Source organism: Vulpes vulpes, chromosome 3 (assembly GCF_048418805.1).
Source record: "Vulpes vulpes isolate BD-2025 chromosome 3, VulVul3, whole genome shotgun sequence".
Lineage (NCBI taxonomy): Eukaryota > Metazoa > Chordata > Mammalia > Carnivora > Canidae > Vulpes > Vulpes vulpes.
Genome location: NC_132782.1, coordinates 56345276 through 56417364, shown reverse-complemented (window position 1 = coordinate 56417364; position 72089 = coordinate 56345276). Strand labels below are relative to the sequence as shown.

Sequence of the window (72089 nt, the reverse complement as noted above, 5' to 3'; positions counted from 1 at the left end):
GATTTCATGAGTGACTCATTTCCTCTCAATATGCCTGAACACGTCAGGTAATGTATGAACTTCCTCTTTTTCTTGGGGAACATCTCCTAGAACCGTCTGTTCTCCTGTTTCTGGGTTGGCTGCACACTAGGTCGGCTGTACAGCTGTCTTCCTGGAACATGAATCCTCTATCTCCCTGGGGAATCCCTTAGCCTACATCCTGTATTTTGTGTCTTCCTGTTTGTTGGTTTAGTCCCTCATTTTGATGGAGTATATTCTTATTCTCCAGTGGCTTTCTGAGCAAGGGTGCATAAGACCTAGGTACATTTTTTGAGAGCTTTCATCCCTGAAAGGTCTATTCCATAGTTGACAATGGACAATAACACTTGAATGACAGTTAAACTGTAAATATAATTTTCTGGGTCAGAAATAATTTTCTTCAAATTTGAAGGCACTGCTCCATTATCTTTTAGCTTCTGGTGTTACTGCTATGAAATCCATTGCTATTCTGATTCCAGATTTTCTATGTAGGATATTTTTTTCCCTCCTGAAAAAATTCTAGGCTCTTTCTTTTATTCCTACTTTTTTATATTAATGATTATAAGTTTTGGTGGGGTCTTTTTGAAATTAATTGTCCTCAGGACATGGAGACTCTAGAAAGCTATGTTCTCAGAAGTTTTATTTGAATTATTTCCTTGATATTTTTCTCTCTACATTTTCTCTTTGAAATTTCTTATTATTTGGGTGTTGGATCTTCTGGATTGATTATTTAATCATCTTATTTTTCTCTTATTTATTTTTAAGATTTTATTTATTTATTCATGAGAGACAGAGAGAGAGAGGCAGAGACACAGGCAGAGGGAGAAGCAGACTCCCTGCAGGGAGCCCGATGTGGGACTCCATCCCAAGACCCTGGGATCACAACCTGAGCCAAAGGCAGATGCTTAACCACTGACCCACCCAGGTGCCCCTCTCTCCTATTTTTAAACTCTCTCTTTTTCTATTCTACTTCAGGGAGATTCCTAGGTTTTATTTCTAAAACTCCTTCTCAATTTTTTATTTTTTCCACTTATATTTTTATTACCTACATATCTCTGCTTATCTCTCTAAGAATATTAATTATAGATTTAAAAATATTTTATTTATTTATTCATGAGAGACACACAGAGAGAAGCAGAAACATAGGCAGAGGGAGAAACAGGCTCCCTTTAAGGAGCCCGGTGTGGGACTTGATCCCAGGACCCTGGGATCACACCCTGAGCTGAAGGCAGACGCTCAACTCCTGAACCACTCAGGTGCCCCAAATTATAGATTTTTTAAAAAAGATTTTATTTATTTATTCATGAGAGACAGAGAGACAGAGAGAGAGAGAGAGAGAGAGAGAGAGAGGCAGAGACACAGGCAGAGGGAGAAGCAGGCTCCATGCAGGAGCCTCGAACTCGATCCCGGGTCTCCAGGATCACTCCCCACCCCCCCACTCCGGGCTGAAGGCGGTGCTAAACCGCTGAGCTACCTGGGTTGTCCCCAAATTATAGATTTTTAAAGCAGTCTCCCTCTGTTTCCAATTGCCTTTATTTCCCCAAATTCCATTTATGTATGTGTGTATATGTCTTCACAGAGGAAGCTCAAATGTCTGGTAATCCTTGCCAATATTTAGGATAAAGCACTGAACAGCTGAGTGGAGGCTCTGTGTATACGGGTGGGGTTTGTCCAGGTGGATTTCATTCTTGAATGTCTAACTGGGCCGTTTTCCGATGAGCCTGAAATGTTAATATATAAATCTTTTCTCTGTGGTTGAGCAGTTCCCCAGAAAGGAGTCTTCTAGGTATCACAGCCTGTCTGCCATGTTCTGGTAGCCCCCTGGGATAATCCTTCTCATACAGATTTTAAACCAATCGTCCTGTATTTAGTCCCACCCACATCCTTACTCTCAGAGACACCTAGTGTCTCCAGTTCCTAGGACTTCTCAGGATGGCATACACTGTTTCAATTTGCTCCTGCATTTCCTATATGGTTGGCTTTGGTGTCAGCTTCTTCTGGTATACTGGGTCTGCTGCTCCTTGTCCACCTGCTTTTCAGATTCCAAATTATTGATGTCCTTTTGTCTCTCTACTTTTGTGATTCTATGCTCCGAAAAAACAATTTTAGAAGGTTCTGAAATTGCTTAATTGGCCTGGGTGGCCAGTCTAAGTCGAGCCCGGAGCCCTGCACTGGGCACCTTGCTCAGCAGGGAGTCTGCTTCTCCCTTTCCTTCTGCTCCTCTCTCCTGCTTATGCTCTCTCTCTCTCTCTCTCACTCTCTCCCAAATAAATAAGTAAAATCTTAATAAAAGAAAAAGTATTTTTAATTTATTATTATTTTTTAAGAAAAATTATTTTTAAAAGGTTCTAAAATAGAGATTGGGAAAGGAGTTAGCATTACTAAAAATCTGCAATTTTTATCTTTCTCTAAACAATAGGTAAAACTAAAACCTAGACCTTCACTATTCAGTATGGTAGCTACTAGCCACATATGGTTATTGGGCAACTGAAATGTGGCTAGTCAAAAATAAGATGTATTACACTTAGAGCGCAATACACTTTGGATTTCTGAGATGGAGTATGAATAAAAGCATGTAACACATATCATTAGTATTTTACAGTATTGATTACATATTGAAATTAAGGTATTTTATTTTAATTAATTAATTAATTAATTAATTTATTTTTAAAGATTTTATTTATTTATTCATGAGAGACACAGACAGATTGAGAGGCGGAGACACAGGCTGAGGGAGAAGCAGGCCCCATGCAGGGTGCTGGACACCGGACTTGTTCCTGGGCCCCCAGGATCACCCCCAGGGCTGAAGGCGGCGCCAAACCGCTGAGCCACTGGGGCTGCCCGAAATTAAGGTATTTTAGATATATTGGGTTAAATAAAATATATTAGTAACTTTAACTTCACCTTTTTTTTTTACTATTTAAAATATGGCTTCTAGAGAATATAAAATTACATATACGGATTGTTTTCCATTTCTATGGGACAACAGTGTTCTAGATAACAAAAGATTAAGGATGTGTGTATAATTAGGTAAAGCGTAATAGTGTCCTTGATGTACAGGAAGAAGAAAATGGAACAAGTTTAAATTTGTTAGAATAAACTATGATTAGATATAAAAATTAAGAATTAAGGATAAGCTGAAGAATTGAAATACAATATATACCTTCCAAACACAAGAAGAAAAGTAAGAGAATATAAAAAATTTCACTAGTCTAGCAGAAAACAGTAAAAATTTTTGAAAGGGAAAAGGTGAAAAATTTATTAAACAGAAAAAAATAAAAAGATATTAATACATTAAAATACTTAAGTAACCACTCTTTATATATGAGGACTAAGTTGGCCAGTTAAATTCAGAGATGATCAGAATGGGTAAAAGCAGATGACCAAACATAAGGTGTTTTTAAGACTCACATCAAAACAGAACCAAACAGAAAGGTTAAAAATAATATGATGAACAAACATGTACTATGCAAATATTATTCAAAAGGAGTTGGTGTAGCCATGCTAATATCAGACAAAATCAAGGTAAAGAGCATAAATAATGGAGTAAAAGGACATTATATTTTCTTATTATACAATAAGGAAAGAAACAATTCACCAAGCAGATATAACAATCACAAAACTCTATTAACAGTACAGCAAAGATTGATGGAATTATGAAGAGAAATGAGCACAACTCATAACAGAAGATCTTATTTCATTTTTGTTTTTTCTTTTCTTTTTATATATTTTTTAAAAATATATATTTTTTTGTTTTTTCCCCTCTTTCTTTTTTGTTCATAAGAGATTTGAACACATTTTTTTCTCAGACACTGATACATCTGGGTAGGCAATAATATAATAAGTATATGGATAATTTTCCCACAAAATGATTAAGCTTAGTCTAATATGTGTAACAAATTCAGAGCAAATACATTTTTAAGGTACTCATGGAATAATTATGAACTAGTATCTGCATGCCACAATAAAGAGGATATCAGTCAACATCATGCAAATTGTGTTCTTTGTAAATTAAAGTAAATTAGAGCTTAACAATAAAAATAGTATGAAATCTCCCATATGTTTAGTACTGTAAAAAGTCACTCCTAAGTAAATGAGTTAGAAAAGATAATAGATGGAAATGACCAAATATTCAGAACTAAATGATAACAAAAGTACTACATGTCAAACCTTGTAGAATAAAACAGAGGTAATTCTAAATTTTAAGGTATTTATTACAAATGACAGATTTAGAATGAATTAAGCGATCAGTACAAGGAGCTAGAAAAGTCTAAGAGAGTAACATAAGAAGAGTGGGGAGAAGAGTAAAAATGATGGAAGTTAACGAAATAGAAAACAAAGAAACAACCCCCCCCCCCAAAAAAAAAGAAAAAGAAAACAAAGAAACAAAACCCAAATGGTGGCTCTTTGAAAAAGAAAAAGTAACAGAAAGATAAACTTCCATCAAGACATATCAAGGAAAAAAGGAAACAATCACAAACAGGCAATATTAGAAACAAAAGTTGGCATAACTAGAAATAGAGTAGAAAAATTTAAAGATAGTAAGAGAACAATAGAACAACTTTATGTCAATAGAATTGAAAACACGGAAGAAATGGATGCTTTTTGAGAAAAATGTGAATAATCAAACTTGCCCCAAGAAGAAATAGAAAGTTTGGAATAACCAATAATAATTGTATAATTAATCAAACATCTCCCCTTCAGAAGACATGAATTTTATAGGAAGGTTTTACTGATGCTTTAAAGAACTGCTTCAGAGAATTAAAACAGGGATTTTAATTTTTGAGGCTAGTATGTTCTTGATACTAACCAAACAAGGTCAGATCAAGAAAAGAAAATGATAAACCAATTTTTCTGGTAGCCAACTTCCAAGATGGTTCCCCTTGACCCTCACCTCCTGGTATTTATATCCTTCTGTAATATTCCACCACAGTGAATCATGGCTTGTCTGTGAGTCCAATAGGACATGATGGTAGTGACAGTGTGTAACTTTGGAGGCTAGTTCATTAAAAAAGAAAAACCACATTATAGTCTCTTTGCTTTGTCTTTTCAGATAGTTCACTCTAGAGGAAGGCAGTTCATGTCATAAACATACTCAAATATCCCTATAGAGAGATCTGCATAGTGAGGAATTGAGCCTTTTGCCAACAGCCAACACAAATTTGCAGTTCATATGAGTGAATCGTCTTAGAAGTGGATCCTCCAGCCATAGTAGAGCCTTCAGATGACTGCAGCACTGGACAATTGTCTTAACCTTATGAGAGACCCCAAGACACAACCACTCAGCTAAGTTGTTCCCATAGTCCTGACCCACAGAAACCGAGAGATAATAAATGTTTATTGTTTTACTAAGTTAGTTTGGGATAACTGTTATTCAGTGACACAGAATTGATACAATCACTTGAGAACCTAGATGCAAAAATTGTAAATAAAATAATAGCAAAATGAATTAAGTAATGTATAGTTACAGTTTGTCCCAGAATGAAAGAATGTTACCTTAAGAAAGTTTATTAATGTGATTTACCACATAAAAAATTAAAGGAGAAAATATACGATTGTCTTAACAGATGAAGAGAAAGCATTGATAAAATTTTACATCCATTTGGGCGCCTGGGTGGCTAAGTCGGTGAAACGTCTGCTTTCAGCTCAGGTCATAGTCCCAGGGTCCTTGGATTGAGCCCCACATCAGGCTCCCTGCTTAATGGGGAGTCTGCTTCTCCCTCTCCCTCTGCTTGCAGTTCCCCCTGTTTGTGCTCTCTCTGTCAAATGAATAAATAAAATCTTAAAAAAAAATTTTTTTTACATCCATTCATGATAAAATTTACCAAACTTGGGAATAGAAGGAAACTATTTAAACATGACCAAAAATCAACAGCAAGCATATTCGCATTGCACAATTTTAGGAGCATTTCTTTTAAACTCAGGAATAAAACAAGGATGCTTGCTCTCATCACTCCTTTTCTACATTGGAGAACCTAGCCTATGGAATAGTAAAAGAAAAAAAAGAAGAGCTGTAATAATTGAAAAGGAAGAAATGCAAGTGTTTTCTATTGCAGACTACAAGTATCTACATAGATAATTCAAAAAAATTTACTGATAAACTAGTAGAAGTATTAAATGAATTCAGCAATATTGCTGGACACAAGGTCAACAGAGAAAAAAATTACTAGTCTTCCTACTCATCAATCATGACCAGTTAGAAAATGTAATGGGAAAAACAAAGATCTCATTCATAATGGAGATAAAGTATGAGGCATCCAATGATTAATCTAATGGAAGATAGGAGATTTTTTATGGAGAAAATTATAAAGCACTGTGGGAAGTATACAAAAGAAGACCCGAATATAAATGAAGAGACATATGTTCATGGATCAGAAGACTCAGTGTCCTAAATTTTCCAGTGTCTCCCAAATAATCTATAAATTTAACTAGATTTCAATTAAAATCTCAATGAAGTTTTTTTTAATGATATTTGACAAGCCAATCTTAAAATTCATATGAAGAACAAGAACAAGATAATTTTGGAAAAGAACACAAGGAAGTGGGATGGAAGGAAGGCTTAACCTACAAGATAACAAGACTTAGTGGTGTTAGAAGGGAATAGTAATTAAAGAGTGGGGTGGCGATCAGAACAGAGAGCCCAGGAAGAGACCCACGCACATATGGAAATACTAGCTGGCATTTTAAAACCACAGGAGAGATAAATTGCTTTTAAAAATAAGTGATGCTTGGAAAATTGATTATCCACATGGAAAAACATCAAATTAGATTCCCAATCCCATACTCCAAAATAAATAACCAGAAAGCTAATATTTAAAACTTTTAGAAGAAATATGGAAAGCTCTTTATGACCTTTGAATGGGTAATGATTTCTTAAATAGGAGACAAAAATCAACGAAAAAGGAATGAATGACATATTGCCTGTTTTTTAAATGAACAATGTCTTTTTTTAGGGTACCTGGGTGGCTCAGTTAGTTAAGTGTCTGGCTCTTGATTTGGGCATAGGTCATGGTCTTAGGGTTGTGAGATCGAGCCCCATGTTGGGCTTTGTGCTGGGTGTAGAGCCTGCTTGAGATTCTCTTTCTCTGCCTCCGTCCCTTTCTCCACCCCTGCTTTCTCCCCCTTCTCTAAAACAAACGAACAATGTCTTTTCAAAAAAGACACCTTAAATAAACTTGAAGACAAGGCTCAGACCAGGGGAAGGTATTTGCCACACAAAGAACTGACAAAAGATTAGTATCTACAATTTATAAAGAAATCCTACAAATCATATAGGAAAGAGACCAACAATACAACAGAAAAATATGCCTAGACTATGAAGAGGCAATTAAGAGAAAAGGAGATCCAAATGGGCAACTTCAGTAATAAGTGGGAAATAAGGGGCACCTGGGTGGCTCAGTGGTTGAGCATCTGCCTTTGGCTCAGGTTATGATCCCAGGGTCTTAGGATTGAGTCCTGCATTGGGTTCCCTGCAGGGAGCCTGTTTCTCCCTTTGCCTGTGTCTCTGCCTCTCTGTATGTGTCTCTCATGAATGAATGAATGAATGAATGAATGAATGAATGAATGAATGAATAAACAAATAAATAAAATAAATATGTGGGAAATAAAAATTTAAACTACTTGAGATACCATTACACACCCATTAGATTGGCAATAATAAAAAAAGGGGTACTACAGGTATTTACAAGGATGTAAACAGAAATTCTCACAGTCTATTGGAGAGAGAGAACAAATTGGTATGATCACTTTGAAGAGCAATTTGACAATGTCTAATAAACTTCAGATATGCTTGTCCCTCAGCTCTTCAATTTCTAGAGAAATCCTCATGTATAATATACATGGGTAAGAATTCATTACAACATTGCTCATATTAGGGAAAAACTGGACATCATATATATATCCATCAACTGGAGAATGAATAAATAAAGGGGATACTACAGAGCAGTGAAAATGCTACACGTGTAAACATGGAAAAATCTCAAAAATGTAATGTTGAGAAAAAAACTCACTTTGTAAAATGATATATAGTGTGTGATACATTTTATACGAAGTTGAAAACATGGCTATTATATATAGTTACACATATCTATTATACAGTATAAACACACAAGGGAAAGATAAATATCAGAATTCCATAGAGCTGGGCATTGGGGGCTTACATGTGAGATATGTTAGTGTCTTTACTTCTTTGTTTGAACTATTATAGTAAAAATCATAATAATCCAGCTCTACGTGACTGTTGGTTTCAGGCAGGATGACTCCTGAGTTCCTTGTGTGTATTTATTTCATGATGCTGGGGCTCCCCCTAAATCCTGAGCTCCCTCAGGAGCATTGTCTTTTTCCTTTTATATTCCTCAGGCCTAGCATAGTGTAGATGGTCAACCGTGTTTGACTGAGTGTAAATGGAGGAGGGGAGTGCAGGAGGAGGAAGGTTGGGATGAGGATGAATGGAGACACAGAGACAATGCTTTGACTGCCTGCGTCTGACATACTCTCCTGTGGAGAGAAGTAGATGGACTCTGGAAAAGCCAGGGACAAGAGCCTAGCTGGCCCAGAGCCATGACTGGAAGGAGAGAAGTCAAGGATGTTTCCCCAAGCCTCTTACCTGAGGGGTGGGGATGGTGAGTAACCACCTGACATTGGATGTGTCTAGAAAGGGAACCTTGAAGGACACGTAGACTTAAGAAGATGATGAGTTTAATTTTAGACAGTGTTATGAGACCTCCAGGCATGATTATCCAGCTTGTACTAGAATATCTGGGTCTATAGCTTAGAAGAGAGGCCAGGGCCCTAAGAGTCAATTTGGTTGTGTAGGAGAAAGACAATGAGTAGTGTGACGGTGCGTAAGCTTCCACAGGGAGGGCAGACGGAACAAGGAGGACTGGTGGCTGCAGAGAGACTCTTGGGAGCATCAAACATTTTAAGGCCTGAGTGGAAAGAAAGAATCCAGATGAGGAGGCTGATGAGAGTCCAGAGAAGGGAGAGAACAGGAGAGGTGAGGCAACAAGTCTTAGGAAAGAGAGTGGGTCAGATATGGAAGAAGGGTCTAGAAAGAGAAAAACTGAATAGGGCCCTTTGAATTTGGCAGAAGGAGGTCAGTCGTGGTCATTGGAGAGGTGGGAGGAGAAACAGATCACATTTACCCTGAGCCATGGTAAGCTGAATGTGAACAAATATAGAAGAGTGATTTTCTAGACCTGCTTTTTCCAGATGTCTGGATATGAAGGGTGGGGAGAGACAGGTCACTGAAATCATAGTCGGGCTTGGGGTTTGGACATAGTTGGCTCTGAAAAAACTCAGGGAGGGAATCTGAAGAGAGAGAGGTTTAACATGTAAGAGAGAGGGGGACAGAACTGATGAATCAAAGTTTTGGCAGAAATGTAGGAATGTGCATACCAATGATACTAATTGGTACTAGGAATGCTGATGCTAGCAAACATTTATATAGAGACCTATTATGGACAAGATGCTCTTCTAAGTGCTTAACATAACTTTAACTCATTTAATGCTTATAGCAATTTTGTGAGGGAGGTACTATCATTATCTCCATTTTACAGATGAGGAAACTGAGGCACTGGAAGGCCAAGCCATATCATCATTACCATTTCTTGAGCTATTTTTATTTATCAGGGGTATTGCTGCTGACCATAGCTCTGTAATGTATTAATAGGTCAGTTCTTCATAGTAGGTATAGTAAGAACACAAAGGCAGTAAGACAAGGAGAGTTTGCCTTGGTCTCTGATTTTGGAGGGAAGAGGGGGAGTGTGGATGTGGACACAGAGGTGGGTGTGGGCTTTGAAGAGAGAAGGAGACAGGAGGTCAAGGCAGTTTAGGCCAAAGGCTTTGATTTCTTTGGCAAAGTAGAGAAGGAACACATTTGTTGTGGAAAACACAGGTAACAATAAAATAAGAATTCCAAGCCCTTGCCATAACTACTTTAGGCATTTTGTTGTGTTTCCTTCCAAAATTCTTCTAAGCATACATATTCAGGCATAAATACATATCTGGGGAAGTCAGCCCTTCCTTCTGATGGAGAGAAAAGAGTCAAAATAAACAAACCCAACAGAATCCAAACCCTGTAATTTTGGAGCTACAATCAGAACAGCTCTGTATATAGTAGATAGCTGTTTGACCTCTTTCCCCTCTCTTGAGAAATCTCTCTACAGGTTTTTAGTTATGTGAGTCCTGCAAAGACCATCTTCTGGAGTGCTAAAGTTTGTGACTGGAAGAACCAGGCTGTCTTGCACAAAGTATTGAAAGGTCACCTTTGCAGTAAAGCAGCAGAGATGCATCTCTGCAGACTGTTTCCTTGGAGGGATGTTTCAGACCTAAGTATGAATTACGCTTAATCCTAGTGGCAGAGTAACATACCTATTATGAGCCAATTGCATGTAAAAACAAAAACAAAACAATATTTATATGTGTGTTCTTGTTTTTGTTTCAAGGTAGATTGCCCTAGTTTAAACAAGAGAGTATGTGTATGTGTGTGTGTGTGTGTGTGTGTGTGTGTGTGTGTTTCTTTTCTTCATTGAGGAAGTATCAAAACACATTCTGGCTTCTGGGATGCAGTCCCCAACAGAAATGAGGGTGGGATTGGATGGGGCTTCCTGGAATCACCAAAGGGAGCATTCAACCGATGGGTGCCCAGTGAGTGGCCCAGTTGTCTGGAGAAATGGTGTGGGGTATGACAATCCCCTTTGTATATGGAAGGTGTAGAAGACTGGCTAACAGATCCCTGGGAGAGAATGTAAGGGAGATGGAGGTGCATGGCTCTGACTCTAGAAGTGGAAGTGGCTGGACCGTGTCCTGACCTTACACTTTGGGTCAGCCTAAGGAAAAGCAGGGAGAACGATCAATGGAGCCAATCACCCAGACTGCACGTTTACAGCCTGTCTTCCAGAAGTACTTGTTCAAGCAAGAAGGCTGCTTTTATAAAGATAGAATCTTGCTCTACACAGTCTTCACTTATATTGTAAATATCTTTCCATATTATCCAGTATTCTATGTTGTGGTGCTTCATTGCGGATGGACCATGGCTTATGAACTAGCCCCCTGTGTTGGAAACTCTCAACAGACTGAACCTCCTTGGAGACCAAATGAAGACCATCTTGGGAGGTGGCCAGTGCTTTATCCTCCTGCTCCTACAAGGACCAGCTAAGTCAGTTCCTCCATTGCTCACCTCTCAACACCTCCCTGTGTGGTTCCGGACCACCTGTTGAAGCCCCAGCATGCCTGGCTCTGAATCTCACAGAATTATCGAGAAAAGGAGGCCCAAGCACACTGAGAAAACACCGAGGCAGAGGCATGGCTGGGATCCCAGCACAGAGCCCCATCCTCCCGCAGTTACAGTCTTGGCTGAGTTGAGCCCTTTCCTCACAGTGTTTGGCTTGGATGCTAGACTAGGTGAGTCAGCTCTCCTGGCACCCTACTTCGAGTCAAAGTCACATTGAGATGGGGTAGTTGCCAGATCAGTATAATTACTGGTCTCTGCCATAACCCAAGCCCTCCCAGCCCTCTCTCTGAAACTAGGTCCCAGAATGTGTCCCGTGACAATGTGGGCAGGGAGCTGACCTCCATCAGCTCTATAGTAGGTAGGAGCCTCTTGTGAGGACCTGGGGCCTGGGTCCTAAATGAAGGAAGCACTTTCCTCTATGTCTCCAAATTCTTCATCTGGGCTTGGGCTCAGAGCCAGTGAGCACACACCTCCCAGATGACACCAGTCAGACCTGGTTGGAATCCCAGTTCCATCACTGGCTGTTTGGGTGACCTTGGCATTAGATCTTTAAGCCCTAGAGATGAGTTTTCCTTATCTTTAAAGTGGAAACTACTATCTGTACTTACTGAACATAAAGAATTAATGTATATAAAGGTAACAGGGCCTTAAAATGAAAATTTTTACCAGGCACTAATATGTATTAGGGTTGTGAAAATCCAAAGTGAGATGCCATGTTACCTCATGGAGAGATTTTCTAAGGAAATAACCAAACTCTGTTCCAAGACTTTTGAAACCCCTTGCTCATGTTGAGACTCTGAGAAGGTAGAGAGAGAGGAGATGGGGGATCTCCTTGAAGAAAGCTGTGTCTGGGAGTGCCACCTTGCAAAGGGTGAGTTCCTGGTCCCATACCTTAGATCTAGCGAGGGTGAGTATGGGTGGAGGTTCTCCCCTGAGAGCACAGTGTGTGACCGCTGCAGCTGAGGCATGCTTGCCTGGGCTTTGGTCCTACCTGGGAGACCTGGAAGGTGCTCCCACTAGCTGCTTTAGTGGGGCTGCTGTTACCATGTCGGGACCAGCCTACTACCCAGAGTTTTGGGGGATACAGAAGCCATGGGGTATGAGAACTGGCCAAAGGCTGGAGCTGTATGCCCAGAGGCAGAGAGGATCTCAGATGACCACCTGAAATGAGACTGAACTTGAGACGCATCCCCAGGTTAGAGAGAGCTTCAGGAGAAAGAGGCCGAGTGGGGAAGCTTTGGAGAGGGCATTAAAGCACTCGGTGAGAAAGAGACAGAACTTAACATCTGTCTGGCAAGAAAGCCTGAAGTCAATGTACAGCTGTTGCTGCCCCTTCCCCCGACTGCTCCCACAGACCGCCAGCAGCCGTAGCCATGGCAACTGGCTGGGGAGGCCGGGTGGAAAAAGACAGGAGAAGCCAACTCCTCTACATTGTCCCCACTTTAGGCTCCCAGCTGGGCAGGCCCCGGCTGGGGGAGGAGAGGACTGAAGGTAAAAATAAGTCTAGAGTTTTGATGAATACCTTGCATTAGTATTCTCTCAGGTCTCAACTGAGACTGTTTGCAACCACAGACCCTGTCCCAAGAAGAAAGATATCAGGCCTGCTAGAGTTGTCATCCAGGCAGTAGGGTCCCTCCTGGAATGCTTTTGGTGAAAGGCTCTGTTGGGGCACGGTGGTTAGCCATGGGACACACACAACCATAGCCCCACTTCTCCACTCACTCACAGGACAGGCTCCAGTTCACCGTGCCCTCTGGCCCTGACACATCTCTCCAGCTCATAGGTTATGTCTGAAGCATGTGGTCAGAATGTGAGGGTCAACTTCTTTTGGCTAGAGACAGTTCTTGCCACTGATTATCATGATCTTGATCTCCCTAGAAGAGAGCTGGCCTCCATGACAGGCACAGTCTTCCTAGGGGAGAGAACATGAAGTGTTTTTCCCATTGCCCAGGTGGGGGCGGTGCTGCCCCCAGAGTTTTTCCCACCAGAGTCCTGGTGGCAGGATGGAGCCACACTCACTTGGATCAGTGAGATGTTACAAGGCCTCATTGGTAGACTTAAGCTCCCTGCTTCACTGGTTGCTCATCTGCAAAAAAAAAAAAAAAAAAAAAAAGTTAATAATAATGTGTATCTCCCTGAATTGAGGGTCTGAAAGGAAATCGTGTGTTAGATTGAATCCTAGGAAATAGCCAACATTCAATCATTTTTTACTGTCCAAAAATGGCAATTTCAGATGGTTTGCCCTAATATGTAAACAATATTTTGTGAAGTCTAAATTGTTAGTTATTGTTTTAAACAAAACAAAAGCCTTCCATCCATGTTCCCTAATGAGTCTCCAGAATTCTGTTTGCAGGACCCGCTCAAAGGCACTGGTGATTTGTAAAGTAGCCAGGGCCCTGCCTGGCAGACAGACAACTTGAGGCCAGCCAATGCGCAAGGTCTCCTGGTAGCCAGAGAGCTCCCTCTCACTCCTCTGGTCTTACAGCAAACACTAGTACAAACCACTAGCCCTTTCTACCCCAAACACAACACCCTCCTACAATCATATTTGGAAGTTTCATCATAATGTGTCCAATTACATGGACATTTATTATATTCATCCTGCTTAATGCTTGGTATATCCTCTCAATTCTGAGGACTTGAGTTTTTCAGGTTTGACAAATACTCATCCATTCTTTAAAAAATAACTCTTGCATCAGATTGAAATCTGCCTGTGTTAAAATTAGAAACTTTTGTATCAAACTTCCCCCCAGTATAAATGGAATTGAAAAATGATTCCAGGGGTTGAGAGGTGGATGGATAAGATGAGTGAAGGTGGTCAAAAGGTAGAGACTTCCAGTTATAAATAAGTCATTGGGATGTAATATGCAACAGGGTGACTATAGTTAATAATACTGAATTGCATTTTTGAAAGTTGCTAAGAGAGTTGATCTTGAAAGTTTCCAACACAAGAAAAAATATTTGTAACTGTGTGGTGACAGTCTAGTTAACCTAGACTTATTGTAGTGGTCATTTCACAATATATACAAATATCAAATCACTAATTGCACACCTGAATCTAATATAATGTTATATGACAGTAATGGCTCAATAATTAAAAAAGAAAAGATTCAAAGAGACAAATCACAGAAAAGGAATCCCAAATGGCCAGCAGACTATGTAAGGATGGTCAAACTACTAGAAATCAGGGCCATGCAAATAAAAATTATGATGAGGTCTAATTTCTCATCCATTAGACCGTCAAAATTCAAGTCTGAAAATATTAAGTCTTGATGAGACTGTCAGGACATGGGGAAGCCATATACTGCTTGTTGGAGTATAAAGTGAAGAGCAATTTGACAGAATCTAGTAAAATTGGGCATGTGCATATCCTATCACCCTACAATTCCACTTCTAGATATACGCTTGCAGATATACGCTTGGAAAGCCCTTACTCATGTGCATAAGACACATATCATTCATTACGTTGTTTCATTGTTTCATGATAGCAAAAATTTGGAACTACTGCATAAGCCCATATATAAATAAAGATCTCTTTTAAAAATGTGGTAGAGTCAGTAATGCAAGCAAAGATTCTATAGCAGTCCAGGGGAATTAACTGGAGAGCGCTAAAACATACTGTTGAGTGAAAAATAGCGAACTGCAGAAACTTAGTACATATACTATAATGTAAGTAAAGTTTAAAGCTGCCTACAAAACCTCATATATTTTGTATATATAACGGGCTGGAAAGAAATATTCAAATTCATGATGGCAATGGCTGCCCTAAGGAACAAGGAGGGGGCAAGGAATTGGGGTCAGAAGGACCATCAGCCTTATCTGTAGTTTTATTTCTTTGAAAAAAAAAAGTTACTTGAAGCACATCTGGTAAAGCAGTATAAATTGTCAGTACTGACTGATGGGAACACAGTATTATTTTATTTTTGGTTCCATTTTGTAGTTTTAACATTTCTTTAAAAAAATCTCCTCTTCTGTTTTCTTCCTCTGGAACAGCTATTAGAAGGATATTAAGAACTTCAGATTTTATTGTCTCAATCTCTGAAATAGACTAATTTGTATTTTCCTTTTCTTCTTCCAAAAGACTCCCTCAGCCCAATTTGCCAGTTCAGTAATTTTTGTAAGCTGTAATTATTTTGTTATCAGCCCATTAGCTTAAGTTTTTAAAATTTCCATTGGTTTTTTTTTTCTTTTTAAGAGTTCTCATTGGTTCCTTTCCCTCACAGCCTGTCTCCTTGTTTCTTCAATGCCAGACCCTCACTTACTCCTCTGAGGATTTGGATTTTATTATAATCACTATGATTACACTTTGCTTCTGTAAGTTCTCTTTTATTGTCCGTTCTACTTCTTTCATGGTGCTGTCACCTGTGCTGGCCCTTGGGGTTGAGAGGCCAAGTTGGGCTGTGTTGGTACGGCTTGTCAGGAAGGGAATGCATGGGAGCGAGGGTAGGGAAGAGGACGGTGGGCAGCAGGAACAGGTTGTGGCAGAGGCTGGTCTGGTGGGTGTGGGACTCTGGTTTCTGGCAGGCACAATGCCTTGTCTCTCTGACCCAAGCCCACCTACACCAAGTTGCCTGGAGGGAGATGCCCCAGTGGCCTCTCACTGGCTGAGTGTTTCTATTCATGTGGGCAGGGGTTGGTTAATAGAGCCCAAACATTGCTCTTTTAGGCAGTTCTCACTCTGAGTTGCCCTTGCCCCGTCCAGCTCCCAGGTGCCCCTTCCTCTGGCATGGTGCTTTCCTCTCCATGTTTTCTTCTGTGTTTTTTCTTTCTTCCCATCCCATCTCTAATTCTCCAGTTTCGGATCCACCGAGCGACCCCTTCATGATTTTGAGTTGCAGATGAATAAAGAATATCTTGTCTTTCATTTCTTAGGAATGTACCTTATTTATAGTCGCACCATCTGTGAATCTCAAGCTGAGAAAGAGAGCTTGGGGTTAGCCCTGCAGATCTGGGAGTCATTTGATCAACATAAAGCTTGAAGTAGGGGAGGGGAAAAGATACTGGGAACCTGTGCACAGAGAGAGGGAAAGTCAGCCAAGGAGAGAATTTACCTACTTACTAAGTTGGGAAAAAATAAGGAACCACTGGGAAGGAGACTTGAAGAGCAGAGGAGGGAGGAAGGGTGAAGACTGCAGAGGGGTGGCAGGAAGGGCCTTGAGAAGAGGTCCCAAGGCCAACCCTGAGGCTGCTGGTGGCCTCCACGAGCTGCCCCCCTGGAGGGACAGGGCCAAAGCCTGCAGGAGGCAGGGCTGGGGGGCAGTGGGGGGCACTGGGGGGTGGCAGACAGAAGTGGGGGGGACCTGCCGGGGGTGAAAACCAGCCAGGAGGGGGCTCTGGTGGACCTTGGGAGATCTCCATGGACCTGAGGCCTCCTGATAATCCACAGGTTCAGAATCTTTCCTTTTTATAGGAAGCAGATGCAATTAGCGGAGTCAATAATTATTTCTATTTGTAAGGTGTACAGCAAGAGGTATATTGGAAATGGTTGTAATTCCCCCTTATGAATCCATCTTTGTTTAGGAGCGATCTTTGTTTGCTTTTTTAGTTTTCATGAATAGGGGACACTTTTCCATTTGACATTGAATGATGCAAGAAATGTACAAGTAGGTGACACAATTTTTGCCCTGGGGAAAGTAATAACAGGTGTAACACTTTCTGCCCTTGGAACAGGTACATGGCTGTTGTTCAGAGCTTGACCACGCTTTCCAGAAAAGACTCCTGTCTGTATACTCTGTCACCAGGAGAACCATCCTAGCTCTGAGATCCACAATGCTTAGACTAGTAAAGAAATCAGGCCTTTGGCAGAGGGCCAAATTACTGAGGTTAATATCTGGGTACTGCTTGGTACCATGAGAGGACATATAGGGTATACTAATCCTGTGACTGGACTCTAAGTCCTGAAACTGTCTTCTCTTTGCTATGTAAGAAGGACATTACTGCCCAGCCCAGAGAGGAGAGTCTTGCCTGATTTAGGCAAACTATTGAAATTGAAGGAGAGGAAGGGCAGAAAAGGGAGAAATTTAAAACAAGACCCTAAAAACAAGGTCCCAAGAGGGAAAGGGGATCATGTATAATGGACACAAGGTTTTTTTTTTTTTTTAAATTTAGATTTAGTTGACATATAGCATTATATTAGTTTCAGGTGTACAACATGATCCAATATTTATATATATTGTGAAATGATCACTACAGCCTAATTAACACCCATCACTACACACAGGTACAAATCGTGTGTTTGTGTGTATGATGAGAACTTTCAATATCTACTCTCTTAAAAACTTTCCAATATCCAATACAATATTATTCACAATAGTCACCATGCTGTACATGTCATTCCCATGATTTATTTATTTTATAGTTGGAAGTTTGTACTTTTTAAGCCCCTCACCCATTTTTCCCTCTCTTGGGGTTCTTTTTTTTTTTTCTAAAAAAAACAAACAGCTTTATTGAGGTTTAACAGATAGTTGATAAACTTCATATTGAAGTGTACAATTTGATAAGGTTTTTTTTTCTTTTTAGTTTAGTCGGAATAAAATCTAGCATAAATGTACCACTTTGTTCTGGAAATAATGGCTCAGTGTCTTTGTTCTGACAGTTTCCTAAGGGCAAACCACAATTTGAAGTTGTCATTTTGGGTTTAAACTGCACAGAAAGACAGTGAAACTTGCGTTTTGTTTTTATTTTCTTTTTAAGTCTCCAGATCTTGCAAGGACATTTCTTCCAGACCAACAGGCAGATAGTTGTGGCACCTCATCCTATCTGAAACAAAGGTGGTTTAAATGATATCAGCCAAGCTTAGTGATCTAGAAGTCCCTGTTTATCTTTATGGCCTCAACTGCAGATGATGCTTGAATGCGGTGGTAAAAATAAAAAAGTTGGTGCCCATCCACAAAAACTCTGAAACATGGGTGTTCACAAAGAATTTCCACCCTGAATAGCTGGTCTGGGATGAGTGGAAAGTAAGGGATGGCTGACTGTTCCTCAGATATACAAGACTTTCTGAGTAGTTACTGGTCTATGAACACAGTTTCGTGTTTAGTTGTCACATTGGGAATGCCTGGGTGGCTCAGTGGTTGAGCACCTCAGGGCCTGATCCTGGGATCCTGGAATCTGGGTCCCACATCAGGGACTCCGCAGGGAGCCTGCTTCTCCCACTGCCTATGTCTCTGCCTCTCTCTGTGTGTCTCTCATGAATGAATAAATTTTTAAAAAATTTTTTTCACATTCAGGCAGCCCGGGTGGCTCAGTGGTTTAGAGCTGTCTTCAGCCCAGCGCTTGATCGAGTCCACGTTGGGCTCCTTGCATGGAGCCTGCTTCTCCCTCTGCCTGTGTCTCTGCCTCTCTCTCTCTCTCTCTCTCTCTCTCTCTGTGTTTCTCAAGAATAAATAAATAAATAAATCTAAAAAAAATTTGTCACATTGGCAGAAGGGTCTTCAGAGTCCCCACAGGTCAATCTGATGGCAAAGCTCTGAGGCTTGAGGACCACGATGCCCACTACCAACACCTTCTTGCCGGGTCTCATGCCACTTTTAACGTGCTCACAAAATGGGAAGTACCACAGTGCCTTACTGCAGAGTCCAAGGAGTTGTTTAAATGCCCATCACCTAGTTTCAGCACTGCGTGGCGGTGGGGCACAGATCAGGCCATCCTGTCACACTGCACTGCGAGGCGCGGAGGTGCAGGGAGGGAGAGCCGCCAGGAGGAGCTGGGGGCCGGGGGTGGCAGTGGGACGCAGAGCCCTGGCGGGGAGGAGGCGGTCCTGCCGGTGGGCGGGGTCGAGGCTGGCTGCGAGGCGCTCCTGCTTGCTGAGTTTGATATCTGGACGTACTTGTGATAGCATCACCACTATCAAGATAATGAATGTATCCATGACCCTCTAGGTTTCCTTGTGGACCTTTCTTATTTTCCCTCTCCCCCCTGCGCCAAGACAATCATGGGTCTGCTTTCTGTCACTATAGAGAGGCTAGGATTTTCTAAAATTTTATATAAATGAAAGTATGCGGTATATACTCTTTTTCTGTCTGACTTGTTTCACTCATCATTATCATTCTGAGATTCATTCATGCAGTTATGTGTATCGGTCCCTCCCTTCCATTGCAGAATAGTATTATTTCATCTGCTGGTAGACATCTGGATTGCTTCCAGTTTTTAGCTATCACAAATAAAGCTGCTGTGAATATTTGTGTACAAGTCTTTGTAGAGACATTTCATTCTCCCATGTATATACCTGGGAGTGAAATGACTGGATAGATGGTTAAGTGTAATGTTTAATTTTTGAGGAAACCTCCAAATGTTTTCCAAAGTGGTTGTTTCATTTTCCATCCCTGCCAGCAACATAGAGAGTCTGGGTTGCTCCATGGCCTCCCTTTGGTATAGCATTTGGTATATCCCGTCTCTCTAATTTTATTTTACTTTTTTAAAAAATATTTTATTTATTTATTCATGAGAGACAGAGACAGAGAGAGAGAGAGAGAGAGAGAGAGAGAGGCAGAGACACAGGCAGAGGGAGAAGCGGGCTCCATGCAGGGAGCCTGACGTGGGACTCGATCCTGGATCTCCAGGATGGGGCCCTGGTACGAAGGTGGCGCTAAACCGCTGAGCCACCTGGGCCACCCCTGTCTCTCTAATTTTAGATACTCAGAGGTATAGGGGTATCTCATTGTGACTTTAATTTGTATTTCGGGGGGGTTTCAATTTAGGGTTTCAGAAACATGACAAGAAAGGTAAATTGTGAATTATTCTATCCCTACAATGTTCCTGATGAAACAGAAATAATTATGTATTGTAAGTAGCACAAATAATAAATGAGCTCTGATAACTATTTTGAATATTTCCTCTTTAAGCATTTGCTCACATTCAAAGCTAGCCGAGACCCAAGAGGAATAAGTCTACTTGGTCATGTGTTCAGCTGTTTTCCCTCAGCTCCACCGCCCCCTGTTCTTGCCTTTTCAGTGCTCTGAGAATTTCTTTGGGCTCCCTAGGAATGAACTCTTGCCACATCCAAGTTCTTACAATTATAAACAGGTTTTGAACATTTGTTCAGCGTTTAGAATTAAGGACAATTATGATGAACTAATTTTTTTTTTCACCTTGGGCAATGGTTTGTAGCCTCCTTGGGGTCTTGGATTCTTTTGAGAATCAGACAAAAAGTCTGGAGACAGAAAAGAGTAGGTGTATACACAAAAGAGGGATGCATGGATCCAGCTCTAGCTAATGCTGTTGGATAGATAGGTGCAATGCTGGAAGATAGGGAAGGGGTTTTCCCTTTCAATTATTCTATTCAAAATGTGAGTGGCAGGGATGGCCACATGTGAAAAGAAATGCTGGAAAACAGAGTAGAGGCCTAGGGATCAAAGTCCTGTGGACATTCTCCCTGCCCTAGACCTTTTGGATATCTAAGCCACTAATTCCTGTCTACTGTTTGAAGCAGTATGGCTTGAGCTTTGGGAGTCAGAAGGTGAAATCACTCTAGCAGGTATGAAGGATGAGTTGTAGGACAGAGTGGGCCTTCTTCCTCTGCAAGGGCCTGCTCCCACCTACACTGGTCCCTCCACACATATCTGTTGCTACTACCTCTGGCCTTGCCCTGTTGGTGGTTTTGGGAGGAAGAGGAGCTTCTGGGCCAGAAAGAGGGCCTGGGATACCATCCTTGCCTAGTAGAGCTCAATGTAATGGGTGACCAGTCCCAGAGTCAGGTGTCGCATGAGAGGGCCTATGCCTTGGCTACCTGTCGAAAATGTGAGTGACTCTGCCTATGAGGCACGTGCATCCTTCAACTGCCAGAATAGGCCCACCAGCCCCAGCTCTGCAGCCCACAAGGCAGGAGGGTACAGGACCCGTGAGGGTGCCAGGTCTGCTTTCAGGCAGTGGAGGACTGTCTAGGGTCCTCTCTGACAGCAGGGCCCCAGGATAGGGTGATACTTTCACAATGTGGCTTCACTCCCTGCCTCAACCCTGAGCTTTCCTTCTGTTGTTCAGCCTTGGCAGGAGAACGCATGGGATGGACTTGGAACACAGGCAGGACTCAGCAGACAGTGCTAGACAGTCCTTATTATCATTTATCACTGCTCTAACTGGAGCACCAGGTTTCACTGGCCAGTGAATACAAACCCAGGCTCACCACCTTTGACAGCCAAGTTCCCAACCCTTCTGAGCCCCCGGGGTAGCTCCCGTTCCCTTGGTCTTCCAGTGTCTATAAGGGCAGGGGTGTGGTTAGGCTCCTGGCATGGCCTTCCCCTGCTGTTGTGCTGCTTCTGCGTGTTGATCCAGTGGCTGCAGGCCCTGGGAGCTCTGGCCAGGCTGCCCATGCCAAGGCACACCTCCTCTACTGCCATCTGATGGCCGGCATCACAGCCACAGCTATCCTGGTGCCCTCTGTGTCAGAAGGCTACTGCCAGGGCAGGGGGCTGGGCACCGGCCCCTGCCACAAGCAGATTCATTCTCTGACCAGTGATAGGAAGAGCTTTCCTCACCTGTGCTGTCTCTTTGGGGGTGAGGGGTTGCTAGGACCCCAAACATCATAGAAGTTTTGTGGACCATCAATTCAGTTATTCTGCACAGACTTTTTTGTCTTGATGTATCTCCCTGAGGCCGGCATGACTGAGCTGGGGTGTATTTGGGTATCAGGTGTCATGAATGCTGCACTAAAAACCTTTGGGGTTCATTTCAGGCCTGGTTGGCTCTGCCAGTCTTTTTCTCCATTGTGGGAAATTCTCTCTGAGGAGACCTATTTTATCTGCACATTTTAGCATTTGCCAGCCATTTTGTCCTGCCTATAATGTCTACCAATGTTTAGACTTCCACCTTAACAATGATAATATATCATTGTCAAAGGTGGTGAGCCTGGGTTTGTATTCACTGGCCAGTGAAACCTGGTGCTCCAGTTAGAGCAGTGATAAATGATAATAAGGACTGTCTAGCACTGTCTGCTGAGTCCTGCCTGTGTTCCAAGTCCATCCCATGCGTTCTCCTGCCAAGGCTGTACATATATGTATGTATTTTTACATGTATGTTTGTATACACATGTGTACACACAGATACACAAGTGTATTAGGATTCTCCCAAGGAACAGAACCAATAGTATTATATAGATATACATATGGTGCATACCCATATACACCCCCCCATATATAGCATACTCTATACTATACATATACACTATATACTATTCCATACTATAGATATGGCATGGTAAACTATATATACCATATGCATATGTATGCACATAGAGATTTATTATGAGGAATCAGTTTGAGTGTTTATGGAGGCTGAGAAGTCCCATGATCTCCATCTGCAAGCTGGAAGCTCAGGAAAGCTGGTAGTGTAGTTCCAGTTCATGTCTGAAGGCTTGAGAACCAGAAGCATCAATCATGTAAGTCTCAGTCTCAGGAGAGAAGACAGATGTCCCAGCTTAACAGGCTGAGTGTGAATCCTTCCTTCTTTTTGTTCTATTTAGGCCTCCATGGATGGGGTGAGTCCCAACCACATTGGGGAGGGCAATCTGCTTTACTCAGTGTGTGGACTCAGATGCTCATGTCATCTTCATAGACATACCCAGAGTAAGGTTTAACCAAATTTCTGAGCGCTGGTGGCCAAGTCAAACTGACATGTAAGGGGATCCCTGGGTGGCTCAGTGGTTTAGCACCTGCGGTTGGCTCAGGGCGTGATCCTGGAGTCCCAGGATCGAGTCCCGCATCAGGCTCCCTGCATGGAGCCTGCTTCTCCCTCTGCCTGTGTCTCTGGCCTCTCTCTTTCTCTGTGTCTCTCATGAATAAATAAATAAATAAAATCTTTAAAAAAAACCTGACATGAGGGAACCCCGGGTGGCGCAGCGGTTTAGCGCCTGCCTTTGGCCCAGGGCACGATCCTGGAGACCCAGGATCGAATCCCACGTCAGGCTCCCGGTGCATGGAGCCTGCTTCTCCCTCTGCCTGTGTCTGTGCCTCTCTCTCTCTCTCTCTCTCTGGGACTATCATAAATAAATAAAAATAATTAAAAAAAACCTGACATGTAAAATTAACCATTATGAGTCTCTCAGCCTTTCTGTTAAGTAGATCTTTTTGTAGGAGAAGTCAGATAGATGACTCTTGATATCTATGAGTCTTAGCTCTAGACCAGCCAGAAACTGTGCTGTACTTTACAGATCTACATGCAGGAGCTTTAACGTTATGTAGTTGGGTTCCTGCTATACGTTCAATTTTTTTCATCCTTTTTTCTTTCTGAACTCATTTATTTCTCACAACCCATGACCTCACCAAATATGATTTTCATTTAAATTACAAATTACTTTTCATTAAATTAGAAAGTATATAATTTTCTGCTCTAAATATAAAAACCTATCATTACACACAGAATTGTAAGGAACACAAACATTCAGAGTGCTCAATTATCTTTCTTGCTAACCTTCTCAATTACTGTTTAATTGTTCATGGTTTGCACCAAGCTAGAGTGGATTAAATCATCCCTTCCATCTGACAGCGAATGCTCTCAATACCTTTCTGGGCCTTTAATTAAATGTCAACACACACACACACACACACACACACACACACATACACACATTACCGCAATTCTAATCATCCTATGAAAGCTCACACAAATAATAATGGTAATTATTACGTGCCAAGGCACTGTTCTAAACACTTTACATATACATCAACTCACTTAGTCCTTCCAAAACTCCATTTGATGCCTGTTTTATGACTGAGGGAGCAAAGCCCAGAGTAATAACCTGCCCAAGTTTGCTATAGTATGGACTTCATGTGGGCTCCTATCTGTGGTCCTAAAGGAGGATTTCCCATACAGATCTGTTTATTTCTGCATTTTACCCCTCTGTAAGAACAAAGAAAGAACCTAGCTGCAAATATGCTAGGTGTGTGTTTTTCAGTCACAATCTGTTTTTCTCTACTTTTCCTTCTGATAAATTCCTGAGCCCACTTTAGTATTGACTTCACATAACGTGGTCACTTGCTATCCTCAGGTGCAAGGATGTCCTGGGGCCTTGTCACTCCCTGAGGTTGTGAGCCAAACCTTGGTGAGTGAGCTCCTTGGAATGACACTGAGGCACATCCTTTGGGACCCTGAGTCCAGAAGACGGTGAGGTCGGGGGCCAGTGGGAAGGCAGCTGGGAGGATTTGGTAAGCCCTGCATAGGAAGGGTGTGACCTAGTGGCGTGTTTGTCTCTTGGTTGCAGTGATTAATAATGAGGGGAGAGCACTGATCCCTGTCGATACTAAGACCCACGGGGGTGGCACTGGGCTGGGCATGTCTTTGGATGGGCAGTAGTGGTGGCGGAGCCACTGACACTCAGCTTCTCTTGCCCTGAGAGGCCTGGACCTGTTTTTCTGCACTGGCCCCCACCTGTGCACTCCCCTTCCCCCACTCTGAGCAAGTTCCTGCCTGGCTTTGGGTTCTTGACATCTGGCAAGAATGCATGATAGGTCCCCAGCACAGAGCTGGGAATGGAGAGGACCACATGGGAAGCCAGTACAGATCGGGGACAGAGAGACTCAGTTGGGGAAATTAGTGAGGAGGTGTCATTTGAATTGGGCCTTGAAGATTTGGACATTACAAGCAGAGAGAGGGCCCTGGGATGGGAAATCACAAGAGGAGAGTGTGGGCTCAGTGAGGCTGAAGAAAGGAAAACAGTGAGCAGAGGGGGAGGTGGGTCTGGGCAGCCTGGGGAGGGCCTCACCTGTTGGACTTACACAGTTCTATAGGACCAAGAACCCACAGCTCAGGGCTAAGTGATGGTCTAGAAAGGGGCTGAGCTAGTAAGCTGGCCCCCCTCTCCCCAGGGCAATGCCTGGCAGCATCTATAGAGACTCTATAGGGACCTCTATAGGACCCTCTAGGACTACTTCCTGTGTCGTCTCCCACTCTAATACATTAGGTGGTTGGTGGATGAGGAATGTCTAATGGCATAAGGTGCTGTAAGGGACCTGGGCCAGAAGGGAAGAGACTGTAGGTCACAGGGAAGAGGAAATTGCTAGAGGAGAAAGTGGGCCACTGTCTTTTGGGAGAGGGAGAACAGCTAGAAAGCAGGGGATCATCCCAGGCTCCTCCCTTCCTCCATGCCCCCGCAAGTCCTCCTTCCAGCCCTTTCTACCTCCTGCCAGTATTTATGCTTCAGCTTCACTAGATTCTCTATTTTTCTGGAATATTCCCATGCTTTGCCTTGCATTGGTCTGTGAACATTTGGTTCCCTCCGTCTGTAAAATCTCCTCCTGCCTTACCTTCTTGGTAAACTTTTACCCAACACCACTTTCTGAACAGGAGAGATGGCTCCACGGTTTGACCGCACCCTGCTCAGGCTTGCACAGAAACAGCTCTCAGATGGTCTTGCCATCGTCGTGTGGCTGCTTGGAGACGTTCCTGTCGGCTCTTTGAGAAAATACTCACTGCGCTGCTGCCAAGAGTATGGTGAGCTGACAGCTTCGTCTGTAGCCTCCCTCAGAATCAAGCTCAGTTTTCAGCTGAGGCCACATCATTTTCAGGTGATGCAAGGCTGGCCGTTTCAAGGCTGGCCTTCTCTAATGGGCAGGCAGAGACCAGAGCAGGTGTGCGCTGTAGCCAGCGAGTTCTCCTCGCCTTCCCACAAGTGCCTGCTGCCTTCTCACAAGTCCTATGCTCCAGGGAGATGCTGGCACTCCCAGCTCCAACTCAGCATCTGTTCCCAGGGTGGTCTGAGAGATGAGTAAATAAGATGAAGTCTGGGGACCGATTGATCACCCCGTCACCCAGCTGGCAACGAGGGCCACTCCTGGGAGATGGGTGAGTATGGACAGCCCAGCATGAGCTAGTGGTCCCGTGTTTAACATTTCATGGATGATGACTTGGGGGAGTGGGTGGGTGGAGAAGAATGATCCTCTTATTGGGATAATTTAGGCCCTTGGAAGGTATGCAGAGGAGAATCATGCACATGTAACTGATAAATATTTATGTAACATTTATAATTGTATACCCACACATGGATAAGTGGAAATGGATAATTGCATTGATGACCTACAGGCACATAATGAAAAGCTGAGAAGAGTTAAACAATTGAAAACTAAATGGGAGAGTCAGAGGGTTTCTTTGGCACCTTACAAAGAATCCTTCGTCTCATACAGTTGGTGAAGAAAAAAAGAGCCGAAGACGAAGCCCCAGATTTAATAGGCAGAGGGGCTGAGCATTAAAGATGGTTGAATGCTCAGTCAATGCAGATCTGTAGGACCCTAACACATAGGATGGGGACTTTTAGGTGGTTATTCTGGAGGATTTTGAATCCTTGGAATTCTCAGGGCTTGAAGAGGTGGCTCACCATTGACATCAAGAGTGTGAGCTCCCAGCCCCACGTGGGTAGAGAATACTGAGGTCTTCCCTCTCACATAAGGCAACAGGGCTCCCTAACTCTTTTCCACCTCTAATTCCTTTCCTGGCTGCCAGCTTACAGCTGGGGTTAAGTCACTGCATAATTTGGCTGGGGACATTGCTGGCCTGATGGAAGAGGAAGGAGCTGGGACGTGTAGTCCACACACACCAGCAAGGGCTGGGGGTACTTGTGGGCCTGGATTCACTGAGAGTCGCAGGACTGGATGATGGAGCTACAAGACACAGGACTTCACACACTGGCAAAGACCCCAGGAGAAGGGGGAAGCTCATTGCTAGGATGACTTCTAGAAGCCAATCAAAGGCCATAGGTCAGGCTGAGGGAAGTTGAAATGTCTGAATCGTCAGGAAAGATGGTAGATGAAGGGGCTAAAAGGCTCAGGGAAATGGGTAGGCATTCTGGAATGGATATTGTTCATTAGGCAAGAAGATTCTATCCTCCGGGAGACCGAAGAATACATGATTCACCAAGGCCGTTACTAAGCTGCTCACTCGTGTCTCTCCCCTGCAGGCCAGGGCTGATGCCCAAAGAGACAGTCAGTGCGACAGTCATGGAGGCCTGATCTTTAGAGAGTCAATAGAACATAATGTCCTTAGTGGAAAATAGATGGGCAGCCGAAAGGGTGCTGTAGATATATGCGTGTGTCATCAAAGGAGACCAACAATGAATGAGCGGGAGGTTAACGGTGGTCACCCCAAGTCATGATATCTTGCCTGGTTTCTGGACCTGAGCCAGTTTTCAGACCCAGAATCTGCTGACTAAAAAGATGGCTGGAACACGAGGGGGAAAATCCTACAATATCATGGCAAGTATGCACTTTAACAATCCCTGTCCTTCCCCAGAGGGACCTACATTTATTATAGTCAGACATTTCAAGACTGTTGGACTCAGGGTCTGAGTTAATGTTGATCCAGAGACTGAAAATGTTATCAAGGTCCCCTGTTTCCATAAAAGCTTATGGAATCCTCGCCAAAGACTCAGCTTACAGTGGGTTTATTGTGTTCATAGACCTGTCCAGTGATCTATGTGATTGAGATTGACATACTTGGCAGTTGGAGTAACTCCATGCTGGAACCTTGGCCTGCAACGTTAAGAGGTATCAACATGGTGAAGGTCAAATGCAAGTCTCTGAAACTGCCCCTGGCCATTTAGCCACAATAGTAAATAAAAAACAAGATCTATCACATCCTAAGGGGAAAGACAGAAACTAGTGTCAAGCTTAAAAATCTGAATGATGCAGAGAAGGTGGTCCTGTCATAGTTCTACACAAATCAGCAATCTGGTCTCTACAGAAATGAGATGGATTCTGGAGAATGTATATAGCCTACTGCAAACTCAAGCAAATGGTAATAACCCCCATTACAGCTTTCCTGCCACAGGTGGTGTATTTGCTGGAGCAGATTCATAAGGTCTTGGGTACAAGAGATGCAGCCACCAATTTGGGAAATAGATTTTTAGGTATCTTCAGCTGAAAAGAGGACCCGCAGTAATTTGCATTCACATAATATTCATTTATGGTTTGCCCTGTCCATTCCCCCTTTGTCTTAATGTTGTCTGAAGAGATCTGGACTGTTTAGATACTTATCGAAATATCACAGATTCCCAACATTAATAATATTATTATTATTATTATTATTATTTTTAATAATATTATTTTGATCAAGCCAAGTGAGCAGGAGATGACTAGAGCTCTTGGTGAGATACATGTGACCCACTGGGGGGAGAATAAACTCTGGAGATTTAGGGGCCTGCTACATCAGTAAAATTGTCAGCGGTCCACTGGTCAGTGGTGTGCCGAGAGAGTTTCACCAAAGTACAAGACAAATGATTGCATCTAGTGGGTTTCTTTGGGTTCTGGAGGCAACATAATCTGTTTGTAGGATATACTATTCTAGCCCATATGCCGGGTAATACAAAAGGATGCCAATTTCAAAGGGGCCCCAGAGCAGGAAATAGCTCTGCAGCAGGTACAGGCTGTAGTACCAGCAGCCCTGCCACTTGGGGTATGTGGCCTCATGGATCCAGTGGTGTTGGAGGTACTGGTGGTGGAAAAGATGCCATAGGGAGTTTTTGCAAACCCCAGTGGGAGACTATAACAGTTCAGGGCTCTAGGATTCTGGAGCAAGGCCATGCCATCTGCAGTGAAAAACAACTCTTGGTGTGCTACCAAGCCCCGATGAAGCAGACAGCTGGAGGCTGTCAGGTAAGCACACTCCTTGCAGTTAGCAGCACATCTTTTCTTGAAGAATCTGAACAATCCATCTTCCTTGTTACCAGGGGCTCAGACTCTTCAAGAACCAGGACTTGTGTCTCACTGCAGGTGAACCACTGGGACAGCAGAGGTGCTGGCTGAGGGGGAGGAGCGTTAGAATGAACAGCAGAGGAGGGAGACAATGGGTGCCATCTGTGGCCCTGAGATCAGCTGTGGTGAATGGGGTCTGCATGTCGTCCCTTTAACTACCCTCTTGTAGGTTTCCCTAAGGAAGAGGGCCTCCAGCACCCAAGGGGACCTGCTCCCCACATGTGTTGGGGGAGATGGGTCCCTACAGCTGTGCACTATGGCAGACACAGAGCTGTGCCGCTTGCTTCTCCTTCAAGAAGGCAAGGGCAGAGGATCCCTGGGTGGCTCAGTGGTTTAACGCCTGCCTTTGGCTCAGGGCATGATCCTGGGGTCCCGGGATTGAGTCCCACAATCGGGGACTCCCTGCGTGGAGCCTGCTTCTCCCTCTGCCTGTGTCTCTGCCTCTCTCTCTCTCTGTGTCCCTCATGAATAAATAAATAAAATATTAAAAAAAAAAAAGGCAAGGGCAGTGAAGTAAGCTGACAGCCTCAGCATTGGGGTCCACGGCAGAGTCAGCTTCAGCTTTTTTTTTTTTTAATTTGTGTGTGTGTGTGTGTGTGTGTGTGTGTGAGAGAGAGAGAGAGAGAGAGAGAGAGAGAGAGGAAGGAGGGAGGGAGGGAGAGACACAGGCAGAGGGAGAAGCCGGCTCCACCCGTGCAGGGAGCCTGATGCGGCACTCGATCCCGAGTCTCCAGGATCACGCCCTGAGTGGAAGGCAGGCGTTAAACCTCTGAGCTACCCAGGGATCCCCAGCTTCAGCTTTTGAGCTGAGGTCATGCTCTTCCTGGGGTGGCCTCAGCCAATGACTGAGCAGGATGAGAGAATGGGCCCTGGATGTTTCTACCCAGTGACAGACTGTCCTAATAGGAAACCGTGGGCATCTTTTTCCAGGGATCCCGTGGGGTGGCAGAAACTTTGTCATGTCTGTACCATGCTGGCTGTCTCTCCCCAAACCCCTTTCCTCCCTTTCTTTCATGACATAACTTGCCGATGAACCTTGCACTCTCCCAACTCTGTGTCGGCCTCTGCTTCTCAGAGACCTCCACTGGCACAGTCCGCCTGGGTCACCCCCTCTGATCTCTGAGGGCACTTGTGTTTTGTACTTGATTGTGGTCTGACCAACTGACTAGCAGATACCCAGCCTGGCTGTCAGGACTGTGCTTCATGCCTCTGGCGGGGGCTATAGGATCCTTTGTGTGTTCTCTGAGAGTATGCGGCCTGTGGGCCACTGGAGGGATGAGGGGGACATGGTTCAACAGGAGAAGCCCAGGCCCCAACAGCTAGGGATGTTTATGAGTTTGTGGTTCTCAGGAACAGCTTTAGGCTGGAGCACTTGGCCGCCAGGTAGGGCCTCTGCTGTGTGCAGGCCCTTGGTTCCCTTCCCACCAGACCCTCCACTGCCTCCCTGAGGGCCAGATGAAGGAAGAGACTTTTGGATTAGGTGTCAGGGGCTGTGGTGGGGAGAGGCCACAAGAGCCCCAGCACCTCCAAAACAGGAGCTGTGTTCCAGAGAGCAGCTGGTGCCACAGATAGACTGGGGACAGGGGACAGCATGTCAGAATATCAGGGCAGAGGGGCCCTCTGTGGTCTGGCTGATGAGAACCTGGGGGTTACTATGGTTGCTGAAACCGTCTCTGCGTACTGACTTGGCCATTCTAACTAAAAGCACTGGGGTAGGGAGGGGTCATTTTATCAGAGTTCTTTTAAAAAATTGACAGATGGGGCACCTGGGTGCCTTAGTGGTTGAGCGTCTTCCTTTGGCTCAGGTCGTGATCCCAGGGTCCTGGAATCAAGTTCCACATCAGGCTCCCCGAAGGGAGCCTGCTTCTCCTTCTGCCTATGTCTCTCATGAATAAATAAACAAAATCTTTAAAAAATTGACACACAACATTATATTAGTTACAGGTGTACAACAATGATTCAGTATTTATATATATTGTGAAATGATCACCACAGTAAGTCTAGTTACCATCTGTCATCACACATAGTTACAGGTTTTTTTTTTTTTTGCTTGTGTTGGGAACTTTTAAGATCTATTCTCTTAGCAACTTTCAAATATGCAATTCATTATTACTAACTGTAGTCACCATGCTGTATATTACATCCGCATTACTTATTTATTTTGCATCAGAGGTCTTTATGGTCACAGAGCATGGCTCTAGAGGGAGAGATAAAGGAATTAAACTACCTCCCTTAGCCTCTTTAGGCAAAGCAGGGATGCACCATAAGAGGGGGTACCATGAGGGGCTCTTCTAATTAACCACACCCCAGCTGGCCTCTATCATTATTGTCGTTTGTTCTATCAAAGGGAATCATGTGAAACTGCCATTTTTGGAGGTCAGGAAACCGTGAAATACTGGTAATTTTATTTGGATCAACTTAATATAGAGAGCTGAGTTTAAGTTAGGGGTGTATGTATTCCCAGACTAGAGTAGCGATTTAGGGACCTTCCCACAGCCAGTATTCCCCGAGCGCCCCCTACAGGCCAGGTCTCAAACAGCGGTCTTACCTTGCTTTCTCGGATTCTATTCTCGCAGCATCCCCAAGAGGAAGTAAAATTATTTTCCTTCCTCTCTCTCTCTGTGTCTCTCATGAATAAATAAACAAACAGATCTTTTTAAAAGATATTTTCCTTCTTGTTCAGGTGAAGAAAGAGAGGCACTACTCAAGTATCACACTTAGAGCAGACTAAAATCTATGTGACCTACAAACCCATGTGGGTTTTTAAAAAAATATTTTATTGATTTATTCATGAGAGAGGCAGAGATACAGACAGAGGGAGAAGCAGGCTCCATGCAGGGATCCCTGCGTGTGGGACTGATCCTAGGACCTCGGGGACTGTGACCTGAGCTGAAGACTGATGCTCAACTACTGAGCCACCCAGGAGCCCATAAAACCATGTTCTTGACTGACCCCTGCCCTGACTGCCCTCCCTGCTCGCACCCCTCCCCCCAAGTCCTCTGCGTGGCTTCCAGTGTGTAAAATGGGGTTGGGGACTGGACATTTGAGTTCAAGGACTTCAGAGAGCTCTGGACCAAGTGGCCCCTACGCGATCATCAGGGTCAGATACAGACTTTGTGCGGTCTGAAGTTGACACTGTTTATGACCCTCTTTAGGAAAAATAAAATCCCCCTTACTTTCACAGATTTTGTATAAATCTATGTCCATATGAACATTTGCTAAGGCCCCTGCCCAGGCCTTAGAAGGGGCTCGTGAAACTGAAGCTGCAGCTTCACCATCCAGCTTCTGGTGCCCCGGGCGGGGCGGGCAGGCAGGGAGCAGCCGCCTTCACAGGCCCAGCAGGGTGCTCCGATCTGGCGCAGCCAGGAGGGTCCGCGCTGGCAAGTTCCACCCAGGGCCCAGGGGGATTGTATGCACACGGACTCCAGGTGGCCTGGGCCTTTTCTAGAGGCCAGACTCTGCAAAGGGTGACCAGGGTCCGCGGGGGTGGAGGGTGTGCGCGTGGCATGTCCTAGGCGGAGAGCACTGCGGCCTCCGCTCTCGGCCGTGAGGGGGAGCTGCCCTCCGGCGGCTGCTGGTGAAGGGCCCGCGGTCATCCTCAGGCCCAGCTCGCCGAGGAGGCCTCGCCTTCCACCCACGACTCACAGGGGCCAGGGCAGCAGTCGGAGGGGACACGGAGATTCTACTGGGATTACACTAAGGAGGAAATGTGGCTTCCTACAGGAGCCCCGGTGCTTTAGAAAATTTCATAAATAAAAAACGTTTAAGCTAGAAAATTTAATTCATGTGTAACTCAAGTTTAAGAATAGAGAGCATCACACGACTGTGTAGGGACATCTGGATTCTGGGCTGAGATCTGGAGAGGAAGAAGGCCAAGCTCCCAGGAGGGCCAGGTCCCTGCGTGGGGGTCTCTCTGCTGTGAGACTGCCCCCCCCTTTCCGGGATGCACAAGGGAGCAGAGAAAGAAGGGGACAGAAAATGGGAGGAATGGAAATGAGGAGCTAGAGACTACTAGGGCTTATTCGATAGGATTTTGTCTTACCCTGCAGGACTTTAGGAATAAAGAAGAGAGGGGATATAATGGTAGATAAGTTGGTATTCCTACTTTCAGGTAACTCACTTTCTTGTGGAAAAAGACGTGCCAGGAACTGTGGTCTTAAGCAATGTATAAGGGCCCTTCCTGGGGTGGGGTGGGGTGGGGGGGGGAGGAGCCTGCCTTTCAGGGCCTCCAGCTCTGGGGTGTGCTCTTCAGGGGTGCCCAGCTGCAAGTTGCCTGGTAAAAATGTGCAGAAACGTATGTGACCCTCAGTCCTTTGTAGGTGACATGTTTGTTTATACCTCTGGAATCTTTTTTTTTTTTTTTAATTAATTTTTATTGGTGTTCAATTTACCAACATACAGAAAAACACCCAGTGCTCATCCCGTCAAGTGTCCACCTCAGTGCCCGTCTCCCATTCCCCTCCAACACCCGCCCTCCTCCCCTTCCACCACCCCTAGTTCGTTTCCCCGAGTTAGGAGTCTTTATGTTCTGTATACCTCTGGAATCTTTTAACAGTTTCTGTATCCCCAGCATCTTGCACTTCCATGATGATGGATGTGTGTCTTGGTTCTTATAAGCGTTTTTATTCTTATTATTTTTAAAAAGATTTTATTTATTTATTCATGAGAGACACACAGAGAGAGGCAGAGATATAGGCAGAGGGAGAAGCAGGCTCCCTGCCAGGAGCCCGATGTGGGACTCGATCCCAGAACCCCGGGACCATGCCCTGAGCCAAAGGCAGACACTCAAGCTCTGAGCCACCAAAAGCAGCATTTTTAAAACACAGTTTGACAATCTTAGTCTTTTACTATTTAGTCCATTTACAGTTAATGCTATTACAGTTGGACTGGTTTGTAACTACCTTCTATTTTTATTTTACTTGACCCATCTGTTTTATGTTCCTTTTTTCTTCCTTCCTTGGTGCTTTTAGATTAATAAAATATTTTCTATAATTCCTCTTCCTTCTATTAAATTAAGAGTTATATGTCCTATTATTATTATTATTATTATTATTTAGTTTTGTATTAGAGATGATTCCATAGGATGACAACTTGATTTTCTTTACCGTGCATGCGATTTGGAAATTTTGTCAAGAGGATTTTTTTCTTCTTTACGTCTATAATAGTTTCACTCTCCTATGTCTGAGTTGACCATTCTGGTCAATTTTCCAATGTACATAGGTGCATTCAACATATGCATTTAGACCATTTTTATTTTCAGAAAGTTTGCAGAGATCATAATTTTTGGATTAAACACTTTATATTTGTTTGATTTTTTAAATTTTATTTATTTATTCATGAGAGACACACAGAAAGAGGCAGAGACATAGGCAGAGAGAGAAGCAGACTCCTCACAGGGAGCCTGATGTGGGACTGACACTCAACCGTTGAGCCACCCAGGTGTCTCTGTTTAATTTAATTTAATTTATTTTTTTAAAGGTTTTATTTATTTATTCATGATAGAGAGAGGGAGAGAGGCAGAGACACAGGCAGAGGGAGAAGCAGGCTCCATGCCCGGGAGCCCGATGTGGGATTCGATTCCGGGTCTCCAGGATCGCGCTCTGGGCCAAAGGCAGGCGCCAAACCGCTGCGCCACCCAGGGACCCCTCTGTTTAATTTTAAATCAACTTTTCTGGTGATGTAACTTACATAAAATAAAGCTGACCGATCCTAAGTGTCCAAGTTGATAAGTTTTGATAAAATAATATGCAGATGTAGAACCATTTTTTTTTTTGTCCATTACCACAAACCATTATAGTTTTTTTTTAAAGATTTTATTTATTTATTCATGAGAGACAGAGAGAGGCGCAGAGACACAGGCAGAGGGAGAAGCAGGCTCACTGCAGGGAGCCTGACATGGGACTCGATCCTGGGACCCCAGGATCATGCCCTGGGCTGAAGGCAGGTGCTAAACCCCTGAGCCACCCAGGGATCCCCTGGATTATAGTTTTAAATGTTAGTTCCATTCCATGTTTTGTTTTGCTTTTTTCAACAATTCCAATTAAATGTATATGAATCTTTTTTAACCTATTCTCTAGAGTTATTACCCTCTCTCTGATCATTTTTACCTCTTTGTTTTTGTTCTCTTGGCTGTATCCCTTATATTTTCATTTGAGGTTGAACTTATTCTCCTTTGGGCATCTTGTGATTTAATCTTTATTTCTGAAATGAGTTTTTAAAAGAGATTTATCTAATTATTAGAGAGAGCGAGCACAGCAGCAGGAAGGGCAGAAGGAGAGGGAGAAAAAATCTCAAGCAGACTCCATGCTGAGTGTGGAGCCGGAGGCAGGGCTTGACCTCCTGACTCTGAGATCATGAGCTGAGCTGAAACCAAGAAGTGGATGCTTAACGAACTGTGCCACCCAGGTGCCCATATTTCTGAAATGATTTAACTAAATTTTTTTTTTAAAATGAGACATAATTGACATAAAACATATTAGCTTCAGGTGTACAAGGTATGGATTTGATATTTGTATCTATTGCTATTTAGTTTTTCTTCTCTTTTCTGAGTTTGATTAACTACTTTTACATCTTTTTTTTTTTTTTTTTGTCCATTTCTATCCTGAATCGTTGAATTTTGGTGTTCTTTTATATCTCAAATCCCTATTTAATAACATTTAATTTGCATTGGATATTGTGTGATGATTTTCACCTGTTCCTTGTTGTTTTGGAGGGGCCAAATTCATCAGCTGAATATATAAGGATCTTACTTTTCCTTTTCTTCTCGTGGTGACTTGGAGGTAGGTGCTACCTATCATTTGTCTATTTAGAAGTGTGTTCAATTTTCCTGGCCTGTCAATAACAGATGAAGGGCTTGAGGGTTTACTAAGATTCTTAGTTCCAGAGAGCCCTCCTGTAGTGGTAAGTGAAGTGAGATTTCCTTAACATGGTGATTTGTGAGGGAGAGTTTTGTGTGTCTGCTGATTCTGTAGGCCTCTTACTTTCTCCATCATTTTTCTCCTTTCTTTTCTTCACTTCCTAGTGTCCAAGTAATCGTCTCCTTTATTTAAAAAAAAAAGATTTAATTGTTAGAGAGAGAGAGAGAGAGAGAGAGAGAGAATGCATAGCTGGGGAGGAGGCGTGCAGACAGAGAGGGGAAGCAGACTTCCTGCTGAGTGGGGAGCCTGATCTCCATATGGGGCTCCATCTCAGGACCCTGAGATCACTACCTGAGCCAAAACTAAGAGGCGGACGCTTAACCAGTTGAGTCATCCAGGCACCCCAAATGCTTCCCCTTCTAAGTTGCCTTCCTCTCCCTGGAAGTAGAGGCTTTCTGAGATGGTTTCTTTTGGTCCTGGGCACTTTGAGCCTCTGCAAGAGTCCTCAGTAGCCTGTGCTCTGACCAGCCAGGTTGCAGTCCTGGCCTCAGTATTTCTACACTTAAGATGAGACCATCTCCTTTTGGAAGCGGTGACTTTTATTCATGTCCTTCCACTTCTAGGACCCCACTGTCCAATTCCTTCTACAGGCGGTCTTCCCCTGGCTTGCTGCTCTGGAGTGGACTCTGGAGACAGCTTTGCTGGTATGTGTTTAGTTCTCTCTTCCATGTAAATTAAAGTTTGTAGAAACTCTGCCTTGTAGTTATGGCATAGGTATGGATTATATGTGATTTGAGTTGCTCTCCTTGTTAATTTGTAGGGATTTTGGAGATTGTGTGAAGAGATTTGGATACAGGAAACCATCATTATCCCATGGGAACTCAGAGTCATTTTTAAAAATCGTGGTTTTATTCATTTTGGAAGAGTTCCTCACATTTCTAGTGATGCTTGATTGACTGCTTATGTTTGAGAGTGTGGCCTACAAAAGGTTATGGGGAGCCTTGTGTGTATTGTGATGATGCTGGAGCCGGCCAGGCTGCTGACGGGTCCTCTAATGCCGTAATGTGCAATGATCTGTGGGCTTGCTCATTTCTCCCAGGCAGAAATTTCTATTCTCTTCTCTGAAGGGTAATGTCTGTTTTTGACCACAAGGGAACTGGGGGAAGGGGAGAGTGGGGAATCCTTTATATTATAAATAGATTTTCAATGAGCCACATATCATCTTTGTCTTCCGCTGTAACTCTGTACCTGATTTCTGAGAGAACCGCACTTCTCTGACATTCTGTAGGGCTAAACAGCTCTTTTCTGTATTTTTCCCTCTGTGCCAGTAGTCTAGCCTGTAGCTTCCTTCACCCTGCTGCTTGAGTTGTCAACTCCTTCTGTTCCCATCTTCCAGAATTTTGTCAATATCTCCCATCTGTTGATGGGCCATCTCATTCTCTTGTGGCTGGCTATAGGTTTATCAGCTTTTTAATCCTTCACTTTAATTTTATTGAGGACGTGGGAGGGAATGGAAGTAAACAGAGAGATTTAATCTGCCATCTTCAACCTAAAATCTCTGCTTTTGGAGTTTTGAGGGTTTAAAAGAAAAGCAGCCCCTTTAGAAAGGGGAAGAGGGTGGTTCTGTGGTTATACAAGCCACCAGAAGCTGGGTGTGGTCCTGACCATCGCTTCCAGGACAGAGGGCAGTCTGGTAAGGTCGTGCCTGAGAATTGACAGAGCTCATGGTTCACAGCAGAATCCATGGTGGTGGCTGGCCCTGAAGACCCTGCCCCTGGATTGGAAGTTTCCCACAGTATGCACTGCTGAAAAATGTCTTGAACTTAACAAAAAATGTGCTTATGTGTTATATGGAGCATCTTTCCCTTGCCATTAGATATTTGAGTGCCATCTGCTGTTTAAAGTTACTTTCTTTTTAAAATTTTTTTTTAAAGATTTTGTTTATTTATTCATGAGACACACACACACACACACACACAGGCAGGCTCCATGCAGGGAGCCCGATGTAGGACTCGATCCCGGGTCTCCAGGATCAGGCCCTGGGCTGAAGCTGGCGCTAAACCGATGAGCCACCGGGGCTGCCCTAAAATTACTTTCTACCCTGTCCTGAGAACTACCACATTTCATTTAACCTTCCCTTACATTGGAGCTGCCCATTAAATTGCACTTGCTCTGATATAAAACCAAGCCTGGGGGCACCTGGGTGGCTCAGTCAGCTAAGCGTCTGCCTTCAGCTCAGGTCATGATCTTGGGGTTCTGGATTTAAGCCCTGCATCAGGTTCCCTGCTTGGTGGGAGTCTACTCCCTTTGCCCCTTCTCTCTGCTCATGTGCGCACAGGTGCTCTCTCTCTCTCAAATAAATAAATAAAATCTTAAAAAAAAAAAAAAAAGAAACAAACAAACCAGCAGCAACAACCCTGAGCTCCCTGCACCCTCACCCTGTTTAGAACCAGTCAGCCCCCCTGTGTGTGTGGTTCTGTTTTTTTTTTTCCCTGTGGACCACCTGTTCAAGCCCCAGCATGTTTTGCTCATGAACTTACAGAATTATTGAGAAAAGGAGGTCCAAGCATGCTGAGAAAGCACCGAGGGAGAGATGGGATCCCAGCACAGAGCCCTGTCCTCCTGCAGTTACCATCTTGCCTGAGCTGAGCCCCTTCCTCACAGGGTTTGGCTTGGATGTTAGGCCGGGGAGTTAGCCTTCCTGGATCCCTCTTTTGAGCTGAAAGAACTGGGTTTTAGGCCTTTCTCTGAAACCAAGATCAGAGCTCTTCTGTGACCCTGGTATGCACTGATTAGGCATCATTTCCATGTTGGTCCAGAGTCACCCTGGAATCTCGACTTTTGATTGAGGAGTACATACTTGATGTCGTCCCACAAATCCTCTGGGTGCCGGGCCAATGTGTACTACTCTTGAGGATATTACATGACTGGTTGAGACCACTGTGTGACCTTGGGAGATCATTTTCTCTTTTTCTCTCTGAGCCCAAATTGGGTAAGAGTCCCTACTGTACCTTATTGGCGGTGGGACTTCAGTGCACTAATGAATGTGAGGTTCTTGGTGCATCATCTTACTTGAACATCCCTTTCCTCACTGACCTAGTGAAACCATGCTCCAGATTGAAACCAGCAGAAAGTTTAAAGTTTGCTTTTCAGAGAACCGTTTCTCCCCAATCAGGTATTGTGTCTTTTTAGATCCCCACTAATAAACACACTGGCTATTTCTGCAGAAGACTGGACTTAAGGTCAACTAATATAGTTCTAGTCAGGAACAAGGGATGCCTGGGTGGCTCAGTGGCTGAGCATCTGCCTTTGGCTCAGGACATGATCCCATGGTCCCAGGATTGAGTCCCACATCAGGCACCCTGCATAGAGTCTGCTTCTCCCTCTGCCTATGTCTCAGCCTCTCTCATGAATAAATAAATAAAATCTTAAAAAACAAAAACAAGGCCCGCTTTCTTTACTCAGGATAAGCCCAAGACCCCATCCAGTTTATCCTGGCTCTTGGACCATGCCCATAGTCCCTTTCCCTTGATCTAAAATGACCTCCTGATATCAGGGGTTGAATTTTGCCTTGTTCTGATGTTAAGTCTCCACCCCAAAGTGATTATAGGATGTATGTTACATATGTGTTTCCTCAATGTGCATGCTCCATCTTTCCTCATGAATAGTCATAGGTTTCCTTTTTCATCAATATGTATATAATCTCAACCCCTATGATTATAAAAAACTTGTTCTCTCCCCCTTTGGAGAGGCGGATTTGAGGTTCCTCTTTCTGTCTCCTCATTTGGCTGCCTCTCAAATAAACCCTTTTCTTGCTGCAAACTTGATATTTCAGTAATTGGCTTTGTTGTGCACTGGCCAGATAGACTTGTGTTCAGTTACGCTAGTGATCTCCCTGACTTTGGCCAACCTTGCCCCTGGTCTATCTCTATCTGAATCTTGGGAGCACATCTGAAGCATGCTCTCTAGCTGAATGGAAGGCTACATCTTCTTTACATGAAGCTAAAATTCTTGCCTATTTGCCTTATCATACAGTAACTGGTTCTCATCTCCTGAGTGTCCACGTGGGCACTTGGGCATGCCCTATATTCCTGGGGTTTCTCCACTTTTGTTTACTTCAGCCTTCCTTCCCCCTCATTCAAATAGTAGAAAAATTATTTTCCCCATTGCTAAAATTTGGTCAGTGTAGGGAAATGATATACAATAAAAATAGCCAGGATTTGAATCCTAATTCTGCCATTTATTAGCTATGTCACCTTTCAGAAGTTACTTAACAATCTACACCTTAGTTCCCTCATCTATAAAATATGATGATACAGGCTCTCTGCTCCTCCCCGTTTGACAGCCGCATCTTCTGGTGCAGTGCCAGCGGCGTCCCAGAGACACGATGGTGAAGGGCGGAGTGACCAGATTTGGCTGTATTGGGCGCCTGGTCGCCAGGGCTGCTTTCAACTCTGGCAAAGTGGATATTGTCGCCATCAGTGACCCCTTCAATGATCTCAACTACATGGTGTACATGTTCCAGTATGATTCTACCCATGGCAAATTCCACGGCACAGTCAAGGCTGAGAACGGGAAACTTGTCATCAACGGGAAGTCCATCTCCATCTTCCAGGAGCGAGATCCTGCCAACATCAAATGGGGTGATGCTGGTGCTGAATATGTTGTGGAGTCCATTGGGGTCTTCACCATCATGGAGAAGGCTGGGGCTCACTTGAAGGGCGGGGCCTAGAGGGTCATCATCTCTGCTCCTTCTGCTGATGCTCCCAGGTTTGTGATGGGCGTGAACCACGAGAAGTATGACAACTCCCTCAAGATTGTCAGCAATGCCTCCTGCACCACCAACTGTTTGGCTCCTCTAGCCAAAGTCATCCATGACCACTTCAGCATCATGGAGGGCCTCATGACCACCGTCCATGCCATCACTGCCACCCAGAAGACCGTGGATGGCCCCTCTGGGAAGCTATGGTGTGACGGCCAAGGGGCTGCCCAGAGCATCATCCCTGCTTCCACTGGCGCCGCCAAGGCTGTGGGCAAGGTCATCCCTGAGCTGAACGGGAAGCTCACTGGCATGGCCTTCTGTGTCCCCACCTCCAATGTGTCAGTTGTGGATCTGACCTGCCGCCTGGAGAAAGCTGCCAAATATGATGACATCAAGAAGGTAGTGAAGCAGGCATTGGAGGACCCCCTCAAGGGCATCCTGGGCTACACTGAGGACCAGGTTGTCTCCTGTGACTTCAACAGTGACACCCACTCTTCCACCTTCGACGCTGGGGCTGGCATTGCCCTCAATGGCCATTTTGTCTAGCTCATTTCCTGGTATGACAATGAATTCAGCTACAGCAACCGGCTGGTGGACCTCATGGTCCACATGGCCTCCAAGGAGTAAGAGCCTCCTGGACCACCAGCCCCAGCAAGAACAAGAGGAAGAGAGAGGTCCTCAGCTGTTGGGGAGTCCCTGCCCCAACTTCATCCCCCAACACACTGAGAATCTCCTGACCTCTGATTTACATCCTAGACCCCGAGGAAGGGGAGGGGCTTGGGGAGCCCTACCTTGTCATGTACCATCAATAAAGTATACTGTACCCAGCCCCCCCCCAAAAAAAACAAGGTTTTGAGGATAAAATCAACAGGGGTGATATTTTATAAGTGGTAATACATTGGCAATGGTTGTTTTTTTTTTAAGAATTTTTAAAATTTGTTCATGTGAGATACAGAGAGAGAGAGAGAGAGAGGCAGAGGGAAATGCAGGCTCCATGCAGGGAGCCCAATTGGGACTCAATCCCGGGACTCCAGGATCATGCCCTGAGCCAATGGCAGACGCTCAACCGCTGAGCCACCGAGGCATCCAGGCAATGGTTGTTATAAATAAATGCATGCTCCCTGGTGGGTTTCTGGGTGGTCCTGTTTTGAAACACTTCAAGCAAACAGCTCCCTTATGGTAGAACCCAATTGATTGAAACATCCTGAAACTGATAAATGTTCAAGACCCATCCACTTTATTCATCCATTGAATAAATATTAACTTAAGTCTAGCATGTCTCAGGCCCTATTTTAGGCACTAAGAATGCATCAGCAAAGAAAACAAAATCCATACTCTCATGGAGCTTATATTCTAGTGAGGGTAACAGACAATGAACATAATAAATAAATCATATAATGTGTTAGAAGCTGATAAATGTGAAAAATGGAGGATAGTAGGGGAAACTGGGAATATTGGGAGGGGAAGTTGTAACTTTAAATAGGGTGGTCAAGGGAGGCCTCAACTGTGATGGTGACTTTAGAGCCAAGACTTCAGGGAGTTGAAAGAGTGGGCCATGAGGTCATTTGGAAAGGACACTGCTATGCAAAACCCATGAGGTCATGAGCAGGTTTGGAGTGTCTGAGAAACAGTGAAGAGGCCAAAGTGGCTGAATCAAAGTGAGCAAGAGTGGGGCTCCCTACTGCAGGGAGTAGCTGCAGATGGGGCTGGAGGATGAAGAGCCTAGGAAGCCACCAAAATAACTTTGGTTTTTGTTGTTGTTCTTGTTAATTGTGCATTTATCAAGACAAACTATTCCTTAGCCTACATATTCATGTGATGCAGTTCAGGAACATAGGTCAGTGACAAACTTCCAGAGAACTCAATCCAAATAAATTTTTAAAAAATATTTTATTCTTTTGAGATAGAACATGAGTGAGGGGCAAAGGGAGAGGGAGAAGCAGGCTCCTCACTGAGCAGGGAGTCTGACACAGGGGCTCTATTCCAGGACCCCAGGATTACAACCTGAGCTGAAGGTAGACGCTTGACCAATTGAGCCACCCAGGCACCCCAAGAAATTCTTTATATTTCAAATCACTTCATGCTCTGAAAGATGTCAGCCTTTCTCATCTCCTCAGAACCTTTTACGGAATTATAATTTCTGTAGAAATCTGTGTATGCCTTCTTTCTTGGTTCAGCGATAGCAAACTTGAAGAGTGCTATAGCCTTAGGAATAGAACAAATGTTCCAATGATACAAAGTCATAGACACCTGGCTAGAAGGCCCCACACCTGAGGTTTCACCATGGAAGCCATGGTAGCTATTCTTAACATCTGACTTTCGTTTTTACTCTGAGTGATTTGAGGAACCATTAGAAGATTTTGAGCAGAGGAGTGATTTTATTTGACTTCTGTTTTGGTTGATGGGGTAGGGGACAAGGACGAAAGCAGGAAGACCAGTTAGGAGGTTGATGTATTAACCTAGGTGAGAAATAATAGTGGTTTGTATCAGGGTGGTATTAGTTTTGGTGATGAGATTCTGAACATATTCTGAATATAGAGCAAAAGCATGGATTGGATTTGGGTGTAAAAGAAAAAGCCTCAAGGTCCAAGATTTTTGGAGTGAGCAATGGAAAAATAGAATTACTATTACATGAAGACTGCAGGTTGAACAGATTTGGGGGAGGTGTAAAATCAGGAATTCTCTTTTGGACAGTGGAATATACAAATTTGGAATTCAAGGAAGAGTTCAAGACTAGAGAGATACATTTTGGGGATTTTCAGCATATTAAAAATCATAACACAATCATGACACTGGATGAGATTGCCAAAGGAGTTAGTATAGACAAAGAAATGAAGGAGTACTGCAAAGTGAAGAGGAAGGAGGCTGAGAAGGAACAGTCAGTGAGGGAGGAGAAATCCCTGAGTGTGGTGTCTTGGTGGAGAGTATTTTCAGGAGGAAGGGGTGATCAGCTATGCCAGACGCTGTTAAGCAAAATGAGGACTGAGGATTGATCATTGGATTTTGCAACATGGAAGTCACTGGTGACCTTGTTCAGAGACATTTTAGTAGTGTGCTGGGGGCGAAAGCCTGACTGCAGTGGATTCAGTAGAGAACTGGAGAAGGATTTGAGACAATAAGTACAAGTAATGCTTCAAATGGCTTTTCTGTGAAGGGGAGCAGAGCAATAAGGTGATACTTGGAGGAGAAGGAAGGGTCAAGAAAGAGTTTTCCTTTGAGGATGGGAGAAATAACAGTATGATTATATGCTTATGGGAAGGATTCAGTAGAGAGAAAATCTGATGATGTGAGAGAATGAGGATAGAATTACTGGAGAAAGATCCTTGAGTAGGTGTGAGCTTGGCTTTAGACAGGACCACTGATGGTTTATCCACAGTCAAAGGAGGTAAAACAGAATATGCTGGCACAGGCGCAGTAGTAGGATGATGTGTCTCTCCTGACAGATATAATTCCCTCAGTGAAGTAGGAAGCAAGATCACAAGGGAGAGTGAAGGACAAGGTGTTGAGGATCTGAGGGGAAAATAGGTGGAAAAATCATTATTTAGGACATAGGAGAGTGAAAGGCTTAGGATGATTAGAATGATTGCCTGGTTACAGTAGAGATGTGATTGAGGTTTATGGTTATAAATTTAGAGTGAAAACTGGAAAGTTTTATGTCTTTCTCCAGCCACATTCAAGTGTATGAGGGCCTGTGTGGAGGAGGTGGAGGGCTGGATTTAACCTGGTTTTTAGGGGTTTTTCTAAGAGAATACTGTGAAGTGAAAGAGGGGCAAAGGAATTAAGATTGCAATAAACAGAACAATCATGATAATTGGATGAGGAATTTAAATTTGGTAAAGAGGGAAGAGGGGACACCTGGGGATCACAGGACTGGGAAAGGAGATGGGTCTTGATCTGAGGTCCTTGGGGGCAAAGTTCTCTGCAGTTTGGGTAATGAGGGAGTGGGCTAGAAAGATAGAAGATGAGGGCAGAAACTGGGATGCATGACTGACATTGTGGCTTTAATTATTGACAACTGCAAATCTATAGAATGGCCAGGAAGTATGTGGTGGAAGAAGGAGAACAAAATCATGTACTGGGAATCCAGAGTGTTGCTTGCTAATGCTCAGGATCCCATGGTGTGTGTGTGTAGTGTGTGTGTGTTGAACCTTGCTTTTCTTATCATTATAGTAAAAGTGGAAAATAAATACATATAATTTACAACTCTTATATAGCAAAAAATAGCTATTCTCTGGCAAGAATTCCTTGAGTTTGAAATATTGGTTGGTTTTCTGTGTGCAAGTCCCCAGATAGCTGTTGGGAATGTGGGTCTGAAATACAGTAGTAGAGATGGCTATCTGGGGAATATCTTAATAAAAAGAAAAAGTTGAAGCAATGTAAGTAGACAAGATTATCTTGAGAGAATATGCACAGCAAGAAGGTTGGGCTTTGGGAGAACCCATATTTACAGGGCAGGAGGAACCAGAGGAGTTAATGAGAAGGACAGGGCAGAAATGTCAGAGAAGGGTCAGCAAGACACAGGAAGAAATGAGTTTTCAGAGCTTAAGAGTGACAAATTGTGCAGAGAGTCCTGTAGGATCGAGACAAATGAGAAGCCCTAGAGTGGCAACTGGGAGTCATTGCTGATCTTGGAACAGTCTCCATTAAGGGACAAGGACTGGAGCTAGGCTGGGTTAGCTAAGAGTGGGTGCTGAGGATGCGGAGACAAGGCAAATGGACTGTTCTCTGCCAGTTTTGGGGAAAGGGAAAAGAAGTGAGAATGAGGGAAATCTAGACAGAGACAGAATCTGTGAAAATGAAGAGAGGAAAGAGAATGGGGATATTTGAAGCAAGTTCTGAAAAAGTGAGAGTCTAAGACATGGTGGTGGAAGGGGAAGGGGGTGAACATAAGCAAGAAGACACAGCTCCTTTTGAGACAACAAAGAAAGCAGAGATGCTGAGTCAAGAAAGGGAAGTGTTTTGACAGGAAAGGGAGGCAAATTAGGATGCTTGTATTGATGGTATTTATGGCTAAATTTATAGTTTACCTATGGCCACAATAGGTTTGTGAGTAGCAACCTTACCCCTTGTTTTTGCCATCCTCCCCCACCCTTATGCAAGCTTCTCATGTTTTCCCCCTTTAGTGGCTCCTTCTTTCCTTCCTGTCCACTAAGTGTGGTCACATTCTAGCCATCTGACCCTTGGAATTCCACTCTTCTCTCTCCATTGTACTGGTCATGGCCAAGGGAATGTTCTTCTCTCCCAGGACAAGGGAAGTTTTACTACCTATTTCTTCAAGTGTCAAAACTTTTATTATTTTTATCTCTTTGGATGGAGCCCTTGTCAAATGTTTCCGTGCTTCCCTGCTGAAACTGCTAGCTGGACACCAAAACTCCCTTCCTCCTTCCATAGTGACAGAACTGGACACAGAGCTGCCCAGTGACATCGCTGGTGCAACCTCCTTTGCAGTTATTAGGTGTGGCCATGCATCTTATCTGGGTTTCCTCCACAGTAGAGATCGAGATAAAGGCTTTCATGTGGGCAGTTTGTTTGGATTGTGATTTCAGGGAGCAAGAGTGAAGAGTAAAGGAAATGAAACAGAGAAGGAAGAAGGTGTTTTTGAGTTGCCCATTGCTATGTGTGACTGATGCTCAAACTAGGGCACTGATAAGCCTCATAAATGTATATCACAGGGCTGTCTGCTTGGGGGTTGAAAGAGGAAGAATTTATCCTTGGCTTCCATCCCCCATCGATCTAAGCCCTAGACTCTAAGAATAGCCCCATAAGCCTTAAATTTCCCTGTATTTTGGGCTGCACATATAAAGGTGCCAACAGCATAGAGGACAGAGTTGGTTGTACGTGGCACTGGGCCCAAGGCAAGGCACTGTCAGGTTGCACAGGCAAAGAACTGATTGAGATCTGTGCAAGACTGGTTGTCAAAGCAGTGGATGGAGTAAGAGTGTGACCAAGAGGATCTGAAGTGGTACGAGAGAGTTCCTTATACCACTCAGATCTGCTCTTGCCTTCCATCAAGTCCAGTCCAGCAAGTGTCCCCATGAAGAAGGTGGTCAGTCACACTCTCTGCAAGAACATACCCCAAGAAAGTTAGAATAAGCTGTGGTCCCCACTGATGTAGCCAGTCCCAAAGCTGACATTGGCATTTATCATCTCCTTCTCCTGTCACCATCATAGTTCCTCTATCCACCAGCCAGCACTTTGATAGGTATGGGTTGGCTGCCTGGTGGGAAGACTTAGTCCTTCACCCCAAAGGGTTTGAGCCTTGGGCTGCACTTGCAATCATTGCCTGCTCACCATCACTGAGCATAGAACCTCTGAGTTTCAGTCTAGTCCTTCCTGCTTCCATCAGATAGCAACCCTAGGTCTTTGTGGCAATCAGAGTCGATTGTCACCCTTGCCAGTAATCTGGTTATTGGTCTACTGGCATAGGATTCCAGAGGGTCCAGGTAGTAGGTGTCACTGTTGTTTTGGGTGCTGAGGAATACAGTAAGACCAGTAGATCCTACGATCACATGTCCATTTCACACCTCCTTTGCCGTAAAGTGGGTTCCTGTTCTGCGGTAAGGTTGTGTGATACAGTGCACTAACAGGTAAGGGAATTTGTAAGCCTGAAGATGGTGGTCCTAGTGGAAGAACTATAGGTGGGAAAGGAAACCAGGGAAGTTACACTGCCCTGTAAGGGACAATGGACAGTCAGGTAGAAATCAGTATGATTGTTACATGGCCCCTGGAGGTTGACCCGAATTCTCACAAGTTGTCACAAATTTGCTTGAAGGGCCTTCCCTTCAGGACCTTGGAGGAGATAGCTCACAGGGGACTTATGTCAACAGCCTCAGGTTCACTCAACTGATCAGGGCTATGGTGTATGGCTGCCCAGGCTGTACACTGCACAACACCAGGGAGTGCCATTTGCAAAACTATGACCCACATGGCACCACCCGCAGTTGTGCAGAACAGACCTCCTACAAAAAGCCATATTTCAGCACTGTGGAGCAGAGTCACAAATTTGATGCTAAGTGAACCCCATACAGTCAGCTTAGTCTGAGGGGGTAGATAGGGTGCAGGCCTTAAAATCTGCCCTTGCCTTGAATCTTCCAGAGGTCCTGCTACCTCCCCACATCTCCAGGCCTTCTTGCATTCTTCCACCTATTTCCTCTCTCCCTGTAGTAGGAGAGGTAGCAATAAATGCTGAGGCCTCAGTTTACAGGACAGTCCATTTTATGAGTCCCTTCAGTAGGCAGTGATCCTGGGCTGGTGGGTGCTTAAGGTAAAGCTGTTTTTATGGCTATAGTGACAACAAATAGCTCCAGAAATTTGAGCAGCACCATTCCACTGAGTAGCTCAGTGCTTTCACTTTCTTCTGGTAATATCTCTGCAAAGTTAGGAGAGGATAATAGACACCTTCCCCATTTTACTAGAGGGGAAACTGAGGCCAGAGAGGAAGAATAACTTCTCAGTGTTGTGGACTAAATGTTTGTGTCCCTCTCAAATTCATGTGTTGATATCTTAACTCCCAGGGGGAAGGTATTTGAAGGCGGGGCCTCTGGGAGGTGACTAGCCAGGAGGGTGGACCTCCTGAACGGGTTTAATGCCCTTATACAATGAGACAAAGAGAGAGGATCTCTTTCTCTGCCATGTGAGGACTCAATGGGGAGAGCCCATCTGCAAACCAGGAAGAGGGTGCTTACCAGGTACCAGACACTGCTGGCACCTTGATCACAGACTTCCAGCCCCCTGAACTGTGAGAAATAGGTGTCTGCTGTTCAAGCTACCCGGTCCAAGGTACTTTGTTACAGCTGCCTAACCAGATTAAGACACCAAACACAGCAATTTGATAGCAGGGCCTTTTACCTCAGTGTCTCACTACTCAGACAATTGCTACTTCTGTTCGCCAGTCCCAAGCCCCACAAGGAAAATGAATTGATCAGAGCCCAATCCAAAGATGGTAACTGCACCTCGACTTGAACAGGGCAAGTTCGCTGTAAAGAATTACTGGCTATAATAGGGCATTGGGATAAAGGAAGATTGGCTAGTAATTGGTGGAGAAGACTCAAATGAACACAGGGCTAGCAGATAGAGAGAGCAGCCGCTCCCTCCAGAGCTAGGGCAGAGCAGATCCGCAAGAGAGCAGATCTCAAGAGGGCTGAGATCCAGATCACATCATAGAAAGGCGTGGCCAGGACTCACTGGAGGAGGTCAGGTCTGCTGAGGTGCTGTGCCAGCGGGACTCACTGAGAAGCAATTCCCTGGGGTGTGGGGCTGGGGTGTGGAGCTGGTCATGAGAGGTGCTGGCACTGCTGGCTGCTGGCTGCTGCAAAAGTCTCCTGCTGTGGGAGGCTGCCCACAAAAGAACACTGGCCCCTGGAAGGCTGACCCCTTTCCTCTCCAGCCTCCTTCCAGTGCTTACTACTGAGAAAGCTTAGCAGCTGGCAAAGGGGAAAGGTTTTAGGGTCCAGCTCCGTTATCACAGAACAAGAGACTTGGAGCTGACAGGAAACAACTTGAAGACAGGCATGTGGAGCACAGAACCTGGGATCCCTCAAGAGTATCTTGATTCCATTTGGTAGCTCTCAGCTCCAAAGCTCACTTCCAGAAAGGAAAATTTCCAGGCACTGGACAGACGAAATGGAAGTCAGGAATCCAGGAAGATAGATTAGCAGGGTGAGGAGTATACCCAACCAGGGAATACTCTTGGGGAAGGGAGGAACCGATGATGAATGTCTTTGTACTTTTAACTGAGGTATAATTTACATGCAATTAAGTGCACAAATCTTAAGGGTACTGCTTGATAGATTTTTACACATGTATAGACCCACGAGACCACCCCTCAGATCAAGACAGGACATCTCTGGCCCCCCAGAGTTCTCCTTCTCTCCCCTTCCGGTCAACACAGAAATCTCCACTCTTCCGTCTTCTATGCTTCTAGATTGGTTCCCTGTTCTCAAATTTCATATATATAGAGTTATATAATATCTGCTCTTTGGTGCATACTTCCTGTTATCATCATCTCTGTGAGATTCATCCATGTTGTGGTGAATAGTAAAACCAGAACAATGTTTAAGCAAAAAAAGAAACAGAAGGAAAAATCAGAGGCGCCTGGACTTACGAGGTTGTGTCTGACTCGATTTCACCTCAGGTCATGATCTCAGTGTTGTGAGATCGAACCCGGCATTGGGCTCTGCACTGGGTGTGGAGTCTGCTTAAGATTCTCTCTCCCTCTCCCTCTGCTCTTCCCCTTTTCCCACTCAAAAAAGGAAGGAAGGAAGGAAGAAAGAAAGAGAAAAGAAGAAAAGTCAGCCATGATACATACTTACTAGGCTGTTTCACGTGAAGACATGCATGCTACAAGTATATCTAACATACCTACTCTCTGTGATGTCGATTTGTGAATAATTTCCAGATCATCAGGTGACCATCACTGGCTGTGTGATGCTCCACTGTATGGGCCCAGCAAGCTCAGGTAAATAGCTCGCTGAGAGGTACCATCCAGTGGGTGGGGCAGGCGGGCTTTGGGCCGTTGGTGTCACTGCCGAGTCTTCAGTCTGGAATTGGCAAAGTCAGCATGACAAGGAGGATCTCAGGGAGCAGGTACAGCCATTCAATGGTCAGGGCTTACCTAGAGGAAAGTGGACTGGGGTCCACCGTGGGCCAGATCTTATGGAGCCTAAAGATAGGAAGGGTGGAACACCTCAGGAAGGTTTGGGGACTTTCTCTCATTTTTGTTCACATACCTGCTCCCTCTCTCTGGCCTCGCAAGTTCTCTCCTATTTGCTTCTCTCTGCCAGTGTGTCTACTCCCTTCCTTCCTGAGCTTTATCTATCACATGCCCAGTAAATGTGGCTATTTCAGCCTCATTCTCTGAGATCTCTGGGGAAAGGGCCCATGGAGTCTGTCGGTATCAAGAGAGGGGAACCAGCTGGTGACATCTGCCTGCCCCACCTCAAGCTTTGGGTCTTCTAGGATCCAGGCAGCCGAGATGAGGGGAAACTTGGCATAGTCATGGACTCTGGGGTTGTAGGGGACGGGATCTCTGAGAAGACAGCACGATCAGGAGAAGTGATGGGTAATTTTAGTGCCCAGAGAAAGAAGAGCGGATAAGGACTGGCCTTCAGAAAATTGTCCTCTGGAGTTTCCCATCCAGAACAACCCCTGCAGTTGGTCATTGTCATTGTTTACAGTGTGCGCTTGCATGCATGCACTTGCACATGCACACACACACACACAGGAGAGAGAAAGTGAGTGTCCAAGAGGGGTCTGTTGTAGGCTTTAGACAGTGCAGGCTTGACACTGGGCATCTGGGGCCTTTCAAGGGCCTTATAATAATGTTTGAGACTTCCAGTTAATGGATTGGCTCAAAATACAAAACAAACTCCACATCTGAAATTGACAAACATTAGATCCTCTGCAACTAAACTAACTCATAAGTGATAATTATTCTTAAATATAAACTATAGACCATAATATGTTGGCATTGGAGTGCCTAGCTTTGTATTTTTGGCTCCACCATTGACTAGCTGTGTAGTTCTGGGCAAGTAGCTGAACCTCTCTGTTCGTCATCTGTAAAAAGAAATAATAATAATGCCTACTTTAGAGGGTTTTTGGAAGATACTCAGAATGATACCTGGCACATAGCAGGTCTGGCTATTAGCATTAGCTGTAGGATGAGTGTGCATTTTAATGTGCTTGATGTAAGTAAGCTAGGGCCTCCAAACTAGGGGCCAGAGCCTCTTAAAGCTCTTAAAACAGCCCTGATCATGTTTATGTGATTATGTATTTATATAAATCATGTGTAACATAGGTTGTAAACCACAGATGTGTGATTTTATCTTAATAAAAATTAGTGGTTCTCAGCAGGACAATACTGCTCCCAGGGGTATTTTGAAAATGTTTATTTGGTTTTGGTCATTATGAAATAGGGGTTACTGCTGGCATTTAGCGGGGCCTGATTAGCATGACCAAGATTTCTCCTGTGTCCTTTAGGACTTTCAAATGTAAGTGAAAAACCTGTTTATAATGATCCAATTCTAGAATCTAATAGAATTATGTAGATGAAAAACTAGCATACAATTATTTGAGCCCAGAATGAATTCCATTTTACACATGAGCGTAAAGCATTTGTTTTTATCTTTTGTTTTTGCTTTTTTAAAATTTTAAAAATAATTTATCTATTCATGAGAGACAGAGAGAGAGGCAAAGACACAGGCAGAGGGAGAAGCAGGCTCCCTGTGGGGAGCCTGATGTAGGACTCAATCCCAGGACCCCAGGATCACAACCTGAGCCGAAGGCAGATAGATGCTCAACCACTGAGCCACCCAGGTGCCTCTGTTTTTGCTTTTTTAAAGCAAGGTTTAATAAGCACCAAATTTCCTAGGAAGCAACAATTGTATACATCAAGGAAAGGTTGTGCTATTGTATTTAAAACTTTACTGAGTTCACGGTTTTTCAAGGTCATTGACAGCAATCCTCCTTTATCACTGGAGCCACCAAATCTACTGCATGTTAACTGTCTTCTTCATGGTGATTCTACATTTACATGGTAATATGCTGATTTAGCCCGTGTCTCAAAATGTCAAATATAAAGGAAACAGTCAACAATATTCAGTTGAATACTGAAAATCTGGTTTTATATCTGCCCATATGCGAACAGTTGCCAATGTGCCAGCTCTGCAGTTCTTTTTAAGTAAACAGTGACCTTTCAAGATAAAGCGAAGGTTCTACAAAGAAACACATTTATTATGCTGGCAGTGTATCATTCATCTGAGATTTAAAGAAAAAGTTTGAAAACTAGAATTTTCACTTGAATGCTAAAAACAACATCTTTGACTAGAAGGTAAAGTTGTTGCTGTTTTCTTTCAAAATAATACAAATGCTTGCAAAATAGAGTAGTCAACCCATTGTAGAAGAAACTCAAGTTACCAGCAAATGATAGGTTACTAGAATAATAACAGAAAAAAAAAAGTCCAGTTGAAATGATTTTTTCTTCCACTAATTCTGATGATACTGTTCTAAGAAACATGAATGAGATGGTGAAAGCTGTTGACTATCATCTGTGTAATGAGATCAGGCAAGCTCATTTTTGTTACTAAGCGAATGAGAGCCCTGGTGGGATAAGGAAGCTCCCTGTTCACATGGATAAGGTTAAGGAATGAAAACAGCCAGAGTGGAAATTTATTCTCGAAGTTACTGACAATGGCTACAAAGGCGTTGACAGTGATCGAAACCCTTAAAAATAATTCCATAAAAAACAATTCCCTTTCCCAATGTCATTGTATGTGCCACAGATTGAGCCTCAGCTACAATTTGTTGGCACGGGGTTTGTAGGCCTTTAAAAAAAATTAACACCAGATGTTTAGCACAATGCAAAGAAAAATATTTTGTGAAAATCGTGTATTATTTCATTGACTTTGGATTCCTTGCTGTTCTTCAGGATCTTTACTGTTACTCTGATTCTGTCCCAAGTGGTCCACCTTTGAAGGCCTGACTTCTCTAAGATGTTTTGTATTCCTTTCCAATCCAGCCTCTATTCTCCACCACCCGATGACACAAAATAACCCCAGGCCACAATGAAATAAATGGGGTACAAAACTCAACCCTGTGAAACGTAGGGTTGCATTTTTGTAATGTTAACCAAGAAACTATGTTCCAGAAGATCTGTACTATCTGAAAAAAGACATAGAGGTAAATATATGAAAGCATGTTGTACACAGCTCTCCGTCTCCATATATCCACCCGAGCAAGTCCCAATTCAGTCATGTGCAACTTGTCCTTTCCAGCCCCCATGACCCCCCAGTACTGGCCCACACTGCCCCACAACAGCCTTGCCTAGGACTCTCCTGCAAACATGACCATGCACATTCAATCAAGCACATTCCCTGCAGTCCCAGAGACCCAAGCAAGGACACGTCCTCTGTTTTTTTAGTGTGTGTACGTGTGCGTGCGGGCACAGACCGGAATGATGACAATGCTAACTCTCAGAACACTGTGAACCATGCATATCTCAAACATTATCTCTAATCATAGCACCCAGCCTGCAGGGTAAGTGTCATTGTCTTTTTAGTCTATCTCCTCAGTCTGAGGTTTGGGAACCAGTGCTGATCAGGGGCCTGGAGCAAATCCTATTAGATTAAAATATGCATTATCTTAGGGTTTATTGTACATGCTCATCAAGGTCTTTTTAAGTAGTAGGAGGCATGCCTGGAATGAATATTGAAATTTCATGACTGGAGAGATGATCTCTGAGATAGTCCATCACTAGCTTGTTCCACATAGAAAGAATTTTTTTCATTGCTGTTCATATAAAGTCAACATTATATGAGAATATTGTTCTTCCTTCTATTTTCATTTTTGTCAGCCTGTAATTTACTTAATGTTACTTATTCCTATTTCCATCAAGGTTAATCCTTCTTTCTATTATCACATACACATGAATGTGGCATGCTATTATTTATCCTTTTTTTAAGATTTTATTTATTGAGAGAGAGAGAGAGAGAGAGAGAGAGAGAGAGAAAGCATAAGCAGGGAGAGGGGCAGTGGGAGAAGGAGAGAGAATCCCAAGCAGGCTCCATGCTCAGAGCAGAGCCTGATGGGGGAACTGAATTTCATGACCCTGAGATCATGACCTGAGCCAAAATCAAGAGTTTGATATTTAACTTATGGTGCCATCCAGGTGCCTCTTATTTGTCTTAATTCTAACTTTAATTCTGATTTTAATTCTGGACCCCTCTCATTCTTCTGTATTTACAGTAAGGAAACACTTCTAATATTCTTACTTTAACTCCAAACTGACTCAAATGAAGAAAGTACAACTATCTGAATCTATTATGTATCTAGTATAGTTGTGCTACAGTGTTTCTATATGGAAGTGTATATTATTTTATTATTGATTGCTTTTATATCTCCTTTTTATTTCAGTTAGGATATGAGAAAGAGAAAAGCAGTCCCTGATCCCTGGGAGTCAGCATGGCACTAAGAATACTCATTGTATTCTCCTGTTGCACATAAGCAATTTCACAGGACACCAGTGTTTGACAAGGCCACTCTGACCTTCATGGATCTAGATAAAAACAAGAGCGTTCTGTAATGGTGTCTGAACACAGACAAAATATGAACATGGTCCAAACCACAGAAGTGACTAAACATCTCCTGGTCTTGGCTAAAACAAGTGACGGCTTCTCTTTATGACGATAGCTTTAGCTTTGCTCTAGTCTGCCCTCCTTCTGGGTAACATGTATTAAAATGCCCAATTATAGAACAGGTCCTGCTTCTTGACAGCATCCAAGCCAAAGCAAAGCACTGCATCTGTGAGTCCTCCATGAAGTCACCTAACACCAACCTAAATCCTACAAATCCTTTCTACCACGTGAAAAGAGGTGCAAATTCTCCCTCCTTGCAACGTTCAACTACAACTGTGTTCCTGAGGGTCTTTGGTTGGGAGACACCAACAGATATTTTAGTGATATACATCTACATATTTATATATAATTGCAATTATATCTGTAAGTAGATTATATTATCTATGGATTTCATTTCAAGATAGTAAAGGGGCTTTACAAAGTATTTTATACAAAGAGGGCATTGAATTTGGTAGGACCACGGATACAAATTTCTGAACTTGACCCTGTCTACAGGTAAACCATGGCGTGTAGTTCTGCCTGTGTGTAAATGTAGGGCTATGTAAAATGCTGCTTAAATGTGTGCCCGGTGTCAAATTGCAAAAAAAAAAAAAAAAAAAAAAAAAAAAGTTCTCACACTAAATACACAGCAAACTATTGTCATTGTCTCACGCTTCCCTGTTAATTGGATACACTGGGCAGTATTGTTGGGGCATTAAGCCTTGTTGTTTCCACTAAGGATCTTCATGCATCCCTATCATTTGCCTTTCAGTTGTGTGCTTTTTCTTCTGACTGTGGGTCACCACATCTGGCATCTCAGCCATCCTGCCAGGAACTGGCTGTTAAGTTAAACCAGCGACTTGTCAAGGCAATTTTGCTGTTAATAGAGTGTAGGAGTTGGTTTAAATTACTTAGGACTAAATATCAGTACATGCTCTTACAAGGTCATTGCTTATTTTCTAAACAACCACCCCCCATCCTCGGTCTACAGGACAGAAATCTTGGTTTTGTTCATGGATTCAAGGCTTACTAGGCGCTAGAGAGACACTTTTGCGCTGACTGGGTGAATCAATCAATCAATCAATCAATCAATCGATGAGTCATCCATCTCCCTGGCTTCAGGTGTGTGACCTTGTGAGTCCCAAGGGCCAGTTGGCCCTGGCCCTGGCGATCATGGGAGAAGGACACTGGGGCGCGCCAGGGCCTCACCCTGGGTACCCACGCGGACCCGCGGGACACCTTCCCGGCACAGCCTATGCGTCGTCCGGATCTGGTGCCCTTCCAGGCCTGGAGGACACTGGTGACCCAGGAGGGGCAGGTGCGTCACCTCCTCCCGGCCCCCTCCCAGGCGGGAGGCTGGAAGTGAAGGTGCGGCCCGCCCGGCCACAGGGCGTGGGCGGCGCGCTCCTCCCTGGGGCGCAAATTAGGAAATCCGCTCCCCAGCTCCAGACTCCTCGGAGCCCCTGGCCTGGGGCGGAGCTGGGGGGTCGGGTGAGCCCCCCCAGCAGGGCAGGGAGGAATGCACGCAGGGCTGTGGGGCCCTGGCGCCCTGGCCAGGCTCTGGCAAGAAGCCCTTTAATGAGAGGGTGGCAGTGGAGGGTGGGAGGACAACCTGGCCGACTTGGGCTCCTTGCATTCCTTACGGTTTACCAGCCAGTTTTGTGCTCTTGGCAAACTTTTAAAATTTTGCTGTCATTAAAAAAATCGAGCGTATCACTTGTATCCTTTCTCTAGTACATAGTAACACAATCAGAACTACCAAACAGAAGAAAATCCTAGATTCTGTCCTAGGGCTCCAGGACTAGCTGAGGTGCAAGACCACGAGGATGCTGTCACCTGGAGAAGGCACTCTGTCTTGGAGACTATTTCTTGGGAGCTGGGTCCTGGGAGAGAGAAGGCTGCCAGGGGAAGTTAAGGAGCTGTTTTCACAAAGGCCATGGGAGTGGGTGCACAGGGCAGGGAGATGTTCTCCAGATGAAGTGTGGGCTCTACACTGTGTCTTCGAAGAAGTTTGATGTAGAGGAGAAAGTGTCCTTGTTACCAAGGACACCATAGGCAGTGAGACAGGGGGAGGGATAATCTCTGGGGAAGCCTGAAGCAGGAAGTCTGTTTAGGTAGTGGAGAAGGTGAGGAAGACAGAGAAGGAGGGCAGGTGATGGGGAGAAAAGGAGAGGGTCAAGGAGATAATTAGAGAGGGAAACAGGGAGAGAAATTGAGAGGGTCAGAGAAGAAGGGATAGAGGGAGATCTGTAGGGACTCAGGGATATCTGTGCAAGGCTTTAAGGGGTTGGAGGCCCTCGAACTATGGATCATTATCCTTTCTGTGGTCCGTTTTGTACCCACAGACTAGTGAGGTGAGAGGAAATGGGATTTTTGTTTCCACCTGCTGCATGGTAGGCACTCCATAACCAGGGCTAATGAACTGAAGAGTTAACTATGTCATATGCAATCATCAGAAAAGGACAGAGCTCACCAGGTCCCAGAATTAACTTCCAGTCCTGGTTAATAAAGGATAACAGGTATAATCCTTAGCTGGGCATAATAACTTAGGGGCAAGTCTCTTCTGTCTTAAGCATATTCATTTCATCTTATTCTTTCCTCAGTCAGTTTTCTTTATGACCCATACGACACCTGCGTTTTGTTGATGCAGCGTGGGCCACACTGTGGGGCAATGCAGGACCAGTTCCACTAGTCTTAGAAGAGTGAGTTCCCTCCCAATGTCCTGCGGGCCATCCTTCTCTGGGAGGGGAAGGAAAGGAAGGAGGAACTGGGAATAAGAAACAGGGTTTTGTTGGCTACTCCCTTTTTTGGAACAATCTCAGTATTTGGTTTCTGTGTTACAACAAGGCCATGGCTTTCCTCCTACCTCCCTGGGCTGCTCTTTCTTGGTCGGCTTTTACAAGTGCCTCTCTTCTTTTTCCTAGTTACACACACTGCCTCCCAGAGTTGTGTTCCAAGCCCTCTCCCTGGATGAGCTCATCCATCCCTGAGTGATCAGAAATGGCTTTAATGACCATTTATGACTTCCAAAGCTCTCGACTCAACTCTTTCTCTTGAGCTCCAGACTCCTGCACACATCTACTTCTAGAACAACACCTCAAACTGCGTATCTTCAATCAGAATTCCTCTCTTCTCCTGCAGCCCCTGGTCCTGATTTTCATTTTCTCAGTGATCTCATTTACTGTCCTCCCCAGTGGTCCAAGCTTTGGCTTTCACTCTCTCTCACCTTCCTCACCTGAAGTCATGACTTCCAGGCCACGAACCATCTAAATGAGCTCTTCTCTTATCTCAGCCCCACAGCCTGGCAGTCTCCTAGCCAGTGTCCCTTTTTCTAGGTTTGCGTGCACACACACACCACTGTCACCCCCACTCCCCAATGCCACACTCCACATCAAGTATGGGTGACGTTTTCAAAATGGAAATTTGATCATTATCACTGGCTTTAGGATAAACACCAAATTCCTTCATGGAGTCTAAAAGGAATCTGACTCTTGTCTACATTTCCACCTTCATGGCTGCTGCTCCAGGCTCAAACATGGAGGTCCAACCATCCTGCTTCCATCTACTTCCTTTGGTGTTTCTGCTATGACCCAAGGAGTTTTCCCTTGGCCCTTGGCCCTTTCCCCCTCACCTGGGGATCTCTCCAACCTCTCCTCCCCTGGCCACACTCATCCTTTGGGTTCCTGTGGAGAGACATCACTTTCCTTGGAAGCATTCACTGGTGCCCAAGCCTGGCTTACCTGCTCTTCATTACAGCCTGTTTCAGACTGCACTTAGTTGCTGTTTCTCTGCCTTTCCTCTCCCACAGAGCCATAATCAGCTTGGAGTCAGAGACCCTGGCATCTGGGTCATTTCGTTATTCTCTGGGCCTAGCATGGAGGCTGGTGTATAGTAGATGCTCAATAAATATTGAGTAACTGCGTGCATGAATAAATGAAAGAATTGAATGAATGTGTGGAAATAAAGGAAGACCAAACAGAGGTTATATATTCAAAACTCTGGTTTGCTGTAGCAAGGGAGTCAGCCATCATCATTTGCTTTTTGCCAGGCAGTGAGTGGGAAAACTTCATGGTGGCAAGAAGGGGAGGCTTCAGATATGCCCTGATTGGAGGCTGTTGGCCTGTTGCTACAGGCAGGCTAGCTAGAAGTGGGGTATCCTACGTGATTGGTTAGGGGTGCATATTTAGCTTTCTCTGCTTGGTCTAAGTTGGAAAGAGGGAAAAAATTAGAGAAGCTGTTGGTTATTAACCAAGTCCTGCCCATTTCGGGTCAGTTGTTCCAGGGGTTATTGTTTGGCTTCTTGGACCAGTTACTACTGATAGCTAACTGACTTTCTGCAGTCTGACTTATAGGTAACAGGCTGGCTTCTTGCGTAGTTACTGTAGAAATGGGTTGATTTCCTGGACTGATTGCTGCAGGCTGTAGGTCAGATTTTTATTTTCATATAGAGTCTGACCATTGCCCATTTGTACATGCAATCTCTCAAACTAATAGCAATTGAACATCTACTGTACACCATGCTCTGAACTGAGTGTTGTATATGCAGCACCTCATTTATTTCTCACAATACCTTTGCGGGGTAGGTGTTACCATTTCTGCATAACCCCGGTCACTTCCTCCTTTGAAGCTGATACTAGCCACATTTTCTGTCTTCTGCTCTCTTTGATGCCTTAGGTCTCTCCCCATGCACACATCCCCAGATTCACTGAGAACTGGGCTCTGGGGTTCACCAGTCCAAGGCTGCCATCTTCCCAGGCTTCTCATGATCCTTGCTCTGTTCTTTCCCACATTAGACTCCCAGCTCTGGATTTCTTCATCTTCAGTGACCTTCACCTCCAAGTCTCTTTAGTCATCCACACCTTAGTCATCAGGCACATCCTTCGTCATTACCAAGAAAGAGCTCATCTCTGATATATAAACCCTATCATCCACTCTGATTGAAATAACTTCCTCCTCTTTCAGCTCTCCCAGGCAGTAATTAATTCTGGGTGGGGGCAGTATGATAGATTTCAAAATACTTTAAAGTACTTTTTGCTATATTGTAAGATGTCTAAAATGTATAACATGAATAACTAAAAAAATCCTCTCTAAACATTATTTTAATCTTTAAGCGTCACTTACTTGTATACCCATCACTGTCTTTCTCTAGAGGGAACAAGGAAGGGAAGGAGGCCATATAGCACTAGATAGTCATAGTCACACTGCAATCAGAACTTATAATGATGAAGTTTGTTTATTTATTTATTTATTTATTTATTTATTTATTTATTTATTTATATTCAATTAACATATAGTAATGCATTATTAGTTTCAGAGGCAGAGTTTAGTGATTCATCAGTTGTATATAATACCCAGTGTTCATTACATCAAGTGCCCTCCTTAATCCCCATCACCCAGTTACCCCATCCCCCCACCCATCTATTTTTGTGTTTTTATTTTAGGGAGAGAGCAGAAGTCGTGGGGAGGGGCAGAGGGAGAGAGAAAATCTTTTTTTTTTTTTTTTTAAAGATTTTATTTATTTATTCATGAGAGACACAGAAAGAGAGGCAGAGGGAGAAGCAGGCTCCCTGCAGGGAGGGGAGCCCCATGCATGACTCAATCCCAGGACCCTGGGATCACAACCAGATCCAAAGGCAGATGCTCAACCACTGAGCCACCCAGGTGCCCCAGAGAGAATCTTAAGCTGGGCATGGAGCCTGACATGGGGCTCGACCTCACAACCCTGAGATCATGACCTGAGCTGAAATCAAGAGTTAGGTGCTTAACTGCCTGAGCCACGCAGGTGCCCCAATGAAGTTCTTTTAAAATAATAAAGTTATTATTTTGGAAGTTCTCCAAAGTCATGACAAACACAGCTGGCATAAATTATGTTTAAGTGGCCATGTTCCCCTATGCTGAGTATGATGGTTAATTTTATGTAATAATTTGGCTAGGCTTTGGCATTCAGTTGTTCAGTCAAAGACTGGTTTAGATATTGCCTTGTGCCAGCACTTTTTAGATGTGATTAACATTTAAATCTGTAGATTTTGAGTAAGCATTCTCCATAACATGGATGGGCCTCATTTAATCAATTGAAGGCCTTAGAAGACAAGCCAGAGGTGCTCCAGGCAGGAAGGAATTCTGCCTTCAGACTCAAGATGGCAACATTAAAGCTCTTCCCTGGTCTCTGGGCTGCTGGCTGCCCTGCCTATTTTGGATTTGCTAGCCCTCACAATCTCCTAAGCCAATTCCTTAAAATTTCTATCTATCTGCATCCTATTGCTTCTGTTTCTCTGGAGAACCCTAATACCCTGGACAAAGGCCAGATGTGCAGAACAAAAACTCCCCTGCATAGCACAGACCAAGATAAACAAGACACACCTCTGTAAATCACTCCCCACCTTTCCCCCTAGCCACCAATCCTCCACACATCAGATTCCTCTTTATTAAGTCAGGCCCAGCATCTGATAACAGGTCACTGAGGGATTTGTTGACTGATGGATTATACTTTAGCCGGTGGTTTTCAGCTAGTTGGTGATGTCACTAGAATTTTAAACTTCTGGGCAGCCTGTGTGGCTCAGTGGTTTAGTGCTGCCTTCAGCCCAGGGCGTGATCCTGGAGACCTAGGATCGAGTCCCACGTCGGGCTTCATGCATGGAGCCTGCTTCGCCCTCCGCCTGTGTCTCTGCCTCTCTCTCTCATGTTTCTCATGAATAAATAAATAAAATCTTAAAAAAAAATTTTTTTTAACCTTCTGGGGCACCTGGGTGGCTCAGTGGTTGAGCGCCTGCCTTTGGCTTAGGGCATGATCCTGGGGTCCTGCGATGGAGTCCTGCATCGGGGTCCCTGCATGGAGCCTGCTTCTCCCTCTGCCTATGTCTCCGCCTTTCTCTGTGTGTGTCTCTCATGAATAAATAAATAAAATCTTTAAAAAAATAGTTTTAAGCTTCTTATTTCCAAGTTGAAGGAGAGAGTCTTACCATTATCCTCAAATAAGGAATGTTCCACTCCAACAGGCCAGGGGATGTATTTATCATAAGGCATCTTAAAAATAAAACTATGTTAACCCTTCAGGGTGGAGGCAAAGCCAAGTTTGGGGGAGCCTAAAGTTTATACCGGTAGGAGGTCCCTCTTTGGAAAAAAGAATGCGGAAATATCTTGCTTTTGCAAGGTTTCCATGATATGTGATCCTATGAGCACCTTGCTGTGGCCCCTCCCAGGGCTTTGCATTTGGAGATGTGGAGTGAGGGCCTAGAGCTGGAGCTTTAGCCGCTTCAGGGCAAATCTGGCTCTGCTTCTGTGCTTTTTAGGGTGGGGACAGAGGAAAGGTGCTGGCTTCTCCGTAAGCTGGTTCTTGCTTTGCTGGGAAGGAAGCTGGGGCTGGCCTGGGTCCAGCTGCTGCAGGAAAACACATTTCTCTTCCTCTAGATCCAGAATGTTCCTCCCCTCCAAGCCCTAACAGTGTGAGCTCCCTGACTCTAGCCCTAGACCCACTTTCATCTCTTTCCTCGCTCCCTTCTCTGCCTCAAGCTCTCATCCTGGTTTCCAGGGCCGATTTTCCATGCTGCTACACACTGGGGGGCGCCCGGTGACATTTCAGATGACAGAGTGCAACCTGTCTTCTATCTTGCAAATGCAAACACCTCTCTATGCTTCTGATAGCTTTTTGGTCTCTGAGGACAGCATTTCTAACTGCATGAGAGGCAGTATCACTGCAGCTACTGAGAGAGAGACAGACAGACAGACAGATAGAGAACTTTTCTCTGTGGTCCTTTCTCTACATCCGTGGCCAGCACCCCCACCCTTTCTCCTGCCTCTTCACATCTCCAATTGCCGGATTTATCCGTCTCACATATGCAGACTCATGCCAGCAGAAGCAATGGCTTTCTAGTTGCACCCAATGATAGGTATTTTTATATAATTGGCTTTCACGTATTTCACTGAGTATATGCATTTACTAGCCCCTTCTCTCATTCTGTTGAGAAGCTCGATGACTGGCTGAAAATCTCTGCATGTTCCAGGGGCTGGCATTCTCAGCTTTCTCTCCGCTCCGAGTTTTTACATCTTCAGAAGCACTGAGTTTATTGGCACCCCGCATTTCATAGCAGTTCTCTGCCTTCCTCTGCTCCCACCAACGGAAATCTGGGCCTTTTCTTTGATCTGGCCCCAGAATCACTCACACAAGACACACATAGACTGGTATCATAGAGTTTAGTGAAAGAGTTGTGACAATGGAGTTTTATATTACAGTAAAACCCAAGCAACTGAAAGTTAATCTCCACCATCCTTGCTTCTTCTACCCACCTCCGGGACTCTCTTCCTCTTTGCCTCCTCTCAGACTTGAGCACCTGCTACATTGACTGACCCCCTCTGCTCCCGCAGAAGGTAGAAGTAGCCTCGTTCCTTTTAGATGTAAAATAACCACAGCGAGGAGGAAACAAGTTCTGCATCCTGCTCAGCGCCCAAGGTAAATAAACCAGAGAGAGGAGTGAAGAAAACAGAAGTCCTCACCCTTGTGCCAAAAGGAACCCCCTCTTCACACCTTAAAACCCTTGAGCTGCAAAGACGAAGCCAGCTCTGCCTCAAACTGATAGAACCCTCCCGGGGTCCCCAATGATGCTCCATCTCCCTCTCCTTGTTGCATTGCCTTCTCTTGGATCCCAAAAGCCATCAGAGTAAAGCCCTACTGTTCTCATATCACAGGAGTCCACACAAGTCCCTGGTCGGGAACCTTACTGGACAGTGAGGCAGGAGAGAGGGAGACCTGGAGAGAACAGAGTAACAGATCCAAGGAACCCCAGGAGCTGAAAGGTTTATTGAGGAACAAGGAAGGTGACGCCTGTGACAGAAAGCCACGTCGTGGATCCTGAGACATCTGTGTGCTGCGAGCACCGTGGGCACCCTGGAAACTCTCCTTACCAAAGGCAGAGCGCGGAGACAGGCGCTGCATGCCTAGACGCCCTCATCCTGCAGCACGCCCTCGGTGCCCAGCTTCTCCAGGTCTTCGTTGCTGTAGCCCCTGGGACACGGCTGGTACTTGGCGCCTGGGACCTCTCTCCGAGAAGAGGAGCGATGGTGCCAGAGGCTGCAGAGACCATAGACGGCGGCCAGTAGGGCCGCCCCCAAGGCCAGGTGCCAGCAGAAGAAGATGGGGAGGAAGGCCAGGTCCTCGGGGTTTTCCGCTCTCCAGGGCTGCCCAGAGGGAGGCGCGTACATCAGCACAGACAGCTGCACCATCCAGCTGCTGAGCACCAGGCCCATCCAGGTCTTGAGCACCCACAGCGCGGGCTGGTCGGGCACCCAGACCTCTATGGCGAGCACCAGGCCAACCAGGAAGGCGGGCGCCACGAAGAGCGCGTGCACGCGGATCTCCAGGGTGCCCCTGTTCTCCAGGTGGGCCGCCATCAGCAGCGCCAGCACGCAGAAGGCCAGGGCCTCGGCCGCCTGCTCCAGCTTCGCCGTCTGCCGTGCCCGGCACGACCGGCTCACGATGTCCACCACGCCGCTGAGCAGGAAGAAGCCGTACATGGTGACATGGTCCCAGTTCTCGTAGAACACGAACGGGCGCCGGGGGTCCTCCCAGTCTACTATCATCAGCCGGTTCACTCCTGGGGGGTAGAAGAATTCGGGAATGATGCCACCCAGGGAGATGAGCACCTTCATTATCCCTTGCACAGGCACCAGCTGCCACCACCTGTGTCCTCGCTTCTCCCTCGGGGGCAGAGGGGGTCGGAGGTACCTCTGTCCCCGTAGCAGCGCCAAGGACACCATCACTGAGTAGTAGAGAGAGAAGATGAGGAAGAATGTCCCTGCCAGCAGGTGGCCCTGGAAGGTGCCCATGGTCTCGGGTGTGCGCTGGGGCCGCAGAGCAAGAGCTGGCAGGTAGAGGAGCAGCAGCCTCCCCGGGCCCTCCTCACCAGCAAGAGTGGCTGCTTCTAAGCTGCGGTGAGAGTTCCCTGATCCAACTCCACCCCTACCTCCTACACATGAAGGGACATACGTCTGTGCTGGAAGCATCTGAGCCACTCCCTGGGTGGGATCTCTTTCGGCCTGTGGCACTGCACCTTGGTGTGTTCCTTACTTAGGTCAGCTAAGCTTGGGATTCCAACCTGTGCACCTCAGGCAGGCACTAGTTTACCCTTTCTCCTTGCTGCCCTCCGCCCCACCCTTCCAGAAGGAGAAGGGAGGGAAGGAGGTAATTAAGGACTGTGGCTGACTTTCTTATATTGGCTGTCTCTTGGAGCCACATCACTTCTTTTTTTTTTTTTTCATTTAAATCCCTCAACAACTCTATGAGAGAGTTATTGTTTAACAGGTTTTATAGGTGATATTAAACCTCAGAGGGGTGAAACCACATGTACAGGTATCGCATATAGCAGCTAGCACAGCAGAGCCAGGATGGGGACCCAGGTCTACTCATCTGCCGACAAAGTCCAGAGTTTGTATGTGACTAAATGACTGAATTCCGGCTCCAGCACTTGTAAGTCATATGACTATGGGCAAGTTACTTTGTCTTCTTGAGCCTCGGTTTCCTGACCTGTGGAATGAGAATAATAATTACTTCATAGGTTTGTTGTATTCAGTGGAATAAGGTATGTAGAGTGTCTGACACATAATAAACACTCAATGGTTTATTGAGTGAGTGATTATTAGTAATTTTACTATGTTGTTTCTAACATTCCTGGCTGAATTCCTATGATGCTGAAGTTGTTCAAGTAGTCTTATGAGTAATACCAAAGTAGGACCTGTTAAAAAAAAAGTGAAGATTTTAATTATATTTAAAATTTTTAAATTTTTTTAGTAATAGAAATTAAACATGGGCAGCCCGAGTGGCTCAGTGGTTTAGCGCTGCCTTCAGCCCAGGGTGTGATCCCAGGGTCCTGGGATCGGGTCCCACATCAGGCTCCCTGCATGTAGCCTGCTTCTCCCTCTGCCTGTGTCTCTGCCTCTCTCTCTCTCTCTCTTTCATGAATAAATACATAAAATCTTTTTTTTTTTTAAAAAAGAAAGAAATTAAACATTACAATTGATAATGTATCATATATTAAAATTACTATTAAAAATTAATTTCAAGAGAAAAATAAACTATAAAACTTTATTTATCCCATATGTGGAAAGTTGTGAGTTGCCAACAAATCTACGAAAGGTGGAGCCTATCTGTAGCTTTAACCACACAGACTTCCCTTCACAGAGGATAATGTAGTTCTTACACTCCTCAGTGCCAAATGGGAAAAGTAGTAAAGAATGATAAATGAGAGGGGCCTGTGTGGCTCCATGGGTTAAGCTGCTGACCCTTGGTTTCGGCTCAGGTCATTTATCTCGGGGTTGTGAGATTGAGCCCCAGCCCTGTATTGGGCTCTGTGCTCAGAGTGGAGTCTATTTATCTCTCTCCCTCCCCCACCACTCACTCACTCTCAAATAAATAAATAACATCTTTTTAAGAATGATAAATGATAAATTAAAAAGTGTTAAGGCTACTGCAATAGTAAATGGCTAACCAAAATATTTTTTCCTATCCTTACAATACTGGACCCTGAGAATTCAACATTTTTAGTATCAAAGGGAAGAATATGCCCACCAAAGGACACATTGATGATTTCATTGAACCAGAAGCTGAGGCAATCACATATAGATTTCAGGCTCCTCAAGGCACAAGATAAACAGGCAAAAAGAAGAACATGATATTGACTGTGGAAGTGGTTCTGAATAACACAGGGCCATAGGGATCCCTGGGTGGCGCAGCGGTTTGGCGCCTGCCTTTGGCCCAGGGCGCGATCCTGGAGACCCGGGATCGAGTCCCACGTCGGGCTCCCGGTGCATGGAGCCTGCTTCTCCCTCTGCCTGTGTCTCTGCTTCTCTCTCTCTCACTGTGTGCCTATCATAAATAATAAATAAAATTAAAAAAAAAAACACAGGGACATAGGATTGCAGCCATATGAGGAGGTAGGGAGGAAGAGGTGTAGATGAAAAGCAGGTGCCTCACCAGGTTGTCTTCTTAGACTTTGTATCTAATGATAGTTAAAGGAAGACACTTTCACAATCCTATGAAGGCAGGACCACTAAAGGCTCTGATTCATTTTTTCATTCAACAATAATACTACTCATGTCAGAAACTTCTGGCCCTAAGGATACCACAATAAAGAAGAGAGATAAGAAACAAATAAATATGCAAGTAAACAAGAAAAAATGGTAGAGGATGTTAAATAATAAGCCCTCAGAAAATATTAAGGCAACTGCAATAGTGAGTGAATCCTTCAGATTGAGCCATAAAAGAAAAAATATTTAAACCAAGATCAAATTGGTATTACGGTCCAGCCATGCAATATCTGACTGAATGTTTGGATAACTTTATCACATAAAGACCTAGAGGAGGAGATAAATGAGAGCAAAGACTGTAGTAAATACCACTCCCTATAGACAATGTATCCTATTTACAATCTTCCCAGTTATGTCTTTCTCTTCCTAACTAGTATCACATTTTGGTTTTTGCCATTGAGAACCTTGTTGGGGGCTCTTCAGGTCATAAAGCCATAAGTAATTTGTCTCTGCTTATCTTTTTCTGCATATTACAATGAAAAGTATTTTTTAAGTATTTTTAAAAATTTATTTATTCAGAGAGAGAGAGAGAGAGAGACTGAGAGACAGAGACACAGGCAGAGGGAGAAGCAGGCTCCATGCAGGGAGCCTGACGCGGGACTCGATCCTGGGTCTCCAGGATCAGACCCCCGGCTGCAGGCGGCGCTAAACCGCTGCGCCACCGGGGGTGCCCAATGAAAAGTATTTTTGTAATCAGAAACTATCTGAAAATTCGATTTATTTTTTTTTGTTTTGTTTTTATTGAAGTTCACTTTGCCCACATATAGTATAACACCCTGTGCTCATCCCATCAAGTGTCCTCCTCAGTGCCTGTCACCTAGTTACCCCATCCACCAGCCCGCCTCCCCTTCTGCAACCCTTTGTTCTTTTCCCAGAATTAAGAGTCTCTCATGGTTTGTCTGAAAATTTGAAATCAATGATGCAATTATTTAATGCATGGAGGAAAAGCTTGAATATAAAGGCATCAAAATGCAGTAATTTCTATGTGGTAATTTTATGGGGACTATTAAATTGTGTATTTTTTTTTGTATTTTTCAAATGTTCCCTGAGGCTTTAGTAATTTAATTTTATGACAAAATTGTCAACCTGAAACATTTTGTAAGAGCTCTCCTCAGTCATTAAAACATTTCTTTATACACGTATTTTTATGCATACAATAATTTATATAGAAATATATGCATATGGACATTTTTTTAAGGACTGAAAAGCACAAAGACAGGTTCAAAAAGTAATATAACAAATGCCAATGCTGAATGAAAAAGTGTTAACTTTTTGTCATGTTTGCTTCCAGGGTTTAGAAAACTAAACCTTCAGATCTTTCCAGTCTCATTCCCATCCCTCCCTCCCTTCATGATGGGAAACCAACATCACGATTTTGGTGTGGATCTTCCCTGTCATTCTGTCATCTTATATATGTTTGCATCTCTCTCCTTTAGTCTTGTCTCTCTCCATCTCTTTAATCTACCTTATCATTTTCTATGTATTTCTAGTTCTGAAGAAACAAGCAACAGAAAGAGGTCTTCCAGGAACAAGGCACTGGTCATGCCTCAATGAGAACCCATGTAAGTGAAGTTCCTTTGTAATGAAATCAGTGTGGTTAAATTAAAAGGGTAGCAGGGGGCAGAGGGGGGAGGACTCAAGAATCATGCAAAAATACAGTCAATCGGAACCATATGTCATAGTGGCCCTGTTCCAGTAAACTGGGCAAGTAAACAGATGTGTTGGTCCTAAGGGCAATTACAGGTGAACAAGGCTAGCTTTTATCACCCCCCTGCCCAACACACACACAAAGTGACCACGAGTCCCTGGCGGGGTGTGCCTGTCTCTCCCCATCTCCCAACTGGACAGTTACTTACCATCTGCTACTCTCTGAGTCTTTCTGGCTTTCAAAGGGAGACGGTGTCTGATAATACTCACTCACACTTGTTGACTGATAGATTAATCTTTAGCAGATGTGTTTTAGTCATTGTAAGCCCCTCATCTCCAGTCGAAGGAGGAAAATCTTTAGCTTTGCCCATGACTAAAGGAATTTGAGGCATCAGACAGCAGGTGTTGAGATGTGTCTGCTATTTGAAGGGGTTCCTGAAAGTAAATTTGATTCAGACCTTCTAACCCAGGGGTTTCCAAGGCTGCCCATTAGAATCATCAGGGAAATTTTTTCTTTGAGATTTTATTTATGGATTCATGAGAGACACACAGAGAGAGGCAGAGACACAGGCAGAGGGAGAAGCAGGCTCCCTGCGGGGAGCCCGATGCAGGACTTGACCCCGGGACCCCAGATCATGACCTGAGCCAAACGCAGACACTCAATCACTGAACCACCCAGGTGCCCATCAGGGAGATGTTTAAATGTTTAGATCCTCCCCTGGAAGTTCTGGTTTAATTGGTCTGGGATTTAGGTTTTTAAAATCTCCCCTGCAGGCACAAAAGGACAAATAGTGTATGAATAGATATAGCACTTATATGGGATATCTAGAGTGATTGAATTCACAGACACAGAATAGAAAGGTGGTTGCCAGGAGTTTGGGGGGAGAGGGGACTGGGGGAGTTTCTGTTTAACTGGTACAGAGCCTCTGTTTGGGAAGATGAAGAGTTCTGGAGAGGGATGGTGGTGATGGCTGCACAACAGTGTGAGTGTACTTAACGTCACTGAGTTGTACATCTAGAAATGGTTAAGATGATAAATTTTATGTTATCTACAATAAAAAAGCTGAAAAACCAACTGGTTTCTGGTGATTGGAACTTGCAGTCGGGTTGAGAACCACCTCTGGTATCTGGGGTCACTGTTGGCGGGTGGGTCCTGCCCTCTTCCTCCCACCTGCGTGGGCTCCCTGCCTCTCCGGGAGGCTCAGCTGGGCGCTGTTTGTGGTTCAACTGTTGGGGCTACTAGAGGCAAAGGAGTTTCACTTTTTACTTTTCCTTTGAGATTTAGTCTCCTGCCCAGCGCTGGTCCTGGAAACCCTCCCTGTGCCTTCTGTACTTGGTAGCAACATTTCTGTGTAGGTGGCTGAATGGCAACCTCTAATCAGCAGGGGTTTTATTCTCTGGTCCCTTCTGGTATCTGTGGCTGGAGCCTTCCTCTCCCGTCTTTCGGACTTAGGCACGCTACGTTTGACTCAGCCCTGTCATCCAACTTGTGCAGGTATATGTCACACAGGAATAACCACCAGTTCACATCAAATAGGGATGACCATAAGTCCATGGGGATCCCGAGTTCTTCGTGTATTCTCTAGGGAAATGCTTATCTACTTTGTAACCCAAATATTAGCAGAAGCTACTCTGTTTTGAAATATATATGAATTTACTTGAGCCCTGTCCCATACTCTGGGGTGTGTCCCATGCTCTGTCTAAAATTCTTGAACTTTCCAGGGCTGGGGCTTTGCTCCTCTCTAACTCTGAGAGTGCATTCTGCACTGGCTGTGTTCACACCTGAAGACACATCTGCAGCATCACTCTTTGCTCTGTTTCCCACTGACCCAGAAGGGAGACTCAGCCCTTTTTCATTGATTCCTACCTCTACCATTTGGAAAACAAAACAAAACAAAAATGTTTACAAAAGGCATTTATGTGCACAGCAGGCTTTATTATATATGTGAGGATGATGATTAGATATTACATCATCCCAAAGTAAAACTCTTGATATTGAGTATTAAATATTTTTGTTCTTTTTTTATTAAAGATTTTATTTATTCATGAGAGACACACAGAGAGAGGCAGAGACATAGGCAGAGGGAGAAGCAGGCTCCATGCAGGGAGCCCGATGCGGGACTTGATCCCAGGACCCCAGGATGATGACCTGAGCTGAAGGCAGATACTCAACCACTGAGCCACCCAGGCACCCCAGATATTATTGTTCTTAAAGGTTCTTCAGGGCAGCCCAGGTGGCTCAGCGGTTTAGCGCCTGCCTTCAGCCCAGGGTGTGATCCTGGAGACTTGGGATCGAGTCCCATGTCAGGCCTCCTGCATGAAGCCTTCTTCTCCCTCTGTCTGTGTCTCTGCCTCTCTCTCTCTCTCTCTCTCTGTATCTCTCATGAATAAATAAATAATCAATTAATTAAATTAAAAAAAAAGTCCTTCAGCAATATATGGTTCTATTCATATAAAGTCCCCAAACTGGCAAAACTAACCTAAGGTGTTGGAAGCCAGGATAGTGGTTAGCATGAGGAGGATTAGGTGCAGGTTACACAGGTGACTTAGGGGAAAGCTATGTAGCTGTATACTTGGGATTTGGATACTTTCCTGTATTTCTGTTATGATTCAAAAAATTTTTCACATTAAAATTAAAGAGGAAAGAAGAAGCCCATCAACAACATCAAGCTCAAGCATGTTGCTTGACTCTCTCTCCATCCAGACTTTCTTCAGATTAGTATAGGGAATTCTCTCACCTACTCAGCCTGCATCCCAGAGGGCAGTTTTGGATTCTGATCTGTTAACAGTGTCTCCAAAGAGGACCAAAAAACAAGCAGACACACACATTGTCAATGATGGGCCCCTCACATACTCTTCTTCCTAAACCTCTTTGAAGGAATCACGCCAGTGAGAACTGGTAAGACTCATCCAGATGCCCACTCTCCAGGGGTCTTCCCATATTCCCTCTACCCTTCCACCCTCAAACCTGTCAGGAGAGAGACTGTCTCTGGTTCTGACCTTCCACAGAGGCCCCAAAACCACCTTTACACAATGAGACATACAGACTAAAAGATTCTGAAGCCATCCAGATGCTAAAAGCCCAGGTAAATAAGAACGTAGCTCATGGCATAGATAGGAAGTCAAACTGTGGTGGCCCTCAGGACACCTCGGTCTGCCCACCAGTGGGCATCTTGAAAGGACAGCTCTGAGCCTGGATGCGCCACCTTGCAGCGTGACCTCTGCCTCGAGGGTCTCGAGCTCTTCACTGGGCCCCCTGGGGCATGGTGGTACCTGGAACCTGCCCTTTGCTGGGAGGAGCAACCATAGTGCCAGAGGCTGGAGGCAGTGCCAGCAGAAGGTAGTGAGGAAGCCCCGGTCTCCCGTGGCTGGAAGGCACAACATCACACATGGCTGCAGTGACTGGGCAGGCCATGGTCTTGCTGCCTGGCCCAGCTTCATCGTGCTGCTGCACTAGCCATGTGCATCTCATTACAGCCACCACGAGCTCAGCAGGAAGAATGCTAGACACAGTGACCTGCTTATCCCAGCATGTGGAGAGGGAGAGCAGCCCCTCAGGCCCTCCCCTGTCACCCCTGTCTCCCCTGTCACCATCTGCTTGTCTTTGGAGGATAGAAGAACTTAGTAAGGACATCAGTGAGAAGCAACAGCTTCCTCCCCCTCTTCCACAGGCACCTGCTGCCACCACCTCTGTCCTTATGTGTCTTGGTAGGACGT

General features: G+C 44.5%; 1 protein-coding gene and 3 pseudogenes across 1 annotated transcript; 1 reads left to right on the top strand and 3 right to left on the bottom strand.

The window, feature by feature from the left end:
* Positions 1-18036: 18036 nt before the first annotated feature.
* LOC112926188 (galectin-related protein-like) lies at positions 18037-18898 on the bottom strand (annotated as a pseudogene).
* Positions 18899-40136: 21238 nt separating this feature from the next.
* Positions 40137-41236, top strand: LOC112926182 (glyceraldehyde-3-phosphate dehydrogenase pseudogene; annotated as a pseudogene).
* Positions 41237-42615: 1379 nt separating this feature from the next.
* LOC112926312 (cytochrome c oxidase subunit 6C-like) lies at positions 42616-42836 on the bottom strand (annotated as a pseudogene).
* Positions 42837-62823: 19987 nt separating this feature from the next.
* Positions 62824-64553, bottom strand: LOC112926183 (transmembrane epididymal protein 1A-like). Its single transcript, XM_026007166.2, has one exon. It carries the CDS (start codon positions 64467-64469, stop codon positions 63582-63584), a length of 888 nt encoding a protein of 295 aa, XP_025862951.1. The 5' UTR covers positions 64470-64553; the 3' UTR covers positions 62824-63581.
* Between the last annotated feature and the right edge of the window lie 7536 nt (positions 64554-72089).

What these genes read in the sequence shown, in the direction of transcription:
- LOC112926183 (XM_026007166.2), bottom strand. Translation starts at nt 64,469, where the DNA reads ATGGGCACCTTCCAGGGCCACCTGCTGGCAGGGACATTCTTCCTCATC.